The sequence below is a fragment of the Eptesicus fuscus genome, chromosome 13 (genome assembly GCF_027574615.1).
Source record: "Eptesicus fuscus isolate TK198812 chromosome 13, DD_ASM_mEF_20220401, whole genome shotgun sequence".
NCBI classification, from domain to species: Eukaryota; Metazoa; Chordata; class Mammalia; order Chiroptera; family Vespertilionidae; genus Eptesicus; species Eptesicus fuscus.
In genome coordinates, this window is record NC_072485.1 from 62,169,733 (window position 1) to 62,230,680 (window position 60,948).

General features: G+C 40.5%; 2 protein-coding genes across 5 annotated transcripts; both read left to right on the plus strand.

Moving 5' to 3' along the window:
• Positions 1-24,516: 24,516 nt before the first annotated feature.
• Positions 24,517-27,530, plus strand: FSHB (follicle stimulating hormone subunit beta). The gene is made up of 2 exons (XM_008148943.3): positions 24,517-24,675; positions 27,300-27,530. The coding sequence occupies exons 1-2, from the start codon at positions 24,517-24,519 to the stop codon at positions 27,528-27,530; spliced, it is 390 nt and encodes a 129-aa protein (XP_008147165.1).
• Positions 27,531-46,634: 19,104 nt separating this feature from the next.
• ARL14EP (ADP ribosylation factor like GTPase 14 effector protein) lies at positions 46,635-57,617 on the plus strand. 4 transcript variants are annotated; one of them, XM_054725367.1, is made up of 5 exons: positions 46,664-46,725; positions 47,098-47,175; positions 51,752-52,253; positions 53,675-53,802; positions 54,857-57,617. In XM_054725367.1, exons 3-5 carry the CDS (start codon positions 51,828-51,830, stop codon positions 55,083-55,085), a joined length of 783 nt encoding a protein of 260 aa, XP_054581342.1. In that variant the 5' UTR covers positions 46,664-46,725; positions 47,098-47,175; positions 51,752-51,827; the 3' UTR covers positions 55,086-57,617. The 4 variants fall into 4 exon arrangements, with proteins under 4 accessions (XP_054581344.1, XP_008147164.1, XP_054581342.1 ...); XM_054725369.1 differs by lacking the exon at positions 47,098-47,175 and having other exon boundaries at positions 46,635-46,674; XM_008148942.3 differs by lacking the exon at positions 47,098-47,175 and having other exon boundaries at positions 46,647-46,725.
• The last annotated feature ends 3,331 nt before the right edge of the window (positions 57,618-60,948 follow it).

Genomic DNA, 60,948 nt, shown 5'->3' on the forward strand with positions numbered 1-60,948 from the left:
CTTAGGTACTCTCTTGGTCTCATCCTTACGACTGCTGATCCAGTTCCTACAAAAACAACTAACAATAATAACAGTAGCATACACTATTTCAGTGCTCCTACGTGCCAGTCCTTATCCCCAGTGCTTTACAGACATCAATTTGTTCGGGGCTTTAGGTATTATTCAAATCCTCTCCTCCCACTCTATTCCTACTGCCAGCTTCCAAATTCAGTTCTCCTCTGGGTGAAAATTGCCTCCGCACTGGTGTCCCTCACTCTGGCCACCCCAGACCTCTGCTCTATCCTCCTCATTGTGACAGAGGGCCTTTCTAAAACTGAAACCTGATCTTGTCATTCACTATTCTGTTCAAAATCCTTGCATAATTTTCAGTGGGCTACAGAATAAATCCAAATTCCTTAGTATGGTGATGAACAAGCACTGTCCAGTTATCCTTCTATTCTCCACCTTGTATTTTACTTATAAATCACTTAGATTTACTGAAACACAGCATGCTGATTCCCTCCCTGGACTCTGTCTTCACAAACAGTCTCTGCAGACCAGAATGCCTTTCTCTACTACATGCTGTCTCTTGAGTTTCTTTTACCCTTCAAATCCCAGTTCATACTTCACTATGTCTTTGAAACCTTCTTTGCATAACTCTAAAGTACTATTTCTATATTTGTATTTGTTTTCTTTAGAAATTTGCCTCCCTTGGTAGACTCTGAGCTCCTTCAAACCAAGTTTAAAATGTATATAATTTGATATCCTTGAATCCAGGTTACACAGCCTCCTTTCAGAAATGAAAGCTATACTACATGGAGAGTGGAACTACATAACCTCCCTTCTAGTTCTAACATTCCATAATATCCTTCAAGATTTAACTACATATAGGGAATGCTTGATGTTATAGAGATATTCACCCAGTCATCCCTCCAGTTGCTCATCAATAATTTCCTGAAGATAAGTGTGCCAGATTGGATATCCCAAATGCTGCCCTAACAATATCTCCCATCACCCATGGTCTTTTTTGCAATGTGATGTTGACTCTTTGCCCATTGAGAGGTGAGACATGTTCCTTTCCCTTGAATCTGTGTGGGTTTGTGACCAGGAAAGAAGTGCCACTAGATGACTTTCAAGGTAAGACCATAAAAGGTGATACAACTTCTGCCTGGGACTTTTGGGAGGCTCACTCTTGGAACACAGTCACCATGCTGTGAGGAAGCCCAACTGCCATAAGGAGCTGCTGTGTGTGAGTGATCCTGCTAACAGCCCCGGCAGAGGTCCCAGTTCCTATAGACATGTGAAAGAGGTTGCAGATGATTCCAGCCTTCAAATCACCCCAATGAGCAGCCAGATATCATGGAAGAGAGACAACCTATCCCTAATGTGTCTTTGACAAATTCCTCATCCATCGAATCGAGTGTAATATAATGTTTATTCTTTTATGCCACTAAGTTTGGGGTGTTTTATTTTGCAGCAATAGAAAAATCATATTAATAAGCAATAAGATACGCCAACATTTCTTATACCCTCTAAGATAAACCTTGGTGCCCTGGGAGATATCATTAAGTTTTATGAGGAAAAAAAGTGGGGTTAGGATGATAGTTCTATGGTCACTTATATTATACCTCCTTAAAGATTCCCATTGAATAAAAGCAAATTAATGGTTTTGAGACACTCAGAAGCAACAACATAAAACACCTACTACTGTCAACATAGCATTCCCCAAATATATTTGACAATAGACACCTTTTGTCATCACACAAAACATCCCCTCCAAAAAAACTACTGTTTGTAGAATAGTCTAAAACACTGGGCAACATTAACTTAAACTCATATCAAACAATTGCAATGCCAGGCAACTGCAGAAGAATTTTAATTTGTTGCTAAGGCCTCATATTCAGGCAGGAAGGCCTTACAAGGCAAGCATGAAGCAGTCAGCACAGAGGTTCATATTTTAAACTAGCCCCCCTGAGGTAATAAGAGCAGGGATGGGAAGGGATATGATAAGACCCTGCACATGCGTAATCTGCATAGAGTGTTCAGGCCCAGCTTCAGCTATACTAACAGGAAAACAGCTGTCTCTGGCAAAGAAGTACAGGTCTGAATGCATTCAAGGGAGGGATAGGCAGGAAAACAGAGACATCTGCCCAAAGGGAGACTATGTTACCAAATGGTAAAAAACCTTGTTTCCCTTCATGGCTTCTTTTTATTTCAAAATAAAAAGGATTCAAAAGCATGAGTGGGAAAGGGATGTTCAGATAGTCCAGAACAGTTAATCTCGGTGGTTGTTTATATGGCGATAGGAGCCTTGGTATCAGCGAGTCTGTCTCATGCCTAGGGCTTGAGGCTAAGGTTCCATTTTCAGTTCTAGGTTTTCTATCTACTTATGTTATTAATGTTCTGCATCAAAACACCAGAGCCTTGGTCTTTCTATGTGATTTGATGCTGATGGGAGACAGGATGGTACACAACAAGGTTAAACAGAAAGGGTTACTTGAGCTGTGGGTGTGCACCATTGCCACCTAGTGGTCACCTGCTAAAGCTCACTCTCCTTACTCAACACTTTCTCAGCAGAGTCCTAACTTTAAGCTCTTTAAGGGGATGAAATTCTCCAGGACTTGAAAGAAAAAGTAAAGTATCTTATTTCATCTTTATTTCAAAGACATGCTCTAGATTATCTCTCATCTGAAAACTGTGAAGAGGCAAACCATATAGTGGAAAGCTCCTGGACTTGGACTGTCTAAACAGAGATGAATTGGCAATTTAAAGTTGTTTGCTTATGAGCAAAACCACGATACCTCTCAGAGGATCCATTTCTTCAGTGCCCTTCTAAACCTTTCAGTGGTGACACAGAATTGTTCTCATATGCTTGTCCCAATTCTGTGGCCTCTGTCCCTTTGTGCATGTAGCCTCCTCACATAAGAATGCCCTTTTCATTTATCTTGTTCATCCTTATCCTACCTGCCTTCAAGGACAATGCCACCCTTAATTTTTCTACCTGAAGTTGATTTCTGTGTGTGTCTACATGTTGCACTGTGCAGTGGAGTCTTTAGAAAAAGTCCTGTCTATAATTTATCTCAGGCACCCCTTGAAGCCTGCCATGGTGCCTGGTACATAGCAGGTGCTCAAAAAAATGATTTTTTGAATGAATGCACTAATTTTGTTTTGCACCAAGCAGAATTAAATAAGAATCCACCAGCTGACATTTGAAAATGTTGATGTTACTGGCTCACCTGTTTGGGGGAAGGGATAAGTTTTCGTTGAAGACTTAGTGACTTTCACATCTGTCAGACATGTGGTACCCTCTTTAATGCGATCACTTAGTACAAGGAGAGACGGTTACTCAGAATTCAGGTATTTTTGTACAGTTGGATTATTATGTCTGGAATTTAATATTGCTCTGTCCTTTGATATTTATTTCAGGGTCAGTAGAAATGTAACCATCCTCACTCTCGATCCATGTTCAATCTAATCACATAGCAGAAATATTAGACCCAGTGCACACTGGTCTTTTAAGCTTTAGATAACTATTTTTTAATGTGATGCTATAATATTTTCCAAATATATTTATATATAACAATTATTAATTAATATTTTAATCTTCTTAACATGTTAACATTCTTCTTAACATGTAGTTAGTCTCTAAATATTGAAGATGATGCATATGTTAGCCTGAAGGCTTTTATACAAAATCCTTCTATAATATTTTATTGTAATTATCTATATAATAAAAGAATAATATGCTAATTAGACCAGACATCCTTCTGGACATCCTTCCGGATGAAGCCGGGGCTGTGAGGGAAGCCCAGGTTCCGGGTGCCAGAGGGAAGTCAGTGCTGGCAGCTGGGGAAAAGAAGGCCTACTCTTGCATGAATTTCATGCATCGGGCCTCTAGTATGTATAGATAAGGTAGGGTACTGCTTTCTTCAACCTGCATCAAAGTGAAATTGGAATTTCATTGTGGAGTAAAGATGTAAAGACATCTATAATAATAAAAGCATAATATGCTAATTAGACTGGACAGCTAAATGACCTTCTGGACGTCCTTCTGGACGACCTTCCGGATGACCTTCTGGACAAAGCTGGGGCTGCGAGGGAAGCCTGGGTCCAGGGTGCCTGCTGGTGGCCAGAGGGAAGCCCGGGTCCTGGGTGCCTGCCAGCAGCCAGAGGGAAGCCTGGGTCCTGGGCGCCAGAGAGAAGCCGGTGCTGGCAGCCAGGGGAAGGAAGGCCTACTCTTGCATGAATTTCGTGCATTGGGCCTCTAGTTCATTAATAAAACACCTTATATATGATGCATTTTGGAACCTGTCCAACCCATCAACTTATGTGACAATGCTTTTGAGATACATTAGCTAATGTTATTATCACCATTGTATGCATTAAAAACACTTAGACACAAAGAGATTATTTAAGAAGACACAGTTGCCCAGCCAGTGTTGCTCAGTGGTTGAGCTTTGACCTATGAACCAAGAGGTCACAGTTCGATTCCTGGTCAGGGCACATGCCTGGGTTGTGGGCTCAATTCCCCTTGGAAGTTGGGCAGGAGGCAGCCAACCAGTAATTATCACCATTGATGTTTCTATCTCTCTCTCCCTCTCCCTTCCTCTCTGAATTCAATAAAAATATATTTTTTTTAAAAAGAAGAAGACACAGAAAGTTGTCAGATATGCAACAAGAACAGGCCTCCTTTCCTCAATTGGAGGTACTTGCCAAAGATCCTAACTCAATAAACCTCATTCCACCAATAATTAGTGAATGGACTGGATGACCCTTAAGCTCACATAATCAGAATCATAATATTCTGTGAATCAGAATCATAATATTCCAGCAAGGCCAATCATAGTATAGCTTTAGTTATATTATTTTTCTGAATTTCAGTTCTCTCATCCGTAATTTGGGAATAATAATAGCACCAACTTTCCAGAGTTGTTATAAAGTTTAGCAAACTAGGACATAGTAAGCACTCAATAAATGTTAAATGCTAAAATTAATGTTGCTGCTGCTATTATCATTATTATTATATTCTAGGGTACATTTGTACTTTTAGAACTATGGTCTAAGGATATTAAGGATAAACTAGTTAAATGTCTTCCCTATAGAAATTTTATATAAACCAGGATCATTCATGTTCTAGAAGACAGAGAATTTAGATGCCCTAAAACTGGAATTGAACCATGAATTTAAAGATCCAGTCTCCTCACTTAATAAAGATAAATTATCCAGTGAAAATGGTTCACCAAAGATTTATTAAAACTTTCCTGTAGGAGAAAACGATTCAGAGAATTTCACTATATTAAAAGTGAAAAATAGATGGAATCAGAACTTAAACCTCAAGGCTTTGATCTTTCTTTATAAAATTCAATAGAAGTCCTTTCAAGAAGTGAAATACATTTAAATACTTCCAGACCTTGATCTCAGCTGAAATGGGTGTCAAATCTCAAATTGGAAAACCTCCTTTTTAGGTTAACTCCCAAAGGATTTAGCTGCAGCACTTCTGTTATTTGTGTTGTTGGGAGAAAAGCTTTAGTATAAAAGCTTCAGTGTCAGTGATGGAAACTGACAAACCAGTAGAAAGCAAAACATAAGCACTGAAGACAGAATCGAACTCTTTTGTACTCTTAAAAAGGGAAAAACATTTCTTTATTTATTAAGAATACCACTAAAGTAAAGCTTTATGACAATACTGCTATCAAAGATGGAAGGAAGGAATATCAAGTCCCTATTATGCAGCAGATACACATATAGCCCATCAATTACTCCACACAGAACCTTATAACAAAAGAATATTATTCCTAAAATGGTGCAGAGACTCAGAAAAGTGTGTAGCCTGTGCTCACATAGCTAGTGAATCCACAAGTGGATTCAATACACAGAGCTCAAGCCCTCTCAGCTATTTTAGGCTGTTCTTTTTATTTATTCAACAGAAGTTTACAGAAGTATATCATTTTTTCCATGCTTTTTATTGATTTTAGAAAGACAGGAAGCGAGAGGGAGGTGGGAGAGGAGGGGTTATTTGGAGGCAGACATGATAGTTAGGAGTAATATCTGTAAAAGGAGAGGGAGAAATGGGTTGTACAGAGAGAGCTATCTCTGCCAGCTCATCTAGCAGCTCTAGAGCATAGATTGCCACTTATAGGCGTCCCAGATTGAGAAGAAATGGCAGAGCCCTTATTCCTCAGCCCTGCTCGGGGACTGGAAGGGAGCCACCCGGAGAAGAGTACAACCTCAGCTCACAAGCTGAGACAGACCCTGAAGGTCCTAACAGCAGAAGGCCTTAACCAACCATACTCTTGGCAGGTGGGCAGCAAGTCCTTTCCTGAAAGGAGGCCTGAACAGCCATCTCCATGTTGGCCACAGCAGTAATTGTTTGGGATGCTGGATCAGAAGGATTCTGAGGAAATGTTGGAATTCAACAGACAACCCAAGTGGAGACGTCATGATTAAGATATGAGCCATGGAGCTTAAGCAAGAAAGAGAGGCCCACCTACCAGGAATTTGCCCTACTCGAATAGATTGTCTCAAAAGGTTCCTCCACCCCTGACAAAGTCAGTTATTTATTCCTTCTTCAGTTCTCTGTCTCCCATGCCAAGGCTGGCAGGAAGGTGCTGATCCCTAAACATAGTACTGTGTGTGCCATGCCCTTATGAGGGTGGGAGGGGGCTGCCAACTGTTCAGACGCTCCAGGTGCGCAGAATCATGACACCTTGCTCAAGGCCCCACCTTCAGCTTTGGCTCTGGATGTCCTTCCCAGAACCTCCTCCAAGGCCCAGAGTTTCTCAGCCTCATTCGCGTTGTCAGTCCAGATCTTGAAGAATGACAGCTTGACCTAGAGCACCAGTAATCATTTACACTCCACTGTCTTCCAAAATGGATTTACAGCATCTTCAAAATCAATACAACTAGGCTACTTCTACTAGGGGCTTTTATCTAAATTAATGATGCACTAGGAAGGAGACTAACAAAATATAGACAGAGTACAACTGTGGGGAAAGTTTCTGTAGAAAAGAGGGCTTGTTACAAGTAAAATGCTATCAGAGAACAAAATCAGTTATCAGCTCAAACAGGTAATGGATCATTGAGCACTTAAGTATTTTCTTGTTTTGCAACTGTGCTTTCAGCGGGGGGGATCTGTGATTTAGTAATAGGGCTCATTTTTGCTGTCCATCCTTTTTCATTTTATGGGTAAGCACAGTGAGGATCTGGGCTGAGGCGGGTGTTCATTCAGCTGCACCTGGCACAGAGCAGGCAGGCTGAGCAGCTGACGGCAATATCTCTCACCTGGTGGCAGCCACCTGCAGTGAGGTAAATTTCCTAGGAAGAAACTAAAAGTCTCAGTTGCAACTTTAAAGTCTAAAACCTCCAAACTCCAAGTGTACTGAATTTCAGATTTCAAATGTGTTTAAATTTTTAAAAAATATTTCTTCATGAAGCACAACTGGTGGTCATGAACAGTCATAGAATAGAGCTGGGTTCTCAGTTCCATAAATGCTTGCTGACTGTCCAAGAAATAACAAGGCAAAGCTTGAAGTTCATAAAGCAGATTTATTAGGTTTAAGACCAACATCCCTCATACACTATGTGTCAGGTATAATGTCTTTTCCATGATTCCAATGATGAAATCATCACTCTTCTCCCACTTCCCATTCTGTGTCCCTAAACATCAACTTCTCAGTCTCTCTTGTGCCCTTTAGGATGCCTGTGGCTGATCCTTGCTCCCAACAGAGACACCCATCAGAGCCCCAGATTTGAGCTTCTCACCCCTCAACTAGCCTTGGAAATTAAGACTGAAACTCGCTTTAAAGGTGAAGAATGTAAGTAACCAAGAGGTGAACCTTGGGAGAGTTCCAACTAAACTGCTCCTGGGATTACTCCAAAATGCCACAGCCAGGGCCAGGGGTGCCTTTCCTATTTCCAGGCAACAAAACACCAGGGAATACTCCATGACTCATCCTTAGCAGCCGATTCAAGGGCACCTGAGCTCTGCAGGCTGAGCAGGTGGTCTGTCTTCTCTCATTTATTTGACAGACTTTTTTGCATAGGTAAATGCCAGGAGAAATGAAAATTATAGTTATAGATCATAAGAATCTCCTAACGAAACACAGGGTTGGCCTTGGGCAAATTTGGATATCAGATAATTGGGCTTTTAAGAGCATCCAATTTCATTTGTGACAGTCTTCTTGCTCGATGATGCTCTGATTACACTTCATTTGCACTTTCCAGTCTCCCCTAACATATATTCTCATGTACCTATCAGAAAATCCCCGTGAACATCTGATAAGGATGCTCTGATCCTTGCTGGGACTAGCTTCGAGCTTTTCTGTGATTTTATTAGAACACACTGTAGCCCAAAGCATATTGTATTATTGCCTATTATCCATGTATATCCTAACTTGATAGATTGTAAGATCCCTAAAGGCTGTGACCTGGTATTACCCATCTTAACCTAGCACAGAGTAATAAGCTAGCTGGATTATAATTGATTTGCATTGATACAAATGAGTACTCCGCACTAAATAAATGGCCCATGTCTCAAATGTCAGCAGCCTCAGGCATGGATGCTGTTAGATACAAAGAGATGAAGCCCAGTAGCTTTCATGACAAGATGTGTGCATGCTCCAAAGAATTCCAATTAAGTGTCCAGACTTAATCGGCAGCACCTCAGAGGTGACATCAGCCATTTCCCCACTGTATACTACAAACTTAGGGCTAGTTTCCCCTTGATCCATCCTCCTTCAGACCAGCATTCTGTAGAGGAAGAACCAAGGCCCTGCTCCCTAAAACCATAACTCAAAAAGGAACAGAAATGCTCCTTCAGGCCCCGTGCTTATATCAATAGGATTTAAAAGCTCAAGTCAGTCTGAGACAATCTACATGAAGCCTCCCTCACCAAACATCTATACTAATAAAAGGGTAATATGCTAATTAGACTGGGAGACCTTCCGGACATCCTTCCAGACAAAGCCATGGTGGCAGGGCCGAGGCAGAGGCGTTTAGGGACGATCAGGCCAGGAAGGGAGGGCAGTTGGGGTGATCATGCCAGCGGGGGGAGGGGAGGTGGAAGGAGTTGGGGGCGAGCAGGCTGGCAGGCAGAGTAGTTAGGGGCAATCAGGCTGGCAGGCAGGTGAGCGGTTAGGAGCCAGCGGTCCCAGATTGCAAGAGGGATGTCCAACTGCCGGTTTAGGCCCGATCCCACAGCAGTCAGACATCCCCTGAGGGGTCCCAGATTGAAGAGGCTGCAGGCCAGGCTGAGGGACACCCCGTGCACAAATTTCGTGCACCGGACCACTAGTGTATATATAATCTCCTCTACCTTTAGGAATCTAAGCTAAGAAAAATATCAGAGATGCAGATAAAGAATTGTATATAATACTTTTCACACCTCCTAAATTGCCTAATTGATATTACTCACTTCTGAGACTTTATCTTACACCACATTATCTCGCCTTCTACTTCTGTTGTTACATAGCCTTCCCTTTTATAAACATTTATGACCCTCTTGTTTCCCTTTATTAGGACCCTGATGATTACATTGGACCCTCTAGGTAATTCAGGATAATCTCCTCATCTCAAGATCCTTAATCAAATTCTCAGTGTCCCTATTGTCATGTAAGGTAATATAGCGAGCTAAGGGAATTAAGATGTAGAAATTTTGGGGAGGGTGGCGTTAATAGCCTACCATGGCGACTATGCAGCCTCAGAGATCATTTCCATGCCTGACTCCATAGAGTTCCTTATTATAGTCTCATGTGGCAGAAAGAATGCCTCTTCCTGGGCACATAGGAAGACCCTAGAGAGCTCCATTACAAATCTCCCTTGTGAGGACACAAGGAGATGGCCACCTATGAACCCGGAAGCAGGCTCTCACCAGACACCAAATCTGCCAATGCCTCAATTTTGGATTTCTAGCTTCCAGAAATGTAAGGAACACATTTCTGTTGTTTATAAACTACTCACTCTGTCATATTTTGTTATAGAAGTCAAAATAGACTAAGAAACCTAGAAAACCTCAAATATTTACTATCTCTTCCTTTTCAGAAAAGTTTGCTAACCTCTGATATAGACAACAACAGAGTTAAGTTTTCCCTATATAATCCTAAGACTAGAGAATACTGATTTGCTTGAGTATATTCATTGACCGTTCTCTACCACTACTATGCCTTCTTCCACTTTGGCAACAACCACAAGAAAATTCTTTGAGAACTTACTATTATTAAGTAGAGACCCAGTGCACGAAATTCGTGCATGGGGGTGGGAGGAACTCCTCAGCCTGGCCTGTACCCTCTCGCAATCCAGGACTCCTTGGGGGATATCCAACTGCCAGTTTAGGCCCGATGCAGAATCAGGCCTAAACCGGCAGTCAGACATCCTCTCACAATCCAGGACCGCTGGCTCCTAACCGCTCACCTGCCTGCCTGCCTGATCGCCCCTAACCACTCTGCCTGCCTGCCTGATCACCCCTAACTGCTCGCCTGCCTGCCTTATTTCCCCTAACCACCTCTGCCTGCCTGCCTCATCACCCCTAACCACTTGCCTGCCTGCCTGATTGCCCCTAACCACTCTGCCTGCCTGCCTGCCTGCCTGATCGCCCCTAACAGCTTGCCTGCCTGCCTGATCACTCCTAATTGCTCACCTGCCTGCCTGATCGCCCCTAGCTATTCTGCTTTGACCCCGCTGCTGCGGCTTCGTCTGGAAGGACATCCAGAATGACGTCCGGAAGGTTGTTCAGCTGTCTGGTCTAATTAGCATATTACAGTTTTATTATTATAGATTCTTTGAGTATTTACTTACTAGTATGTCCATAGTAAGTGCTATCTGTTAACAAGTATGAGTCTCTCCAATATGGAACTGGAAAGGTCCTTGGGAAGCAATAAGGAGTTTCAAGTGTCAAGTTTTTAGACCTGAAGAGTGCTGAGGCAAGAGGGTCGTATGAATGAAAACCAGGTAGTTTCCAATGCTATGAACACTCTAGATTACCTCATGACCTCTCTGCTCAAGGTACAAGTCAAAATGGGCTTTTATGTCTTTCATCATTCTACGGTCAATGTAGTTTATTAAAATTGAGATAGCTGCCTGTAATCTTCCAGAATGGTACACAAGACTTCAAAAACCCTATGACTGTTTTTTTTTTTTTAAATCCTTAAATGTGCCATCCCACACAAAAGCACTCCCCCCCCCCCACCAACTATTCTTTCAAGCTTGTACCTTTTAAAATAGTAATATCTGCAGAAATGTCACATCAAAAGAAATTGCTCAGAAGTACAAGTGCTTAGCTGAAACTGCTTTTATTAGTATATTAGAGGAAAATTGCTGGTTTGAGAATGGAAAAGGGATTAGTACTGAATAAAAACACTGTAAATGCAAAAAGGAAGGTTTTATTTTTTTTTGCTATAAAATTCCCACAATCTAAATAAGATTGACTGTAGTGGTTTCTTTTTGTTTTTAAAAATAATAACCCTTTTAGAGTCTCCCCAGAATTCTGATTCCTAAATGAAGCCTAGGGCTAATCCATCAGTTGATTAGTTGGCACTTATACTAGTCTCTATATGGAGTCGCAGTCTCTGCTACACAGTTGTCAACTATGTCAATCCCCCATGTGCCCCTTTAAGGTTACTCATACCAGAGCTCTCAGCAGACATTGTGTCCTCAGTTTCCTCTGGGCTATACACACACTCTTCCTCTTTGTCTGAAAAACCTTAAGTCCGCTGTTTTAATGAATCCCCATTCTGCTACCTTATGATTCACCATATGTACAGATTTTGATGATCCTTAGTCCCCTCCCGTTCTCACCATCTCATGGAGAATCCTACCACCCCCCAAAGTGTCCCCAAAATTTAGGAGGTACGCAGAGAGATGCCATGTATGCCCACACACCAGTCGTCCAGTTTCACTCTTTAGCCTGCTCCGTTCTGACACATTTCTTCTCAGGCTCTGGGTTACCCTGGCTAGGACTTGAGAGCAGTCCCCACTGCAGATGGTGCCAGACGTATGCATGACAAAGTCCTTGCCATGGACATTGTCGCTGAAACTGCTAAGATGGAAAGGAGAGGGATGCTGGCTTTCCTGCTGAGGTAGGAAAATGTTCCTCTCCCTCTAACTCTATGCCACATTTTGTCACCAGAGCCTCCAAAAAACATTTTTTTTTTATTTTCCTGGGGCAGGTCCCCGAACAAGAACCCACACATCTTTCTCCAAAGTTGTCAACTATGCAACAAAAATATGCAACAATTCTTCCTCCTCAGGATAGTCCAAAACTAGTCACTTAAAATTCTCATTTTATCAACATGGCATATTCCTTCCAATCAGCTCCCCAGTCACAACTCCATAAACATGTCCCTTTGAAAAGAAATGCTTGGCTTTACGTAGCCCCTTCTATGGATCACAGCTTTGGACAGACATAAAGGCAAATAAATATATTATCCTACATAATAAAATGGTAATATGTAAATTACCATCACTCTGCTACATCCACGATTGGACCAGCGGGAGGCGCAGGGGGCGGGACTCAGGGTGGCCGGGGTAGCTGATTGGGCCAGAAGGACGCTGAGCTCTCGGCGCCAGTGACGCCGCGAGCTCAGCATCTGTGCCATGGCTGCGCTGGAGGCTTTCTAAAGGCCTGAGTAAAGGAGGATAGACAGCCAGCTCCCCCGTGATCGAAAGCCAAAGCAGGGGAGCTGGCTGTCTGTCCGCTCCGGCACAAGGCCTTTCGAAAGCCTCCACCACGCCGGAGGCTTTCAAAAGGCCTTGTGCCGGAGTGGACAGACAGCCAGCTGGTGCACCAGGTACATGATTAAATCATGCACTGGGCCTCTAGTCTATATATAAAAAAGCCCAGCACCCAGAACAGCAGAATGACTAGAACGACCAGAACAACCAGAACGACCGGTGGCTATGATGTGCACTGCAGCAGCAAACCGGCCTGATCCGGGCCCCAATTGGCCATCCCCTTGGCTGATCCAGCCCCCGATCGGCCCCCAACAACTCCATCAGGGGCGGGGCTGGCCACCAACCACCTTCGGTCCCTCCCCCCAGTGGGCCTGGCCCAATGGGCCCCCATCGGGGCGGGCCAGCAGACCCCACCAGTGCATGAATTTGTGCACTGGGCCTCTAGTTTGAAATAAACATTTTATTGATTCCTCAGGAATATTCCTAGAGAGGCATCTAAATATCTCTTTCCTTACCCTGATCCCTTTTGACAGATACTGAGTCAACCGCAGATGAGCATCTAGGAATCCTCTCTCCCTCTAGCTTCTCTCTGTTTCCACGCTTCTGACCTGGCTGATGGTTTTCATGCTCTCTCCAAAATCCAGGCCATACACACCTTTATTTCTGGCTCTCCCACAGTTGTAGAATGAAATGAATTTTTCAAATTCTTCATAGTGAGCATCTATCAGCCAAGCATTCCTTTTTGTCATTAATAGCATCACATGATACATTATGCCAAAAGAAACCTTTTCCACCAGCACCAAGAAGGAAAAACAATGAAGGCAGAAAATTCCTCATGTCCTGTGTATATTTGTCTAACTAAAAGTTTCTGCACAAGAGATGATTAAAATCTCCATACTTTAGAAGATAAAAACATGCATTATAAAATGGCAATTTCTCCAGTTTTGATGTTTCCAAGATCTTAGGGCCAGGCTTTAATCTCAGGTTCACCTTAAGGTACCATAGGCATCCTCTGCCCTCCACAGACTCCATAAGCTAGTTCTCCTAAGCGTTTGGCCTAAGAGTCTGAGTTCAGCCCAGAGATAACTGCTTTGACCACATGAATCAGTTAAATTCATTCAGCTTCAAGTAATGGAGACCCAATATAACAATGACCTAAACCAGTGATCGGCAAACTCATTAGTCAACAGAGCCAAATATCAACAGTACAACCAATGAAATTTCTTTTGAGAGCCAAATTTTTTAAACTTAAACTTCTTCTAACGCAAGAAGTTTAAGTTTAAAAAAGACTTAAACTTCTTCAAAATAGACTCGCCCAGGCCGTGGTATTTTGTGGAAGAGTCACACTCAAGGGGCCAAAGAGCCGCATGTGGCTCGCGAGCCGCAGTTTGCCGACCGTGGGCCTAAACAAAATAGAGATTGTTTTCTCTTTCAAGTAAAATTCTAGTCATACAGTGAAGGGCTGGACTGGCAGCTCTGATCCAGAAAGTCCTCAGCAGCTCATGTGCTTTTCAGGTCACTGGACCCCCAAGAGCATAGCCTTCACCCTCTTAGCCCAAAACACCCCCATGACAAGGAGCAGAATGGAGGAAGGATAAAAAAGAAGAGGGTAAAAGTTGCTTGCTGCCTGTCTCCTGAAGTTCCTAAAAGCTGTCACACATTTTAATTATATCTTTTTTGTTCAAAACATGACCATTTCTGGTTGCAAGGGAGGTAGGGACATTTTACTCTTTGTTCTGGGCAGCCATGTGGCCAGTTAAAAATTCTATTCCTATGGCAGAACAGAGGGAGAATGTCTGTCCCATTGTGCTCCTGAAATCACTACCTTTTTCTGTGATAAAAATAAAGTCTGGAGTTACCTAAAGTAGAATGCTTTTAAATTCAATTTTTTGTAAAAAATTGAGGTATGAGTCAAAATTCTGTCACTCAAAGTAAGTGTAAGTAACTGTGGTTTCACTCTTTGCTTTATGATCTCTGTCTTGCCACTTAAAAAAATTGTTCTAAGGATTGATTGAAAATAAATTCAGATAACAAAGGTGAAAGTAATTTTTGAAATGTGAAATAAATAACTCTCAACACAAAGCATCATTAATCAACTATCTTTTGTCTCCTTTGAATATATATAACTGTCATTCAAATTATCTCCATTCTCTTTTTAGGTTTTTTAATAAAATGTGGCAGGTAGATGTCAAGAAAGCAAAGGACCAGAAACAAAGGTATGTGGTATGATATTAGGTGATTCAAATAGGGTCAGAGAACGAAAAGTAAATTCTCTAGAAATGTCCAATGTTTATGAAGACTCCCACCATCAACCTGGCCTCTCAACCATCTCCCTGTATTTGCTATTATTACATAAGGGAGTAGATCTTCATAACAGAAGCTATTTTTTCCAGGCAAAATTCTAGGTTCTAGCAATCGTTTTGCAAAAGAGCTATCCTGGCCATTTAGGACAAACAGAGCAGCTATAAAATCAGCTGGTGTTTTTGCAATTTTCTGGAATTTTTAGTTTTGCTGCCATTATTGTTGCTTCTGTTGCTATTTGTTGAAAAGCAGTAGAAATATGGAATGTGTGCAAAGCCCTGGTAATCTAAACTGCTTCAAGAGATGGAAGAACTCCAGGCAAAGGGCGTCTTACTGAAGGTAACTTGTATAGATGCTATGGTTTTGTCTGCTTTGCCACTCTCTGTGACATTGAGCATCTTAATGCACTGCTCTGACCCTCATTTCTTTATTTGTAATATATAGATGATAGAAATATGTACTTCACAAGGTTGTTGAAAACACTCAGTGGTGTCATGCATGTAAGGATTTAGCACAGTGACTGGTACCAAGTAAATGCTCAATAAAGTTTTGTACTCTGTAAAATGAGAACAATAATACTTTCCTCAAAGATATGCATGAGCTTAAAGAAGCTATGAAAGCACCATAAACTGTTATATCAGATGTCTGTATGTATATGTGTGTGAGTTCATGTGTGTACATACACAGGGTGGGGCCAAAAAAAGTTTACAGTTGTGAGTATGAAAAATACAGAGTTTATTCTTGTAGTATTATTTATTAATTCTTGTATTATTTTCCATATGAATAACTGTAAACCTGCTTTTGCCCGACCCTGCATATAAGATGCTCTTTCCTAAAACAAAATGATGTAAAAACACCTGGGATGTGCATTTTGTGCTGGGGATAACGCCAGACCCATCAGTATATTACTTTTCAGCATAGCCTACATCAAGCATCAATATATTGTTAGTTACTTGGATGTACATCCCATTCTAAGTGCTTTTTACTTTAGTTTCTAGAAACTTGCCAACCAGCATCAAAACAAAAATCAAATCCACAAGTATTTACTGAATACTTACTCTATACAAGATACAATTGCTGCAAAGCCTATGAAATATTTTTACTAGCTTCATGCATTATCAGTTGACTGATACCAAATGTACTGACTTCTTACTGGAACATCATCATGGAATATTCTGAGTGCCATTACTGCTTTAAAAGGAACTATCAAGAGAATGCCATGCCACTTTGCTCCATCTTGCTGTAAGGAAAAGAAAATGCAGCAGAGATGAGTATTACATTTCATTTCATTGTTCACAGTGTGTTACTATATCATCTGATGAAATGAAGTTCCATCTGGCTGCTCCAGTGGATGAGAACAAGCCATTTACCTGCTAATATGAAAACTAACCCTCCTGACTCTTTGATTGAAAACAATAGAGTACATTATTATATTTTCATATTCATAAATATTGGCAACCAGAGGGCTTTTCACTTTATTTTCACAGTTATATCAGTTGACCTACCATGGGATGTATAATGCACAAAGGTCAGATATTAGGCCAGAAAGCAGATCTTGTGACCTCTGCAAATTTACCCAGCAAGTTCGGTGCAGAGCAATAGAAATATAATGTGAGGCACTAATGTGATTTAAAATTTTCTAGTAACCACATTTTAAAGTAAAGTACTTAAAAATTAAAACGAATAGGTGAGACTGACTTAACATATTTGTAGCCTAATAGATACATAATGTCATTTCAATGTAATCAATACACAAATCATTGAGATAGTTTACATGCTTTCTTATTTTGTCTTTGAAATTCAGAGGGTATTTTATATTTCCAGTAAATCTTACTTTGGATTAGCTGCATTTCAATTGCTTAATAGCCACAAGTAGCTGGACACCACCTTATTAGAAAGGGCAACTCTATATTATTGTTGGGTAAGTTGGTAGGGTAAAAACAATAAAAAATTAGCACTTTATATGAAAATATTATACCCTACATGTTACATATTACTTTGTAATTTAAATAAAGAAAATGAATTTAAATGACCATAATGGATAAATTTAAATTAGAAAAAAATTAAAGATTTTTTTTTTCAAATGAGTTTGTTTAATTCCAGGTGGTACAGAATTCAGGGTGGAATAAAAACTGAAGAACACACTTTGGCAGGACTCTGGACTGGGTTTCCTCTGACCTCACAGCTAAGGTTGAAATGGCAGAGTGAGAAGAACTAAAAAGATGAGCCACTGAATGATTTTTTTTTTTTTTACAAAAGTTTATTCTTAAATGTACAACAGGCTCCAAAACAACACTTCATTTTAGCTCTAGGTGGCAAGAGATGTTATAACAGGAAATCCAGATGTTAAAACATGAAGGGAATTAAGAATCACCAATGCTCAAGCACAAGGTACAGCTCACTTTTTGCCAGATTTCTGAATTCCGCCTGTGGCCAGGAGGCCCTTCCCCAAGCCTTCACTTTTAGCTCCTCAAGTTTCTTCTGCTCCTCTGTTTGCTTCTGCTTGAATGATTTATCTCACCCATCTCCTTGGCCTGCCTTTTGGGCTGTTTCAGGGGCTTCTTGCTACCTTTGTCGCTGGACACCCCTTCCCCGGAACCTGCCAAATGAAGCTAATGAACTTCTTTTACATTAATATTACAAAACATATATAAACACAGGCAAAAGAAAAGGATACCAGACCACAAAAGGCAAGTAACTTGTTAAGACATGAGCACATACTCAATTTCCTATTTTTAAATCCTACCTAATAATAGACAAATATGCAAATTGACCATACCTCCAACACGCCCACAAGCCACGCCCACCATCCAATCAGAGCGAGCATGCAAATTAACCCAAACCAAGATGGCTACAGCCACAGAGAGCAAGGTTCCTAGGTAACAGAGGAAGCCAAGCTTTCCGCCTGCCCTTGCCAGGCCTAAGCCTCCACTCAAGCTACAAAGTTTCAATTATAGAAGGTAAACAAATTCAAACAAATGGCAGCAGAACGGAGCTTGAGAGAGCAGGCCAGGGTTGCCGCCAGCAACAGGAGAAGCAAAGCTTTCCGCACACCCTGGCCAGGCCCACCTGCTTAAGGCAACAAAGTTTCAATTATAACCCCAACACAAATGGCTGCTGGGCCTCGGAGGGAGCCCCAGGCTTGACTCTGCTCCAGGCTACAAAGTTTCAATTGTAGAAGGAAAATAAATTCCAGATACCAGGGCCTCTGCTTGGGTTGCCAGGGGGCGTGGCAGGCCTGCAAACCACCACAGGCCCCTCGCTCAGGCCGCCCCACGCCCCAAGGGAACCCCCACCTGATCCAGGATGCCCTTCAGGGCAAACCAGCTGGCCCCCACCCCTGTACCAGGCCTCTATCCTATCTAATAAAAGAGTAATATGCAGATTGATCATCACTGAAACACACAATATAGCTGCCCCCATGTGGTCAAAGATCCTGCCCCCATGTGGACACAAGATGGCCACCACAAGATGGCCAGCAGGGGAAGGGCAGTTGGGAGGCACCCGGCCTGCAAGGGAGGGCAGTTGAGAAGGACCAGGCCTGCAAGGGAGGGCAGTTGGAGGTGATCAACCCTGCAGGAGAGGGCTGTTAGGGGTGACCAGGCTGGCAGAGGAGGGAAGTTGGGGGCAAACAGGCTGGCAGCAGAGTGGTTAGGGGGTGATCAGGCTGGCAGGCAGAAGCGGTTAGGGGCAATCAGGAAGGCAGGCAGGCAAGCAGTTGTGAGCCAGCAGTCCTGGATTGTGAGAGGGATCCCATATTGGAGAGGGTACAGGCTAGGCTGAGGGACAAACCCCCTCCATGCATGAATTTCGTGCACCGGGCCTCCAGTCTGAACATAAAGAAATGATTTGCAGACAAGTTATTTATAAATGAAAAAAGGATATAGGTCATTGAGTATATGCACAGGGAGAAAGTCTCGGGATTCTCACACAGTTGAGACCATTACTTGACCAGAATTCATGAGAAGTTTGTTGTGCTTTTTTAAACATTATTGACTGTATTTTCTATGCTGTACTTTATATCTCCATGACTATTTTGCAACTGCCAATGTGTACTTAATCCCTTCACCTTTTCACCCATCCCTCAAACCATCTTGCATCTGGCAACCCCAGTTTGTTCTTTGTATCTATGAGTCTGTTTCTGTTTTATTTTTCTTTTACCCTCACCTGAGGATATTTTTCTAGAGAAAGTGTAAGAGAGAAGGAAAGACCAAGAAATATCGATTTGAGAGAAACACATCGATTGGTTGCCTCCTGCATAGGCCCTGACCAGGGCCCAGGCCAGAGAGGAGCCTGCAACCAAGGTATGTGCCCTTGACTGGAATCGAACCCGGACCCTTCAGTCCGCAGGACAATGCTCTATCCACTGAGCCAAACCAGCTAGGGCTGTTTTCTTTTTTTCACTTATTGATTTCAGAGGAAGGGAGAGGGAGAGAGAGATAGAAACATCAATTATGACAATCATCGATCTGCTGCTTTCTGCATGCCCCCTACTGAGGTTGGAGCCTGCAATCCGGGCATGTGCCCTGACCAGGAGGAATCAAACCATGACCTCCTGGTTCATAGGTCATGCTCAACCACTGAGCCACACCAGCCAGACTTACTGGGAATTTATCCATTTCTTCCAGACTGTGTAATTTGTTGCCATATGGTAGTTTGTAGTATTTCCTTATAATCATTTGTATTTCTGCGGTGTCAGTTGTCACTTCTCCACTTCATTTATTTTATTTATTGGGGTCCTCTTCTTTTTTTCTTGATAAGTCTGGTTAAAGGTTTATCAATCTTGTTTATCTTTTCATAGAACCAACTCTCAGTTTCATTGATCATTTGTATTGTTATTTTTTAGACTCTATTTCATTTATTTCTGTTCTTGTCTTTATTTTCTTCCTTCTACTCACTTTGGGCTTTGTTGTTCTTTTTTCGGGGCTTTAGGTTTAAGATTAGATTGTTTATTTGAGATTTTTCTTGTGTCTTGAGATTTTTTCCTATGAATTTTCCTATTCGAACTGCTTTTACTGTGTTCCATTGATTTTGGGTTGCTGTGTTTTCATTTTCATTTATCTCAGGTATCTTTTGATTTATTCCTTGATCTCCCTGTTAATCCATCATTGTTTAGTAATGTTATTTATGTCTATATATATGTCCATATATTTGTGTTTCTCAGGGGTTTTTTTCTTGTAATTGATTTCTAGTTGCACTGTGGTTGGAGAATATGTTTGATATGATTTCAATCCTCTTAAATTTACTGAGACTTGTTTTTTAGCCTAACATGTGGTCTATCCTGGATAAGGTTCCATATATACATCTCTCCCTGGTGAACAGAAACCTTGCTGCTTTTCATAGCCAGATATTATGTGGGCACCTCTTCCAGCTCTGGTCTCTGGAAGGTGAAACCTGGCTTGGGGTTTGGACCCCATGCTTCTCAGGGGGAAACCCCCACAGCTGAGATAAACCTCTGGAACCTCAGCCACAATCCTTGAAAGGTAGGCCAGCCCTTTTCACATCTCTGCCCTTCCTATCAGTCTTGATGTGGCTTCTTCTATAAATCCTTGGTTATAAGACTTCTCTTCAGCTAATCTTCAATTAGTTATTCAGGATGATTGTTCTCCAATTAAGTTGTAATTCTAGTTGGGGCTTGGAGGAGTGTATTTTCCACCTACTCCACTGCCATCTTGGATCTCTCTCAAACTATTTCTTAATTCCAGATAACACTTACATAAATGTTGTATTAGTACTTTCCGTGTCAGATACTTTGCTAAGTTTTGTCTTTGTCACATCTTTGAAAAAAATAAATCATAATCCTGCATAAATCCAACTTTTGTCACCCATTTGCCTGAACCCCTGTTGTTAACTTGGACAAAAGAAAAATGTACATCCATGTTGAATGGTCTTGTGTTAAATTTTTTACCATAAACCTAAAATGGATCCTTAATGCTGATAATCTATTATACTACTCCTAACTCACTGCTAACTCAATCCCTCTCCCAGTCTCAGACAAGTATTCTAATCTTTTCCTCTCTCCACAAACTCTGGACAATTAATCCACCATCCTTATTCTCAGATAATAACCTTACATTCTACATTACTGAGAAAATAAAAATAATTCCAGGACAACTTGCACAGAGCCTTTAACCCCACTTACCACCCTCTGCACCCACCACGCCTACCAACACACTGCATCTGCATTCACCACACCTACCCAATCACCATCATCTATACCCACTACACCTCCCTAAACCATCAGTATCTGCACCCACTTTTGCCTCCCACCTGATATTGGGATGCACTCTCCATTTTCTTGTCTAGAGCCAGTCCCTCCAATTGTGCTCTAAAATCCATCTCTTCTTACCTACTCAAGGACACTCCAGAAATTCTCTTCTCTTCCTCCAACATCATTTTTCATTCTCTACTCAATCATTTGCCTCACTACACAAACATACCATTATTTCTCCCATCTTAAACATAAAAATAAAATATTTACCCCATTTCCACGTTACCAAATCATCCATTTCTTTGCTCATCTTTGTAGCAAAACTCCTGGTAAAAGTTGCCTATATCAACTTTTTAAATATTTACCTTTTGCCAATCACTAAAACACACACTAATCAGAGTTTTGATCCCCTTACTCCAAAGGAACTTCTCTAGCCAAGGACACTAGTGACCTTTAACATTGCCATGTACATTGCACAATTCAAGGTCCCCATCTTATTTAACCTGTCAGCAGCATTGGCATAGTTGTCACTCATTCCTCCTTGATATACTCTCTTTTACTTGGCTTCTCTTCATTCCATTTTTTCTTAATGGCCAGTTTCCTTTGGAAAAAGGAAGAAAAAAACTTGATCTTATCCTTGACCTCTTGATGTTGGAATACACCAAGCTCAACTCTTGGTCCTTTTATCTTTTCTATGTACACCCACTGTTCTAGGCTCATGTCAATGACTCCCAAATTTATATCTTTAGCCAATGTACTATTTCTCCCAAAATTCAGATTCAGCATTCTACATATGTCTTAAAGACACCTCAAGCTCAACATGTCCATACTGAACTCTTTATCTTTTTCCAAAAACTTACTACATCTATAGCCATCCCATTTCAACTGACAGTAAGTTTACCTTTCAGGTTGTTCAGTCCAGAATCTTTAGAATCATCATTGTCTCTTCTTTCATTCAACATTCATCCATCAGAAAATTCTGTTGGCTCTACTTTCAAAATATACCCAGAATCTGATTATGTCTGATTACCTCCATTGCTACCACACTAGTCTGAACAAATACCATTTCTCACCTGGTTGCTTCAATAGCATCTAATAGGTCTCCTGTTTCTACTTTTGTTCCTTACACAGAAGCCAGAAGGATACTTTTAGACCTAAATCAGATCATGTCACTCCTCTACTCAAAATCCTACAACTTGTCCCCTCTTACAGACAGTCTATAACAAAGTCATTTCATTGGCCTAAATGGTCCTATATGATTTTACTCCTGTCGTATCTCAGACATCATATCCTAATATTTCCACCATTGTTCTTTTGCTCCAGACACACTGATTAGTTAATAAATATTTTTAAACAAGTCAAACCCAGTCTCCAAGGAGCTCACAGTCTACTGGACAAAACAGAGGTAGATAAATGATTACAAACAGAAGGTGCTAATTAAAGTTCGCTTCTCTTTCCCATTCAAAACTCTGGGAGGTGAATGTTAAAAGTTGAGAAATTTGCAAAGGCTGGGAGTGATGTTAGAGAACACAGGAAGGAAGAAAGGACTTTTCAGGCAGACAAGCATTGCAAGTGCAAAGATCTGGAGAGATGAATCAACAGAATCCTATCTAATAAAAGGGGAATATGCTAATTGACCCTCATACCATCACAAAGATGGCAGCGCGCACGGCCAATAAGGAGGGAATATGCTAATTGACTGCCACGCCCTCAAAGATGGTGGCACCCACAGTCACAAGATGGTGGCGCCCAGTCCCCTCAGCCCTGCCGGGATGGCAGGCGCACGGCAACCACGCACCTGCCTGCGGAGTCCCCCAGTCCCCTCAGCTCCCCAGCCGCCCAGGGCTGGCCCAAGGCGCAGGCAAGCCTCAGATGGCGGCTGCCCAGCTGATGCCGAGGCACAGGCAAGCCTTGGATGGCGGCTGCCCAGCCGCCCAGGACCACCCAAGGCTCAGGTAATCAGGACCAGCTGAGACTTGCGCTGCCAGCAATGGCAGCAGCAGAGGTGTGATGGGGCGTCTCGCCTTCCCCTGATCACCGGGTCGCCTCCCACCCCTGAGGGATCCCGGACTGTGAGAGGGGGCAGGCCAGGCTGAGGGACACCCCCTCCAGTGCATGAATTTTCATGCACCGGGCCTCTAGTATTTACAGAATTACAAATAAAGCATCAAAAAATAACATTTGAGATAAGGGAATCTGGATATAGGAGTCAAAAATAAATATGGTTTATACTTTAGATAGGAGTCAGATCATGAAACACTTTCTATTTGTTTCTTTCCTAACAGTTTTCAATATGATCACAGAGCAATTTATTAAATAACCATGTAATTTTGATGCACCTCCTCGATAGGGCCAAAGCAATACTTGGAAAGGATTCTGAATCCCCCGAGTTAAAGATACAAAAGAAAAACCTAGAGTCACATTTAATTTGACAAGGTAAAGGAGTGGGTGTGCTGCTATATCAAATTTAATTTGTATAAAATCATCATCTCTGGTAACATTATTTTTCTTGATCTACTTCGTTTAGACTACTTTAGTAAGGCTTGATCTCCCTGTCTATCTAAACATCGATTCACTTACAGCAGGCTTCAGGATAACATTGGTCTTATTAATTCCTGGTAAGTCCACAGGTATTAGTTGCACACATTACTGTATAAAAGGTGAACTGAGACTTAACTCAGTCTACAGCTTTCCCCAGACAAGGCAGCGGACCACAGGTGAGTCTCAGCATCTATAGTTATCAAGTGGTGACAGTTACTTTCAAATTACAGATTTTTCAGGATCTGGAGAACAAATCTAGAGCTTTTGAACTGTCATATAGGAAATTTGTGCTTGTAAACCTAGCTTCTTAAATATGGTTAATACAGTGTATACTTCCTGTTAGTAAGAAATTGACTTTACAGATCTCTGAAACAAACAAAGGTGAGTAAAAGCAAATGAAAATATATGAGATGCTAGAAATGATGAACTAATTTTGTAGTACAGAATTTTCTTCTTCTTTTTAAACAAAAATAATCTTTAAAATGATAACAAAGGGACAAATATGATCACATTACTTGCTTCAGAGTAATCACTTTAATTCAGTAATACTCTAATCTTTAAATACTGCTTTACTTACATCATTATATTGGAGTTTTGACCTATGTTTCTACTTTGACAAAAAAAAAAATGAAGAAGGAGGAGGGTAAGAACAACTATTTGTTCAAGAAACTAGGAAGAAAAATAATTGCTACAGCAAATGTGACTGGGGCAGATGAGTAAACCAATTAATTCATTTTGGTTTGGTCAACTTACGTAATAATTATAACTCTTTGAGTTTTGTTTTCTCATGGCCTTAATTGTTTGCTTCATAGTCCAGGATGAAGTCAGTCCAGTTGTGCTTTCTTTTCTGTTGCTGGAAAGCAATGTGCTGCAATAGCTGTGAGCTGACCAACATCACCATCACAGTGGAGAAAGAGGAATGTCGCTTCTGCCTCAGTATCAACACCACTTGGTGTGCAGGCTACTGCTACACCCGGGTAGGAACTCTGCTTTGCTGGAAGTGAGGGTGCTGAGGGTCTATAGAAGACAAATTTTATTAATTCCCATTTTATTAGTATTTTAAGTTTCCAAAGGAATAGCCATGAGTCCCTTAACCAAATACTGTCTGTGTTATGATTAAGGTTTATTACCATGATATCAGTTAGATATTTGGGTAAATTTAGGGAGGCCTCAGATCTGATTTGATCAATCAGGCAATATGCCAACTCTGCATTAAAATTAAAAGGAATTCTATGATAGATTTTACATATAGAGAGGTAAACATGCAAACATACATATATTTAGCAATAGAAGATTTACAATATTCGCCAAAAGCTAACTTCTAGGAAAATGGTATTTCGTGTATGTTATGTATTTCTATTTCTACGTAACTGAAGCTATATATTTGCAATGGAGATAGTACCAAAATATGTTTCTAAGCCACATAAAAACACAAACATCCACATTATACTAGTAAACACTGCCGTATTGTCCCTCCTGAATACAAATGCCAGCAACCGCCCTGAGAACACATTCAATCCTTGCAGACGGTTACAACCAAATGAATCTGCAAACCCACTCACTTCCTTATACTGTTGAGAAAACCAAGGCACAGAGGCATAAAACCACTAGTTTGTAGTCAGTTTCTTTGCGTCAATCCAAGTAAGAAGGCAGCTCCTACTTTTTCTTTATTTTTGTCCCCTATAACACCTGATTTTTTAAGCAGAATTCCATTCTATAAACTGAAACTGAAAATCGCAACTTTGTGTTTGTGTGTGTGGTGGGTTTTTTTGTTTGTTTGTTTGTTTTTCACTTTTTTAATCCTCACCCGAGGATATTTTCCCATTGATTTTTAGGGTGAGTGGGAGAGGGAAGGACAGAGAGAAATATCGATGTGAGAGAAACACATAGATTGGTTGCCTCCTGCACCAGCCTCAACCAGGGCCCAGGCCGGGAGGAGCCTGCAACCGAGGTACATGCCCTTGATGAGAATCGAACCTGGGACCCTTCTATCCGCAGGCCGACACTCTATCCGCTGAGCCAAACCGGCTAGGGCAAAATAGCAACTTTTTAATGAAATATACTTTATTGATAGCAAATAAGTACGATCAACCTCCACTTAATGTACAGTTTATTGTATCTTCTTAGGATATAGACTTGTTAGCATGATATTGAAATAAATTAAGCAGCTGTGATCATTTCTTCCCTCAGTGCAAACAATTTTTTTTTATTCAAAAGTGTTGGGACACACCTGTTCTTCCTGGATTAAAATTTCTTATATGCAAACCATGTATCCTTTGAAACTGAGAGCACTGCAAAATATAAAGCACTTAAGAAAAGAAAATGTCTACAGAACTGTAGAATATTTAAAATCTTTTGTGAGCCTTTATAGCAGTGATGGCGAACCTATGACACGCGTGTCAGCACTGACACACGTAGCCATTTCTGATGACACGCGGCCGCTGAGGCGACCGCATGCCGAGGATGAAACATTTGCTGCTCCTGAGGATGAAACATTTGTGAAATTATGTTTTTTCCTCAAAGTGACACACTACCCGAGTTATGCTCAGTTTTTTGGCGAAGTTTGACACACCAAGCTCAAAAGGTTGCCCATCACTGCTTTATAGTCATGTTAAACTAAGCATTAACATTCCATATTATATCTTTTTGACCTTCTAAAAACACACAGGGACAATATATTTGGGGAAACATGTATTGAGAAATTAAACTTCAGTGTTTTATGGTTTAAGTTGTCATTAATACAGCTTCCAACTAAGTACAAAAAGTCAACTTAAGCCCTAACCGGTTTGGCTCAGTGGATAGAGCGTCGGCCTGCGGACTCAAGGGTCCCAGGTTCGATTCCGGTCAAGGGCATGTACCTTGGTTGCGGGCACATCCCCAGGACGGGGTGTGCAGGAGGCAGCTGATCGATGTTTCTCTCTCATTGATGTGTCTAACTCTCTATCCCTCTCCCCTCCTCTCTGTAGAAAAAATCAATAAAATATATTTTTAAAAAAAAAAAGTCAACTTAAGCCCTAGTTGGTTTGACTCAGTGGCCTGTGGACTGAAGGGTCCTGGGTTCAATTCCGGTAAAGAGCATGTACTTCAGTTGCAAGCACTGGGGCAGGTGCAGGAGGCAACCAATCGATGTGTCTCTCTCACATCAATATTTCTCTCTGTCTCTCACCTCCCTTCCACTATCTCTAAAAATCAATGCAAAAATATCCTCAAGTGAGGATTAACAACACAAAAAAGTCAACTTAAAATGTCTGTCATGTCTCCCTTGCTCATCATTTTTTATACTGAAAAATACATTTTGATACAGTCTATATATTCAAAGTTTCTCTATGGTTTGAGAAATAATTAATATTTTGATATAGACAGAAGAAGGAAAAGGAATGAATTATATTTTCTGTAAGATTTCCAGAACAGCCAGGAACATGGTATAGCATATAGGTAGGTCATTTATGAGATCATGTTCCCTTGGTTAGGTATTCCATAAGTGAGCTTTAATGGGTAAATGTTAGAGCAAGCAGTATTAAATTCCTATCACATTTTGATTACGCTAAGCAGAAACTCTCAGAATACTGTAACCTAACTCTCTCTTTCCTAAACTCCTCAGGATCTGGTATACAAGGACCCAACCAGGCGCAATACCCAGAAAGTATGTACCTTCAAGGAGCTGCTGTATGAGACAGTGAGAGTGCCTGGCTGTGCTCACCAGGCAGACTCCGTGTATACGTACCCAGTAGCCACTGAATGTCACTGTGGCAAGTGTAACAGAGACAGTACCGACTGCACCGTGCAAGGCCTGGGGCCCAGCTACTGCTCCTTCAGTGAAATAAAAGAATAAGGAGCAATGGACATTTTAGGCTGCCTACCCTTGTCCTGAAGGACCAAGAGATCCGAAAAGTCCATGTGTGTACAACATGCAAAGGCTGCAAGCCAATGTGGCCTAGGGGAGCATCCAACCCCACTGATCCCGGCCTCTCCAGAGCTTGAGAGTGCAAGAATTGAGAGTGGTGGAGCCGGGAGCCTGGCACCATTCCACCCTGTATCTTAGGTCGGGTTCCTTAAGTTTTACTTAGTCTTACTTAACTTATAGACACATCGATACCGTCTGTTTATTAATCTTAGAAACCCTCTTAGTCAATCCCTTCCCCTTGGGATAGGGATACCTACACACAGATGGAGGAAATGAGATGGGAGTGGGTGAAAGTACTAGATGCTACATTCTTCTGATGGATTCTTGGGCCCTCAAAAGCAGGGCCAGCATCTTCTTCATCATTGTAGCCTTGGCATCTAACACCATGCCTGGAATTTAATGAGAAACTCAACAATGGCTTCCTTAAGGAAAGTAAGAACAGAAAGGTAGGGGGTAGGAAAACACTGAAAAAGGATGGCTGATGAGGCTGCCCCAACAATGCCAGTCAGTCCCTGGGAATGAGGGCATCAGTTCCACCTCATCTCTCCTCCTCTGGCACACGGGACAGGTTGCACCTCTATGAATTGCTCGGTACAGATGGGAATTAAGATTTCCAAGCTATTACTTCCAAGCCCTTTAGATAAGGGCAAAATCAAGAAATGTTAATGTGGGCCTACGGAAATTAGCCCACATCTATTCCAACATTTAAATAAATTGAACAAATTCTGCCAGGCTCCCGCAAAATTCCCTTTAAAAAGTGAAAAAAAGAAAAGAAAAAAAATGTGTTACCCTGCCCTCTGGACTGGATTTGCTCCTTGGAATAGAAGGGGATTTGCAAGTAGGTTTGAAAGCAATTTCAGCAACTTATTAAGTGCATTTATCTTATCTACAAATACATTTGTGTAAATAAATAGCTCTTTTAGAAAGAATTAGCCATGAAGAAAAAGAAAATTTGTTTTCTAGAATCCTCTCTACATCAGTCTTCTCTTTTGTTTATTCACGTTCTCCGAAATCCATGATTTCTTACAAGAAGGTACATATTGAAACTATTTTATGAGTTGATTTTTTTTAAAGATGTTACCTATCTAATTTATGTACTTGTTTCACACTTAAAATGTTTTAACTACTGTAACTTATTCAATCTTACTTTATTTTTTTAAATAAAGATGCTAGCCATTAGAGTCATAAATTTGAATTTTTTCACAAACAGCTAACATATGTGCATGTTTATAATAGTAGCAGAAAAAAAATCTTAACATATAATTCCTTGTGCTTCTGTAAATGTTTTATGTCCTTGCCTTTGAAAATATTAAAAATGATTTGGTCGCATTTTTAAAAGTACTTATTTAAATTTCCTGTCATTTTTTGAAGTTATTTCCTGATGTAATAGGAAACAAAGCAAAGGGAGAATCACAGAGTGGGTGAGGGCCCTGGAGATTCTCCAGTTCATTTCTTAAATGTTTGACACGGAAAAATTAAAGATCAAGGATGTTAAGATCACAGTCAACATCACAAAGACTATTCATGGCAGTGCCAGGTTTAGAACCCTGGCTTCCTAGCGCTTAGCCCACCTCTCCTGTGACTACCCCACCATACTAAGAAGTCATCGTGGCAAGGACCGATGAAAAATTGTAGGAATTAATAATCAGCTTTGCCCATTCAAATCTGGTATTGAGTGTGGCTTACAGCTATATTCTCTACAATATTTTGACACATTGAAATTAGGGCTATAATAACAAATTTTGACAAAATGCTTTAAATTATAGCATAGCCTTTTCCTTCTCCCTATACTTTTAGTAGTCAAAACAATTGCCTTCCCCTTAAAGGTAGTATAGGGCAATGGCCCCAGAGTTAAGTTGTCTTAATCTTCTTGACCAGATGTGTCATCTTGAACAAGTCATTTAAATTCTCTGGACTTCAGTTTCCTCTAGGACAGGTTTAGATGTTTCTTCCATTGACACTACATAGTAATTAGTTGTCAACTAACATTTCTATGAAAGTCTTACCACCCTCTCATTCAAGCTATCTTCTGGCCTGTCCTAGTCAGTACACACTGCTATAACAGAATACTAGCCACTGGCCCTCTTATAAACAACAGAAATGTATTTCTCACAGTTCTGAGGCTGAAAAGTCTAAGATCAAGGCACCAGCAGATTTGGTGTCTGGTGAGAGCCCACATCCTGTTTCAGAGACAGCTGTCTTTTTTGCTCTATTTGCACAGTGGCAGGGGAGGAAAGGAGCTCTCTTGGGCCTCTTTTATAAGAGCATTTATTCCATTCCATTGATGAGGTCTCTGCCCTCTTGACTAATTACTTCTCAAAGGCCCCATCCAAATACCATCACATGGGGAATTGGGTTTCAACATATAAATTTGGAGGGAAGGCAAACATTGAGTCTATAGCATGGCCTATGAGAATGAAATATGAACAACCTTCCTTATGCAAAAAATGGAATGAAATCTATAGTTCAAAATGGTTGGCAATTTCAGCACTGAAAAGACATAAACAAACAAAATCTTAGCTGAATATAACTGAGTATGAAAGTTGGGTCAATGATTTATATACATAAGTTCCTAGAAACATTTTTAAACTGTCTTAGGAATTTGCATTTAATTCATTTATATTCACTATAGCAAAAACAGTACTTCAATTTATAAGGTAGCTCTAGGCATTTCATTTGTTAGGCTGATTTACAGTAAATTGGCTTATTGCAGCATAATAAAAAATAGCCTTTGCTATATGCCACTACAATAAATTAATCAAGCAATTAAAATTGAATTTTCACACTACAATCTTATTTTGTTTTCTCACATATATAAAATAATAGCATCTAGCATCATTTAAAACCAATAATATGATTTGTGCTTTGCAGAAACCAACAACAAATTAAAAACCAACCTTTGCATTAGTAGCAACAGAAACAGCCAAGAGCATTTGAGAAATGAGTATGATTTTTCCTTCACCGTTACTATAGCACACGGAATCTGGGAACAAATGGAGCCTAGTGCAATCGTGTGGTTGTTTTAAAGGCTGTAACACTTCAGGACAATGCAAATGGCTTCTCACATTAAAAAGACATTACATCGCTCATCAATTTAGAAGAAAAGGCAAACGACTGCTCTCGAATTATAAAGTACATTTCTGTGAAAAATTACCTCCGAGCTGCAGGAGACCCTGAGGCTATTGTGATGTACCTCTTCACGTGTGCTGGAAGTGATGGTAGCCCTCCCCAGGGTTGAGAAAGGCAGCAGTTCTGTTGTTCAAAGTATTTAAAGTGAGTGATTAATCATGAGCTGTGTCATAGGCATGTGAAGTGATGGAAGATGGAAAAACTGAGAAACCAAGTGGCTTTGCGGAGGAGGTGTAATCAACCCCTGATTAATTGTGCTAATGGAAAGAAGTGTTGTGGATAACACAAACATCAGTAAATGCCAAGTGAAAACTAGCCTGAGTTTGTCCCAAAATGTATAAATTGAAATTTTAAGGTAGGAAATTTTCCTCCCTTGGAACTGTTGTCCATGGGGGTAGGTCTATAATTTAACCCAAACAGTATCTTCGAAAGAATAATGCCTTGCAGTGTTAAAGGAGTTGGAATAACAACATCTGACAAAGGGAATGCATTCCAGATACATCACTTGTAGAGTAAGCATAGTTCTCTATGCACTGCCCCAGTGCCTATCCACTAACCTTAAGATGGACTGAAAACTGCAAAGGCGAAAGCTTACTTGTTCAAAACTAAAAGTTCTGCCAGGGTTTCCCAGATGGGTCTGATAAAACAGATTTAAGTAATCCAGGTTTATTAAAAATTTTCTTTTACAGGTATACAAACAGGGCTGCTTCACAAAGACGCTCAATAAAGCAGGGAGAACAGCCCACTCTTCATCAGCTATTTCCATCTAGTTTTGCAGCATGGGTGTTTATTCAAGCTTTCAAAACATAAAATTCGGTTGGCATTCTGTTTCAGACAGAATGCTAAATACTACTGAGAATGGACTATGGAAAAAGCATGCCTGGTTACTGCCCTGATGGAATAAGCACCCAGCAACTCTTAACAATAAATGCACAAGAAATATAACTGGTTTTTCCTTTCAAATGTTCATTGATTCTGAAATCTCTCTGGGCTGAGAAGCCAGCTGCTAAAATATCAATTTAGATTTTTAAAGAAGGGTTTGGGTAGAGCATAAGTATTTAGGGCAACATCCTATCTAATAAAGAGGGAATATGCAAATTGACCATCACACCATCACAAAGCTGATGGCGCCCATAGCCACAAGATGGCGGCGCCCAGTCCCCTCAGTCCCGCCGGAGTCCCCCAGTCCTTTCAGCCCCACCAGGGAGGTGGCAGGCGCACGGTGCAGCCGGACCCACCCTCACCCCCCCAGCCACCCAAGGCCAGCCCAAGGTCAGCCCAAGGCGCAGGCAAGCTTTGGAAAGCAGCTGCCCAGCCGCCTAGGGCCGGCCTGAGGTGCAGGCAAGCCTCAGATGGTGACTGCCCAGATGCCCAGGGCCACCCAAGGCTCAGGTAACCAGGGCCGGCCAAGGCTTGTGCTGCCAGCAGTGGCAGCAGTAGAGGTGTGATGGGGCATCACCTTCCTCTGATTGCCAGGTCGCCTCCCACCCCTAAGGCTCCTGGACTGTGAGAGGGGGCAAGCTGGGCTGGGGGACCCCCCACTCCAGTGCATGAATTTTCATGCACTGGGCCTTTAGTGCTAGTTATAATGTCCTCTATAATGGAAAGTACAAATAAGAAAAGAAATCAGACCTGGTATAAAATCCATGTGAAATGATAGGACTTTAGGAGTTTGAAGATTGTCAATATTTAAGAACATTTAAGAAGTGAACTGAAAGGGCATCAGATTCCCAAGGAGATTGTTCTAAGTTTAGTGCCAACATAGATGAGTCCAAAAAATTTTGGGACAATGTCAAATAAAAAAGATACAAAATTAAAAATGATACATGATACACCAAGTGGACTTTGGGAGTTGGGGAAGAAGGCAGGAAAATGCATAGTCAATAAATCAGAGATTGTTCTTAAATATTGTATTGGACCCCTAATTATTCACATTTATTGGTTTTTATCACTGTAGAAATAAGAAGCACAAGAATTTTAATAACTTACACACAAACATCCATGCTTCTAGAATTTCATCCTGAGGATTTTGTTATTTCTTGTATGGGACCACTGAATTTCCCAGATTCCCACACCCTGTCATTCTGAGCATACAAATCAGTTATATTCTAAATGTCTAGTACCCAGCTGAAATAAACACTATAGTTGGTATGCTTATGCATGAAGAAACATAGGTGAGAATAAGCAAATGTTTCCTTTTTAAACTGGGGACGTTTTGAACATTTGTTTTTCAATTACAGTTGACGTACAATATTATTAGTTTCAGGTGTGCAACACAGTGAGTAGATATTTATATATCTTACAAAGTGATCACCCTGATAAGTGTAGTACCCATCTGACACCATACATAGTCTAACTTCTGTCCAACCATTTTACCAACAGTGGTCTTATTTAGGTCAATCATAAACTCCTGGTTTTAAATCCAATGGTCAACTTTCAGCATACATTTTTACAGAACTCTTTGCTGTACACAATCCTGTAGATCATTCCCTCCTCCCTTCTTAAAGTTCCTATTTCCTTGTTCTCCTATGGCACTCTACTCTCTGGGTTCTCTTGTCTCTGTCAATCACTGCTGTGTCTTCTATGTAATATCTCCCAAGGTGCTCTCCTCCACTCAGTACTCATACTTTCCCTAATAGACCACTTAATATCTTTCACTGACAACTTAATGACCAATGAAGCAAATTCTTTAGCAAAGGCTAGATTTTTTTTTTTTAACCCATGCCCATTAACTTGCAGCTGAACACTGTCTTGTAGTCATTCCACAGGCCTCATTCTCAATATGCCCCAAATCAAATTCATTATCTCCACTGCAGAAGTATTCCAGGTCTGTATTCTCTACTTGTATCCACCTGTGACTGAAAGCTAAGAATCATTCTTGACTCCCCCCTCTCCCTCACATTTCACTTCTAGGTGCAGTAGTGTAAACAGCATGGTGATTCAGAGATTAGTACTAAACAGGTCCTTGCTCCTGATTCATTAACTATATTGGCCAAAGTTATTGGATAGAAATTTCATATAATTCAACCTAGTACTTCAGTCTTTTTAAGCTTATTTCCCCCCTATCTATATATGGTACACATTACACAGAGATTTGTTTTAAAGATTAAATAAGGTAATGCATGCAAAGCACTCAGCTTCTTGCTTAATACGTAATAAATGTTCAATAAGTGTAGATAGCTTTATCAAGTTCATCAAGTCCTTACTATTTACCTCCAAAATACATCATGAATTTATTTCCTCTACCTTATCACTGTTTACTCCACTCATTTGTTCTCTTAGCAAATTTTTATTGAATGACCACATATCCCAGGTACTACAATAGACCTTCAGAACTCATGATGGACAAAATAGGCATAGCCCCTGCTCAAGTGTGCTTTCAGAATGGAGGGGAAGACAGACTATTACACAGCAATTAAATGGAAGTGATTAAAAGTCATGACGGCAGGGTTTCCTCTGGTTAGTGAGAGAATACATTTTCCAAGACTCATCCCCTTCCCCTAGGGTACTGGGTAAGGAAACAACATACCATAAGACCAGAGATGAGAGAAGTACTGAAAAAACTCCTGCCAGAGTGATCTATCTAAACCACAAATCTGACTATATCACTCAATATGTAAACCATTCTGACTCTTCATTGCCTTCAGGGTAAGTTAAACTCCTTAAAATGACAGATCTCCCACCTCATCTTTTAGCGCTCTCTCTCTCTCTCTCTCTCTCTCTCATATTTTATGTTTCAATAATACTGACCTATTTGTATTTCTCTATACATGCCATTTTTAAAAATGTTTCTATGTCTTCGCTCCTCCTGCCCCTGAAACTTCCTTCACCCTCTCTCTACCTTAATAATTCTATATTAGCTGGGATTATTGTGGCTGCAAAGGAAATAAAGCAAACTCAAGCTAGCTTAAGAAAAGAGAAGTTTAATATAAGGGTAATGGGGTGCTTCATGAAACAGAAGGGCAAGGAAGTGACTGCACATCTCTTGTAGGTAACATTAGAACCAGAGGCTTGAATGCTGGGAGAATGGGCTCTCTCCACAGCTTGTCTCTGCTTCTCCCTGTGTATGTCAATGTCATTTAAGACTATTGTTATTATTGTTTCCACCTACCGAAGACCAGAAAACAAAGCAATTGACAGTCTCAACTTTTACTGGGTCCCATATTGAAAACAACCTAGGGAGGCTGCAGTAATCTTGGGAAAGAACAAAGTTGGAGGTATTATGCTACCTGTTATCAAATTATACTACAACGCTATAGCAATCAAAACAGCATGGTACTGGCATAAAAACAGACACACAGACCAATGGAATAGAATAGAGAGCCTAAAATAAACCCACACCTATAGTCAATTAACATATGAAAAGGGAAGCAAGAATATGTAATGTCTATTCAATAAATGGTGTAGGAAAAATTGGACAGATACATGCAAAAAAAAAATGAAACTAGCCAATCTTCCTACACCATATACAAGAAAACTCAAAATGGATTAAAGATATAAATGTAAGACCCCAAACCATAAATCTCCTAGAAGAAAACATAGGCAGTAAACTCTCTGACATAGCTCTTAGTAATATTTTTTCTGCTATATCTCTTCAGGCAAGGGAAACAAATAGGACTATATCAGTTTTTGTGCTGCAAAGAAAACCATTAACAAAATAAAAAGATAACTTACCTATTGAGAGAAGATATTCGCCAATGATATATCCAGTAAGAGATTAATATCCAAAATTCATGAAGAACTCATACAACTTAACACCAAAACAAGCAAACAATCCAATTTAAAAAACAGGCAGAGAACCTGAATAGACACTTCTCAAAAGAGGATGTACAGATGGCCAATAAACATATGAAAAGATGCTCAATGTCACTAATTATCAGACAAATGCAAATTTTAAAAAACCACAATGAGATATCATCTCACACCTTTCAGATAACAAGTGCTGGTGAGAATGTGGAAACCCTCCTGCATTGTTGGTGGCATTGCAAATTGGTGTGGCCACTATAGAAAACAGTATGGAGGTTCCTCAAAAAATTAAAACTAGAACTACCTCATGAACCAGCAATTCTACTTCTGGGCATTTATCTGAAGAAATCCAAGACACTAATTTGAAAAGATATAGGCACTCTTATGTTGAATGTAGCATTATTTACAACTAGAGACCCAGTGCACGAAATTCGTGCATGGGGGGGGCGGTCCCTCAGCCCAGCCTGCACCCTCTCCAATCCGGGACCCCTCGGGGGATGTCCGACTGCCAGTTTAGGCCCCATCCCACAGGTCTCACAATCCGGGACCATTGGCTGCTAGCCGCTTGCCTGACTACCGGCTTAATAGCCTAACCACTCCCCTGCCGACCTGATGGCCCCCAAATGCCCTCCCCTGGCAACCTGATGGCCTCCAACTGCCCCCCCCTGCTGGCCTCCTCTGCTGGCCTCATGGCCCCCTGCTGGCCTCATGGCTCTCAGCTGCCCTCCCCTGCCAGCCTCATGGTCCCCAACTGCCCTCCCCTGCTGGCCTGGTCACCCCTTACCGCCTCTGCCTCGGCTCCCACCACCATGGCTTTGTCTGGAAGGAAGTCTGAAGATGTCCGGTCTCCCAGTCTAATGAGCATATTATGCTTTTATTAGTATAGATAGCCAAGATATGGAAGCAACCTAAGTGCCCATCAATAGACGATTAGATAAAGGTGTGATACATATATACAATGGAATATTACATGGCCATAAAAAAAAGAACAAAATCTTAGCATTTGCAACAACATGGATGCACCCAGAGCAGTGGTCAGCAAACTCATTAGTCAACAGAGCCAAATATCAACAGTACAATGATTGAAATTTCTTTTGAGAGCCAAATTTTTTAAACTTAAACTTCTTCTAATGCCACTTCTTCAAAATAGACTTGCCCAGGCCGTGGTATTTTGTGGAAGAGCCACACTCAAGGGGCCAAAGAGCTGCATGTGGCTCACAAGCCGCAGTTTGCCAACCATGGACCTAGAGGTTATTATGCTAAGTGAAATAAGTCAGACAGAGAAAGACAAATATCATATGATTTCACGTATGTGTGGGATATAAAGAAGAAAATAAACAAATAAAACAAAAGCAGACTCATAGATGCAGAGAACAAACTGATGGAAGGGGGCTTGGGGGACTGGATGAAAAGATGAAGGACTTAAGAATTACAAATTGGTAGGTACAAAATAGACACAGGGATGTAAAACACAGCATAGAAAATATAGTCAAAAATATTTTAATTACAATGTATGACACTATGTGGGTACTAGAATTACTGAGATCACTTTGTAAATTATGTAAATGTCTAACCACTATGCTGCACATCTGAAACTAATATAAAATAATGCTGAATGCCAACTGTAATTGAAAAATAAAAAAATGATAATGCAGTTACTAAAAGAAACTACTAGGGAGAAACACTGCCTTAGCATATTTCAGGTGTCTAATCATGGACAAAAATTTGTGGCAAGTACACTGAATGGCTGCTCTTGCATAATCATATAGATGGGGGACAGAAGCCCCTAGAAAAGCTGAGGAAAGAGGTCAGGGCAGATTCAGAAATATATGGAGTAGAATACATTCCTACTCAGCCTTTATGACTTAGCTCAGGTGGCCCTCCTCCAGGAAGCACTCCAGGTTTCCCTTACTGGGTTGGATGTCTGTGTTCTTTGCATTACTGCCCCAGGGGTATGGAAAAAGCACACCTCCTTCTGTGTTTTCCTTTACACTATATAATCCTTTACTTCTGACACCGGATGTGTAGGTTTTCCACACACCAAATAGTTCTGACACCAATTGGGTGTCCTCCTATATTAACTGAATTCTGACACTACCTGGAGATAGACTCAGATCCCAAAGGCTAAGGGTTCTGTCCTACAAGAACGCCCCTTCTGCACTTCAGACTCCCATCATAAATAAGTCCAGGTTGTTACATATGCTTCGGAAAATTGTCAGTTTCCATGACCCTCCCCCCCGCCCCCTCCCCCACCCCCAACCACCCTCCTCAATTAAATTACGAAAGCAGTTCACAGAATTCAGGAAAACATGTTACTTACTAGATTACTGGTTTATTAGAAAAAATATATAACTCAGAAACAGACTGATATAACTGATGCACAATGTTAGGTCAGATCAAATAATTGAATCCATACTCCCTTCCCTGAAAACTGACCTTTAGACCACTTTACGATGGACATTCCCTTTTTTTAATGCATTTTTTATTGTTGATAGTATTACAGATATCTCCCATCCCCCCACACCCCACCTTTCTGACATACCCTTTTGCTTAGACCATATTTCACTTGCTAAGACCACATTCCACTTGCTAAGATCATTATCTTTCCCCTCAGGACCTGCCCAGAGAATTCTCCACCCAGAAAAAGTCTGCCTAGAGTTCTTTAAAATCTCAAACTCCCTGTCCCTAAGTGCTAGAGCCATTTGGGGGCTCAGTCCATCTTATTTTCCAGATGACCTAATCCTAACTAATAAAAGAGTAATATGCAAATTGACCATCACTCCAACACACAAGATGACTGCCCCCATGTGGTCAAAGATGGCTGCCCCCATGTGGACACAAGATGGCCACCACAAGATGGCCAGCAGGGGAGGGCAGTTGAGAGGGACCAGGCCTGCAAGGGAGGGCAGTTGGGGGCAATCAAGCCTGCAGGGGAGGACAGTTGGGGGGACCAGGCCAGCAGAGGAGGGAAGTTGGGGGGTGACCAGGCCTGCAGGGAAGGACAGTTGGGGGGACCCAGGCCTGCAGGGGAGAGGAGTTGGGGGGGACTAGGCCTGCAGGGGTGGGCAGTTGGGGGGGACCAGGCCTGCAGGGGAGGGCAGTTGGAGGGGACCAGGCCTGCAGGGGAGAGCAGTTAGGGGTGACCAGGCCTTCAGGGGAGGGCAGTTAGGGGTGACCAGGCCTTCAGGGGAGGGCAGTTAGGGGTGACCAGGCCTTCAGGGGAGGGCAGTTAGGGGCAATCAGGCTGGCAGGGGATTGGTTAGGGGGTTATCAGGCTGGCAGGCAGAAGCAGTTAGGGACAATCAGGAAGGCTGGCAGGTGAGCAGTTGGGAGCCAGCAGTCCCAGATTGTGAGAGGATCAGGCCTAAACGGGCAGTTGGACATCCCTCAAGGGGTCTCAGATTGGAGAGAGTGAAGGCTGGGCTGAGGGACACCCCCCTCCCCATGCACGAATTTCGTGCCCCAGGCCTCTAGTACATTTATAATCCCTTACCACTTTGGCCTCCTGCGTTCCTCCTTTGGTGACACTAACACACTGGACAAGATATGTGAGAAGAGGTGCAGAGCCTTCCATGCCCTCTCTAGGGTACAGCACTCTCCCAGAGCCTTACATGTGTTCACTTACCTGAGGGGCTCTCTGAACCCCATCCTTCTGGGTTTTATCAGGCTTCATTAAGTAAGCATGATCGATTAAGTCATCAGCCATCAGTGAATGAACTCAATCTCTTGCCCCCTTCCCCTCTCAGAGGTGGGGTGGGGCCTAAAGTTCCAAACCTCTAATCACATGGTTGGTTCCCCTGGCAACCATCATTTGGGGCATTTTAATAGTCTCCTCACTAACAAACTCAGGTATTGTTGTAAAGGTCTTTTTATGAATAACAAAGACACCTTTATCGTTCTTATCTCTTAGGAAATTCCAAGGATTTTAGGAGTTCTCTGTCAGGAAAGGTGACCAAAACCAACTATACCAGTAAATTTTTTTATTGTAGATCACAATACCCTTCAATATATATGTATACACCTCCTTCATATATATATGTGTGTGTATTGTGTGTGTGTGTGTGTGTGTGTGTGTGTGTGTATATATGGCATATAGTAAGCTCTCAATAACTGGTAGCTATAATTATTCTTGCTACTATTTATGGACATCCCATTATATCTGGGAACACTGGAATAATCAGCTCACACTTCCTGACATGCTATATTTTAATCGTGAACAATGGATAGTAAACTGAGAAGTGGAGTTGTTATTTGATCCTGTATTTCCTGACTTCCCTCCCACCACTTTGTATCCTCATTTCTTGCAATAGCATTCAAGAGTCAACTGATCTAAAGAAATGTGATATAGAGAATTTAACTAGTGACTGGGTGGTAAGAAAGATTGAAACTGCATTTTTGGCTTTTGGTTTTTCTCATTTGAAGCAAAGATTTCAGACTGTTGTGGGGGTGGCATGGGGAAGGAAATACAGATCCGTTCACAGCTGCTACTCAAAATACTAGCCATATAACCAGGAGAGAATTTGGCTCAAATTAAAACCCCAGGGCTTTTTTTTTTTGCCATCATAATAATTATTATATCAATTAAGATTCATTTGGGTGTCCACAATGTGTTTGGCACTATATCAAAGAAGGAAGGTGATGATTACAGGAATGGTTTTAACCATTTTGCTCATGTCTGAAAATGATCCAAATGGTATAAAGAAACAGCAGAAATAAATCATTAAATTTTTGTAATTCAACAGCACTTAGAATAACAAAATATTAGAATTAGGAAAGTATCCAGAATTCTGTTGCATAGCATCAGAGGTTAATTAAACTCAGAATGGTAATGTTACACAACCAATATAAAAGTAATAGTTCCTAAATTTTGCACAACCAGTTAGAAATAAGGAAAGCCAATACTCGTAGCCAGGCCTTCTAATTCAAAAATGCAGTGTTTACATATATCTCATTTCTTTCTAATTACTCTCTAGGAAAATTAGGAGTCAAGCCATTAGTATCTACATGTTTTGTCTTTTCTATATTAGCCATTATTAGCAATAGGAAGAGAAGATACTGATCGTTTTGATGGGGATGCTCTGAATTGAGAGGGGAGCTTCTTTATATGGACAAAATGAACAATTCTAAATATTCTGGGGATTCCATGAGAGAACCCTTATTTGGGATATTAGGCAGAGCTTTGAAGACCAATACTGCCAAGAAGCCAGCAGAGGGAGACATACAAGTTTAAACATTCCAACTACTCAATTAACAGTCCTAGGCTGTGGGAATGCTGTAGTAAGCCAAACCAACATGGCATCTTCTTTCATAACTCTTACCATCCAGTGACTTCCTTGACAAAATTCTAAACTCCGTTGTCCCTTCTGTTGCACCTAATTGACAATTCCTCTATCTTGAATTAATGCAGTTATTTGTCCCTCACAAAGGACACCTTCACACTAGAAGAGGAATTGAAATTTTCACATCATAGATTTATGTCTCTACATCTTCATACTCTCTAACTTCTTAGAGACTCTAAATGTTGCTTTTATATGCCCCTAGTTATAATTATCTCTTTATTCCCCTAGCATTTAGTATTTCATTTACTTACAAATGCAGACAACAAATTATAGTATTGCTAGCAGTACCTATTAGCACTGCTGTAGTATTAATAACTGTGTCTATAGTATCATATAGAATCACCAATAGAAATCACAGATTGTTGTGTATCAAATTATAATTGTTACAGATAACTCAAAATACCACTTATACTCATCACTACTTTGAAAGTATGGTCGTTATTAGATTTGGTACTAGACTACGCCATTTTATGCATTTTTAAAACGTATCTGCAAATTGTTTTATACTTCTCCCATCAAGAGGTAGAAGCTATGTTCCCTCCTCTTGAATCTGGGCCAAGTCAGTGACTCACATATAACCAACAGAACAGGTGGAAGTGACAATTCAAGACTCCAGGGGATGGGTCATAAAAGATGAAGCAGCTTTCACTTTGCTTGCTGGAGCATAAGCACCAGAAGCCTTGAGCCACTAAGCAATAAATTCAGCTACCTTACAGCTAGCATGCTGGCAGGGAGCAGGGGAGAGAGGGAGGAAGAGGAACATTCATTGGCCAGGCTCCCCTGTTTTTATTTTGATTGATAGGGACAAAGTGCTTATTACAAGATCCCTCTACTCTGGCTAATTGGGAACACAAACTATTCTCAGCATTAGAAATTGTTTGGCCTACTACTTTTTGGTGGTTCTTTCACGCACCTCCCAGAGTTTCACCCTTCCACTGCACAGATCAATACTCAGGCAAAGGTATAAAGCAGGGATGGGGAACATTTTTTCTGCCAAGGGCCATTTGGATATTTATATCATTCATGGGCCATACAAAATTATCAATTTAAAAATTAGCCTGCTATATTTGGTCAAACATTTAATTAACTCACTCCTAATGCCTTTGCAGGGCCAGACCAAATGATTTCTCGGGCCTTATATGGCCTGGGCCAGACATTCCCCACCCTTGGTATTCGGGAGGAAAGGTGCGGGAGAGAGGTTCACCTGGGGAGACCTCCAAGACTCTGTGCCACTTCCTCTCTGATACCAGCCCATCAGCTTCTCTGAATCTCCATCTCTGTCTCCTCCATTTGGTGAAACCACTAGTCTCTGTTTAGGGTCCCCTACCTGTTCTATGCCCTGAACTCTGGCTCCAGGCAGTAAGCTGGGATCACTATAGGACTTACCTTATTTTTTTATTTTATTTTTTTGTTAATCCTTACCCGAGGTTATTTTTCCACTGGTTTTTAGAGAGAGTGGAAAGGAGGGGGAGGGACAGAGAGAAACATCGATGTGAGAGAGACACATCACATGCACTCTGACCAGGGCCGGGGGGATCAAGCTGCAAGCAGTACATGCCCTTGACTAGAATCGAACCCGAGATCCTTCAGTCCATAGGCTGACACTCTATCCACTGAGCCAAACCAGCTAGGGCAGGACTTACCTTAGTTGTTTCTCTTCTTTCAGGACCACAATTCTGTATTTAGATGTTCTCCAATATCTAAAAACTAGAGGCCCGATGCACGAAATTCGTGCACGGGTAAGGTCCCTTGGCCTGGTCAGCGATCAGGGCTGATCGGGGCCTTCCAGTTGCCAGCTGGGGCCGCCCTTCCCCGGCTGCTGGGTGCTGGCTGGGGCCTTCCTTCCCTCCACGCCGTCCCCTGGTTGTCAGCACACGTCATAGCAAGCGATCGAACTCTCAGTCTCCCGGTCGAACTCCTGAGGGGACACTTTGCATATTAGGCTTTTATATATATAGATAGTTGTTTTCAGTAGGAGGGCAATCTGCAGAAGCAAAAGTCCAAATGTAATTGTTAAAACCTATTTAAAAAACTGAAGTGTGTTGTTTAATCTTAATCATACTCAAAACTAAAAACAAACAAACAAACAAAAAACAACCTTCATATTATAGTAATAACAGTAAAGACTGTTGAAACTGTTCTTCATGGTAGCTATTATCTCTAACTTCCCACTCTTTAACTGGGTATATTCTGGCTTCTATCCTCCACTTCACTGAAAGAGCTCTTATCACACCATCTATAACTATCTAATTGCCCTAAAGAATATATTTTAGTCTCTTTTTTACTTGATTTTATAGAGTTATGCAATCCAATATGGTAGCTACTATCCACATGTAGCAACTGAGTACCTGAAATGTGGCTAGTCCAAATTGAAAGGTGCTGGAGGTATAAAATACACACCAGATTTTAAAATAAACTTAGTATAAAAAGGGGCTATAACATACTTTATTAATAATTTTATATTCATTACATGGTAAAATGATAATGTTTTAAATATACTGGGTTAAACAAAACATATTTGTAAAGTTAATTTTACCTATTTCTTCTTACCTTTCTAATATTACTACTAAAAAATTTACAATTACTTATGTGACTCTCATTATACATCTAAAGGCCCGTACTGTTCTGTAGCAACCTCTCCCTCTCGTACTGCTAGAGCCCTGCTTTCAACTCTTTCTTTCCTTGGTAGGTGGGACTTTGCCTTTGTTTTCTGGCTACCTCACTGCCTCCTCCTTCTCCGACTTCCTCCAAGATCTAAATCTATTTGCAAATTTTAGCATGCTGCAAAATTGTGTAATTGCTTGCCAACACCTCAGATTCTTTCTTTTTTTTAAATATATTTTTATTGATTTCAGAGAGGAACGGTGAGGGAGAGAGAGATAGAAACATCGATGATGAGAGAGAATCGTTGATTAGCTGTATCCTGCACATCCCCTACTGGGGATCAAGCCTGTAACCCTGGCATGTGCCCTCAACTGGAATCGAACCCAGGATCCTTCAGTCAGCAGGCTGACAGTCTGTACACTGAGCCAAACCAGCTAGGGCTCAGATTCTTTCTTGAAGCTTATCTGTAAAAAGTGATCTAGTACTAACATTTACCAAAACGGATCTTCAGCTCTAATTCCTCTCATCACCTGCCTCTTCTTTCCAACTGCATATTGTACATCTTCACTTGGCTGTCTTAGATTTAACACATCCAAGGTTTAATTCCTTCTCTCTATTCTCTATAAACCCATTTCTCCTTTTGTCCTCCCGAATTTCCCAAGCCAGGACCCTAAAATTATTTTCTCCTTCTTCCTCACATCTATATCTAATCAGTTACTAAGCCTGCTTGCTTAACTTCTATCCTCTCTATGCTTTCTTAATTCCCTTAGTTTGGGGTATTTCAATCTTGGCACTATTGAAATTTTGAACCAGATCATTCTTTTGTGAGGGGTTGTTTTCCACAATGTAGCATGTTTAGCAAGTCCCCTGTCCTCACCCCACTAAATATCAGTAGCACCCCCTAGCTGAAAAAAAACAAAAAACGTTTCCAGACATTACTAAATGTCTAAGGAAGGGGTGGAGAAAGGAATCACCCCAGAGACACCGAGTTGATGGAGGACATCATTATTAATCTCTGCATTAGAGCAAAAGAGTGCTGGCTCTCCTGCCCAGTACTGTACCTCTTCCCTATTCTCCATACTCCTTACAGTTTCCACTTCAGTTCAGAATAAAGTTTAATATCTCTAATACGACATAAAAAGAGCATTATCTGTCCTCTACTTACCTTTCTCAGCTTCCCACTCCAGCTATACGGAATTCCTTGCAGTTTCCTTAGGGATGGATGAAAATCATAAGACGTGTTAGTCAGAAAAAGTGTTAAATACACTGGCAGCTTAGGAGATAAATGCAAAATTTATAGGATGTTTTATATAGAGAATATGAGTAAGCATGTACTTGGTGAAACATAGGCAGAATTCCATTAAATATACATAGTGAGTAAACAATAAGGCATGCCAAAGTTAAAATAAGTTGAAAATATCATGCAACAGAGGGACATTTATAGTTAAAAAAAAAAAAAAGTGGGGTGATGGTGGTGGTGGAAAAAATAAGCTATAAATAATTATGCCATCTCTGGGCTGACAGCTGTGTCACCACCAAATCATTCATCCAGAGGTGACACCTAGTACAATCTCATATGTGCTCAAGCTGAAAAAATTAATTGATTAATTAATTATGCAAATAAACCCATGTCTGTTCAGGCTAATTAGTAAGCTCTGGTTGTGGCCAGCCATGTTTCCCTGCACCTATCCAACAGAGCAAGCGTGTGGGCCTCCTTTCTGTGACCTGAACTCTGGCCCTCATAAGCGTGTCGTTGATGGAAGAGGTTGATGGAACATATGAACATTGCTTAACTCCGGATGCTGTCCTTCCACTTGTTTGCATCCTATCCTAAATGTGTCAATGTACTCCTACTCTTTTCCCTTGCTTTTCACTCGGTATTAAAATGGGGTCAATAAACCATTTTATTCAAGCATCCTAATTTGGGCTGTGAGTCTTCTATTTCATTACCTCTAGGATAGCTTGCCTAGTAGTCGTTTGCCTGGAAGCCACCATTGCATCAGGTTAGTTTTCCATATGACAGCTCAATACAAGCAATAATCTCCTCTCAGAATGCCTCTGCTTTAGTAACCCTCATTTTATCCTGTTCCTATTCTGTGTGTTTCCATTATGGCATTTATCACGCTACATTGGGGTTAGCTCTTGACTCCTTTGTTTCTCTCTCTGGTCTGTGAGCTCTTTGAAAGGAGGGAGACGTTTTATTCTTTTGTCTCATTTTCTCTTAACAAAGTGCCAACCATAAAGTAGCTACTAAAAAAGCTACTGCATGTGACCTCCTGGAGAAACAGTTGAATGGATTATCTGTTGCTGTTGCCTTTGTTTCATTCCCCAATTCTAGACTGGTGTAATATGGTGAGGAGCAAAACCCTGCCTGCTTACACAGCAACACGGAGGTGGTGGAAGAGCCGTAGGCTCCCTGCAGAGAGCAAGCTACATTGTGTATAGCAATACTAGCAAGCTCGGGCCTTGGTGGACTGTATTTCCCTGTCTCACTTTTTTTTTTTTCCTCACTTGGGTGGCTACAAAAGCAGTACTGGGGGGCTGGGAAGCTTTCCCTCCTACCCCCACCTGAAAATGATTGAAGGCTGAGTCCCTTTAGTTAAAGGGATCTTGAGCTCTCAAAGATTCTAAATGAATGAAATCCACTTTAAAATTAATGAGTACCTAAACTGTTGCAAACCTTAGAGATCCAAGAGAGTTATTTCTCCCCTCAAAACATTTACAAGCATCTTCTTGGAGCCCATATGATACTCAAAGTAATAATCAGCTTTTTTTTTTTTAATAGTTTAAAAGAGGCGCCTTTTGGAATATTTTTAGCCTGAATAAAATTAATGAAATAAAATGTGAGACCTTAAGTAAAGGGTCTGTTCTTGAGGTCCTTGTAACACAAGCCCTTCTACTCCGCGGATTAGAAGGACTGGGGTGCAAATATTTGGCTTCCACGATCAGGCGTCGAGATTTGCGAACAAGCATCCAAGCTAGCCAAACCTGCACCTGGGAAGAGACGGCCCCCGGGACCAAACAATTCCCTGAAACAACAAAATGTAGTCAGCGCGAGAAGCAACTGTTGCCTCACCTTGAATCATTCGCCGATTGACGCCGCCCCATCCTTTCCGCCGCGGGGGGCGCCCGGCTCCTTCCGCTCTAGGCTTCCCTCTCGTCTCTATGGTCGCGCTCGGCCCCTCTAGCTCTCGCTCGCCGTCCTCTCGGTGGTAGTGCGGGGCCGCGCGGAGGTGCGGGCCGCGGAGGTTGTGGTGCGTGGTTACAAGTTCTCGGCCAACCCGGGCGGAGGAGCTCGCGCTCAGGTGGAAAGGGCCGCGGGGGAGATTCTGGGAGGGAAGGAGCGGGAGCGTGGAGACGGGTCCCTGGACAGGAGGGGGACCCGGGCCGGGTCACGGAGGCGGGAGAGGAGGCCCGGAGGCGGGAGGGGAATTGTCTGCAGCCTCCCGATCCCCCGATCCTCCGATCCCCCGACCCCAGTTCCATCGGCGCCCCTTGGTGCCCAGGCCCAGCGCAGTGTCCGCCGCATCTGTCGCGTCTGCGGGTTGTCGCCTCTCTTCCGGAGTCCGGGAGCCCTCAAAGCGATGGGTTAGGTGGATGAGGGTTAAAATATGGTGGCCTTGAACCCCGTACCCAGCGTCTGTCTCTCCCATTTTGTTTATATTCTTTGTAATCAGAGTCCTCCCAGCCCTGGATGTGTGGTTGAGGCCGGAGGCGGAGCAGTAGTCGTTTTTTATCCCGGTGCCGTGAACAGAGTAGGTGCTCCTGGGACGGATCTGGTGCCTTGAAACGTTTGGATAGAGCCGTGAGCTGGGGGGTGGGGGGGGAGCGTTAGGCCTGTGACCTCCATAGGGTTGGGGGTGGGAAGTATTGCAGGATCCTGGGGACTTAGTCACATTGATTTGGGGAGATGTAGGCTTCTTGGGGTGAGATTCGTATAGTTTCTGGACATGTATTCGTTTAAAAGACGTTGTGAAGAGTCTACTAAGTGTCAGTGTTGTGCTAGAGAAGTCAACTGTACATGGGACCCAGGTGATTTCTTGCCCTCACAGAACTTAATATGTAATTTGGGGGGGTGTGGGGGGGGGACTTAACCAATAACAAGCCTGTGATGATGCTATGAAAAGGGAAGCCCCCGAAGTTCTTGTTCTTCCCCCCCTGGATGAGAAGAAAGTGATACCCTAGAGCGCCTGTCTTCCAGCAGCTGAGCAGGCACAGTGCCGGTCCGCTCACAGTGAAGGGGTGCAGCCAGAGGAAGGAGCACTGTAACGGTGGTGTCTGGTGAGGCTCAGCAGATCGGTGGAGACACTGACACTGTCTGGAAGGATAAGTTAGCCCGGGAGCCCTCAAAGCCATGGGTTAGGTGGATGAGGATTAAAATATGGTGGCCTTGAACCCGGTACCCAGGTAACCGGGGAGGCGGGGGGCTTTCTGAGTAAGCAAAGAGAACAGTATAAAGGCATACAACGGAAAAGAACTTCGCAGGTAGTGTAGGTTTGACGGCAGTGTTGTGGCATTTAGAACAAATGATGGCATTCTAAAGAGCCCAGACTTTATTTTCTACAAAGTGGTAAAAAAATATATATATATATATATATATATATATATATATATATATATATATATAGTGTTTTCAACAGATTACAGTTTCGTTTCACCATCATTTACTCAGCATCCATAGCGTGAACCAGTGATTGTTGGACAATCTTGGTGACGTCCAGAATAAGGTAGAATGAGGAGAGCTTTGCTCGTGACTCTTGGTCTGGAAACTGCCTCTCTGTTGTTGCAGTCCCCCTTCACTTAGTTCTCTTTGGCCTTTAAGGACCAGAGGAATAGTGACAAATTGCAAATGGGTTCCAAAAATGATCTGAAAGTACACCGGACAGAGCATTAAAAAATCTGAGGGAAGTGCTTTGGGTGTGCCTAATTAACGGGTTCTTCATATAAAGTAAAATTTGGTTTGGATGTGTGCGCTTTTAATTCATTCAGCAAATACTTACACGTCTCTGATACATCAGCCATTGTGTTAGCTTGGAAACTAGAGCTCTAAACTTCAGTTTCTTCATCTGTAAATGGGGGTGATAGTACCTCAGAGTTGTAAAGATTAATGAGATGATGTTGTTATATTGTAAATCAGCGAGCTAAACAGAGGACGCCTTAATCAATTAATCAGCCGAATTTTGGAGCCTTTATTACGCTAGCGGTCTCAGCGGAGTTGTCTCTCAAAGTCTGAGCAAAGCAATATGGAGGGAGCTTTCCCTTTATACCCCGTTGGTCTCTTTGTCCCCCAAATATGGGGTTTCCGGACCTTTTGTAGGCTTTACAAAGAGCCCTATGTAGATATTTTGCAGGAAGCTTGTAACCTGCGCACAGCACAACTCAGTAGCCTTGAGCATAGTACATTTCAGATAACTGGAGGGCACCTGGTGTGGGAGTAGCCAGGGACACAGCAGAGCGGCTTGCAAGGTCAGATAGTTGAGCTTATTTTTCCTATCATTCAAGCAAGCAAGCGTGTTTACAGAAGCCAAGAATAGCAGGGTTAAAATTTCAAACAGCAGTTTTCCCCAGCATAGAGGTTACAGGGGCAAGATGGAGTGCCTATACTTCAGTGTTTGTGCTATCGCTGTACCCACCTCTTACTAGAAATCTTTTAAATGGTACTATGGACTATATATTTGTTTTAAATTCTCTTTACCTTTCTTATTGGCTCTGGGCCTTTACTTGAGAATTGAGATTATCTCGACTTGGCTCTTTAGTCCTTGTGTTAGTGCCTATATAATGTACATAGTTAATATTTGAAGGTAATTGGCACAAAAAGTTGACAGTTACAAGAGGCATGACTTTTTTATGTGTGCATAGTAGGGGTAGATGAAAATACTTTATTTTCATTAAATAAGAGATGACTTAGAAAATGCTTGGCAAATTATAAGAACTTATACGTCACCCCTACCCCCAAAGGACATTTTTCATTAAAGGGAAGGACTCTTGACTTAACTTAAAAAACTCAGTAAATTTTTTATTTGGTTAAATTTCCTCTTAATACTACTGTTCCCACTAATTAGGAGACTGGTCAAGTAAAATGCTGTATTAATGAGAAATCAACATATTGGAACATAGTATTACTACACTTCCCCTAAAAATTTTGGGAAGAAAAATAATTAGTTTCCTTATTAATCTGCACTTTCCTCTGCTATTGTTTTCAGACAGTTTCATTTTAAACTGAGCAGCTTCTATAATTTATTCATAGGAAGTTCAGATTTCTTTTAATAACAGGTAAGAGGTGGAACCTAATTTGAAGCTGGCACCAAAGAAAGATCTCTACTTACTAGAAAATGCAAAAAAAAAATCCTCCCATATAATAAAGAAGTAATATGCAAATTGACCATCACTCCAACACACAAGATGACTGCCCCCGTGTGGACACAAGATGGCCGCTACAAGATGGCCAGCAGGGGAGGGCAGTTGGGAGGGACCAGGCCTGCAGCGGAGGGCAGTTGGGGGCAACTGGGCTGGCAGGGAAGGGCAGTTAGGGGTGACCAGGCTGGCAGGGGAGGGCAGTTAGGGGTGATTGGGCCAGCAGGGAAGGGCAGTTGAGGGTGACCAGGCCTGCAGGGGAGGGCAGTTGGGGGCAACCAGGCCAGCAGGGGAGGGCAGTTGGGGGGACCAGCCTATAGGGGAGGATAGTTAGGGGCGACCAGGCCGGCAGGGGAGGGCAGTTAGGAGCATTCAGGCCAGCAGGGGAGCAGTTGGGCGTCAATCAGGCTGGCAGGGGAGTGGTTAGGGGGTGATAAGGCTGGCAGGCAGAAGCAGTTAGGGGTAATCAGGCAGGCAGGTGAGCAGTTGGGAGCCAACAGTCCTGGATTGTGAGAGGGGTCCCAGATTGGAGAGGGTGCAGGCTGGGCTGAGGGACACACACCCCTATGCACGAATTTCGTGCACCTGGCCTCTAGTAAATAAATAAAAATTGCATAGTAAATGAGGTTGCTAGAATTAGCAAATAAAAATATGGGATTCCCAGTTAAATTTGAATTTCAGACAAATAACAGCTTAATTTTTAGCAATATTTGGGACATAATTAATGTGAAAATTATTTGTGCATTATCTAAAATTTAACTTTAACTGAGCATTCTGTATTTTATCTGGCAACTCCAGTAGCAAATAATTCTAACCCTACAGAGATACCTAAGGGATGGATGCTTAGAAAACAGTGTAATTGTGCAGACAGTTTAATTCCTTCAAGTGTTCCTCCAAAAATTACATACAGTACTCAAAAGTGTGCCAAAAACAGAAGACTTTGTGATACTGGGACAGAAGAATTTCTCAAACAAAAATGCACATATCAAATGAAATATATCACAGTTTTCTGGTGTGGTTTTTTTTGTTTTTTTTTTTGGTAAATATATTTTCATGTTTAATTCTTTAATACAACTGGAATTGATTTTTGTTTGTGAAAGAAATCTTATTCTGCCCTTTTCCACATGGTTAGGCAGTTTTCCAAGCATCTTTCATTAAATCCTTCCATTAATGTGTAATGCCCACTGGTTTATAATACCATATGTTATACATCTTCCTCTTTTCATGGATCTATTTGTCTATATTATGCTGATACCAGTTTTCATTATAATAGTTTTATACTAAATGTCTTACTCTGTTTTTCTTCAAGATTCTGTTGGCTCACTTAGACCTTTACCGTTCCATGTAAACTATTTTGCTAAATTCCAAGAGGAAGTAGGCAGAACACCTAATGGGATTTTGATTGGAATAGTTTTGGATTTATAAATTCCTGGAGAATTGACATATTTACTATAGACTTTCCAAGGCATATTTCTTCAGCATTTATTAAAAGTATCTTTTTTGTCTTTCTGTTTGATAATTTTTGCCATAAAAGCCTTACATGTCTTTTTTAAGATTTATATGTTTTGTAAGGTATCTTAAAGTGTTTTTGGTTTCCAGTATCTTTGTTAAATTATCTTGCTACTTCTAATAGTTTGCTAAATCCTCTTATATTTTCCATGTAGATATTTAAATAATCTTTAAGTAATACTTCTTGTTTCTTTCTTTCAATTCTGAAACCTTTTAATATGGTGTTAAATGGAAGCTGTGACTGACAGCAGGTATTATGTAGTTCTAACTTTACAGGGAATGCTTCTGATGTTTCTTGATTAAATATAATAATGATTCTTGTAGACTTTTTGGTAAATACCTTTCTATTCCTTTTTTGCTAAGAGTTTTCTTTCTTTTAAACAAGTATTGAGTTTTATCAAATGCCTTTTCAATTTCCCAGATAAAAATTTATAGCACAAATCTGACTCTCTTTAATATTTTCTTTAGGGTGACCATCATATCACTTATTAGAGAGAGGTCAGTTGCTCGACAGAATTAAACAGGAAATTTGCTAGAATCAAGAATGATGGATCCATGTTCAGTTGGAGTTCAGCTTCGTACCACAAATGAATGCCATAAAACCTACTATACTCGTCATACAGGTTTCAAGACTTTGCAAGAATTGTCATCAAATGATATGCTTCTACTTCAACTTAGAACTGGAATGACACTTTCTGGGAACAATACAATTTGCTTTCATCATGCAAAAATTTACATTGAAAGATTTGAGGATTTGCAGAAGTCATGTTGTGACCCCTTTAACATACATAAAAAACTAGCCAAAAAGAACTTGCATGTAATTGATTTAGATGATGCCACTTTTCTGAGTGCAAAATTTGGCAGACAGCTTGTACCTGGTTGGAAGCTTTGTCCAAAATGCACACAGATAATCAATGGAAGTGTGGATGTTGATTCTGAAGACCGGCAGAAAAGAAAACCTGATTCAGATGTATGTATAGTAGTCATTTTTTCTGCTATGTTGTTTCTACACTGTGAGGTTTTGTTTAATTATAAGGAAATCATATTTACATTATTATTTACTAGAGGCTTGGTGCACGAATTCATGCACCAGTGGGGTCCCTCAGCCTGGCTGACGGTATCAGGCCGAAACCGGCTCTCCGACATCTCCCAAGGGGTCCCGGATTGTGAGAGGGCGCAGGCCAGGCCGAGGGACCCCACTGGTGCACAATCGGGGCCGGGGAGGGACACAGGAGGTTGGCCAGCTGGGGAGGGACCATGGGAGAGCTCTAGGGTGTGTCTTGCCCATCTCTCTCAGTCCTGATCTGCCAGACCCCAGCAGCAAGCTAACCGACAGCTATTGTTGTGTTGGCTGTTATCATTTCTTTATTTGACAATCTAAGGGAAAAGAGGTCAGTTCCCCTGACTAAATAGTCGGGTATTGCATATTTTAAAAATTCTTGCAGCACACCAGTGTGCCATGGTACACCAGTTGAAAATCTCTGACCTAGACTGAATGATGAAGAAAGGAATAACATAATATGCCCAAGACTCTCCTTAGCCATATCAAAACAACTTAAGATTTCATAAAGTTCTCTTTGGTGTAGAACAAGGACAAGTACGTCAAAGGAGCACTGCTTGAAATTTCTATTTGTAACTATAATTCTTGCAGCTGGGAAGAATTATAATTTTTCATTATATTAATAAGCCAAATTAAGAGGTAATTAAAATTTAAATTATGTGTAGTGCTTTCCTTTGGTGCTCCCCCCAGAGGCATATCTCCAGGACCCAGTGGTATCTTACAGTTCATACTAGGTACTTGCTACTGTCACGTCAGATGTCTTCTCCACTTTATTTATCCACTAGAAGCCTGGTGCCCGGTGGGGCCCCTGGCTCTCCAACATCACCCGAGGGGTTGGGATTGCTCTTGAGGAATGTATCACATAAAGCTGTTTCCCCCCAGTAACAAACTGAAACTCTTAACCATCAAAAATTTGTAATGCTTTTTAGGACTTAAAACCCTATTCTCTGCTTTTGAAAACATATAATAACAAGAGAAACTTTTCTTAAGGACTCAGGATCATTAGTAGGAACCTCAGGTTATAAAGCAGTTTTTCTGACTTCTCTCCTATGTTGGCAGCAGCTACTTCAGTTTTCACCCTGTCTGTCTCCTTCCTCTCCTATATGCCAGAAATTAAAATTAGGTAATGAAAATATTACATGTAAATTACCAATAAATTTTTAATATGGTCCATGGCTGTAAGTTTTGTTGCACGTGGGCTCTAAACCTTTTTTTCTGTTTTTTGGTGAGTTCCAGACTGTCTTCCAGGTAAAGGAATAATCTGGATTAACAGTAAGTGAAATAGTAATATGATCTGATGTCAAGTTGATAATTTGTTTACCTTTATTCAGGGAAGAACTGCTAAAGCTTTGAAGTCATTACAGTTTGCAAATCCAGGAAAGCAAACTGAATTTCCTCCAGAAACTGGTAAAAGAGAAAAAAGAAGGCTTACAAAAAGTGTAACCTCTGGTTCAGACAGGTAGGCTATGTGTTACTTCCGTCATGTTAACTTTCTGACTCATATCTGTATTGTTTCCCTATCTTTCTCTTAAGTTTTGAATTTTCTGAATTAGTATTTTAAATTGGATAATCTGGAATTGGTAAGAACATCTGAAAGCCTCATAAATAATTAACATCTTTTTCAACTTGAAAAATTTGTTTCTAAGAAAGTATCAATGAAGTGAACAAGATAATATTTTTGGCATGAGAATTAAAATAATTTAAACAAATTATTCTTAGAATTAAAGTAATTGAATTTTTTGAAAAGCATTGATATTATATAATTGGTATATCTGCTGTATGAGTGGCAGCAGGAAAGTAAATTTTATGAGAAACTTTATAGGTGTGAAATGAAAAAGTTATGGTACAGTCACCAGAATGATGAGGAAACTAAATTGTTTAGAATGTGACTTTTTAAATTGAGCATTTCTAAAATATAAATTGATTAAAAAATATTAGTATAATTCAGAATTTTCTACAGATGCGTTTATTCTATCTGTTAAGGTTTTCTATTGAGTCATATAAGTATTTTTAGGCCAGATTTGCTGGAATCCATTAAAGAACTTGAAACAGATTAATTGCAGTATAAAAACCAATAGGGTAGTACACTGTAATAAAAATAAAATTATATTCACAAAGCAGTAAAGAGATTGGTAGCCAACAAAAAGTACCTCTATTAACTACCCATTTTCCTTTTCTTAAAGGTAAGGGAAGTTTTAACAGCAATATACCTATTTTTGGACAAAGTTCTTGTCCATTCTTTTGTGAGTTGATTTTTCAATGGACTTTGAGAGGAATTTTAGGCTTATTGTATTTGTTTCAATACTTCAGAGTAGGGTCTCTTCTGATGAGGAGTTCATATACTGCTAGCTGTAGAGTAGCCTTGAGTCTGGTAAGTTATGTACCAGTTTGGTAGGACTTCATCCCTAATTCAGAATATTTTATCTCCTTAAATTTTTTCATTACCTTATTTTCAATGAAATATTCAAAAAGTAATATTTGTGAGGTGTAATTCGCCTGTGTTTATTTTACAGACAAGTGATACCAGCAAAGAGTAAGGTCTATGATAGCCAGGGTCTCCTGATTTTCAGCGGAATGGACCTCTGCGACTGCCTTGATGAGGATTGCTTAGGGTGTTTCTACGCTTGCCCTGCCTGTGGTTCCACCAAATGTGGAGCTGAATGCCGCTGTGACCGCAAGTGGCTCTATGAGCAAATCGAAATTGAAGGAGGAGAAATAATTCATAATAAACATGCTGGATAATTTGTAGCATTTCATTATGGGATCTTTAAAGTACTTTCTCTGTTTCTAAAATTCTGTCATTCTCAAATACATTTTAAAGTTGATTGCCAAATGATAAAAATTTGAAAACCACCTCAACGTGCACGCAACCTTCGCTAATATTGTAAATTTAGATGGGTTATTTCAGCAGCCTCTTAGAGCCTGTCTGGGCCAATGTAAACAAGTAAGGCATAAGCAGTCCTCAATTTGCACAATTCCCAAAGCCACAAATTCCGATAACAATGATTTAGTTGAATAACACCAGTTCCCTAACAGTACAGTTCAAATTTCAGTTACCAGTATATAGTAACCGTGAGTAAAGTACATGAAGTAGTCACTGTGAATAACATGTATTTTATGATCAGTGGCCAATCTCATTCTCAAATTCTGCTGGACGTTGGTCACTGCCTATCTGTTAATGAGTTCACTTTCAGACAGCAAAATATACAGGTATATTTCCTTGCCCCACATGTGACATTTTATAAAAGTAGGTAATGAAAAGAATTGGCAAATAAATGAAAAATGATAATGCCAGACATAATTGAGATTTGAGGTGAACATTAATGGAGTTGTAGAAGAAGTCGCTGATCGTGGGAAGGTTGACAGCACTGTTTTTTAACCTAGAGCCTCTGGATATGCAGCCAGAGAAATTTAGTGGCGGCAAACTTCCCAACGTAAATGAGGAAAGGTCTTGTCCTGGAGGAAGTGATGTTAGAAACTTCACATTAAAGGAAATTGCAGAAATATTTTACGACATTCAGAGTACAAATGCTGAAATGGTGGAAAATAATCCAAACTGAAAGGAGAAGGGCTATTTTCTATGGTATAAGTTATTTGACCAAAAAAAGCAAGCACTGTTCAAATGACTAGATTAATTTTTTACAATGAAATAACATGAATTCTCAATCTTCCTAATGTTTTAAATTACAGTGTACTAAATAAATACTTTTGTAATTTTTCCATTTACATTTTAACTGAACAGAAGAAGTATCATTTTCCCCATTGATTATTAAGAAAGATTGGCCATTTTTTATGATCCTATTCTATCATACTAAGAACTGCCTGTAACTGCGAAAAGTGCCTACTTTAGGAAAAATTGATTTTGATGCAGTGGTTGAGTGCTAAACTATTTTGGGAATAATCCACATATCTATACTAAAATATGCCATTTCTTCTCCCCACTTAAACAAATGTTTTAATACTGTAAACCTTTCATTGTTTAGACCATGCATTGGTGAAAATGTGTTCTTTGTCGCAAAAAATCTTATTTCTGTCTAGAAAGCAAAAATATACGTAAGTATATAAACAGATGTTGATTTCAATTAGAGGACTAAAAAGACTCCTTAAGGGAATAATAATAACAAATAGAGAAACACTATTGAGACTATTTGGAAATTGAAACTTGATGTTGGGATTTGTATGGGTGTTTGGAGGATGGGGTGGGTGATAACTTCACTCTGCTCTTTATTTTTTTAAAACAGCTACCTGTTCTAAATCTAGGATACTGCCACTAATCTAGGTTTTTGTTTTGTCTTCCCTAAATATAGTACTTTAGTTGAATCAGATGAGATTTAAACAACTTGAGATATTTTTTAGCCATTGAAACTATAAACTTATACAGCCAGTTTTATTGACCAATAGAGGTTTATTTTTATTTTTGTACTCTTAGTATCTCTTTAAAAGACTAGTTTTACTTTGTTGGAATGCCATTTTCAACCATGAAATTAACAGTCATTTTTAAGATATAATTGTTCACTGACCTAGTTATCAAAAGTGCAGTTAATTCCTTCATTTAAACATTTCAACAGAGCACTGGCAAAAAGAATATTTTAGCTTCATATGCTTAATGGCTAGATTTTTTTAAATTAAGGAAATATGTTCTTATAAAGGACTTAAACATAGACTCCAATTTTGTCTGAACTTCCAGGATCATTAGACCTTCTTAATTGCATTTCTGCCAGCATTTCTTAGACTGTTTAAAACAGAAATATCTTTTCAACAAAATAAATGACTTTTTTTAAAAATTCAAACATTTTAATTTCAGCATTACTTAGAACACTTTTGTGTTATTTTCAAAGATGGTAAGTTTTTAAGGGAAAATTTTTTGGATAACAATATCAGTTATGCTAATATATATTTATTGTGCCTATTTAGGAGACCAGTTTTTAATGAGCATGCAAAAGGTTTATAGAGAACGATATATCTGATTTATATCACATGTCCACTTACTGTTTTTTAATTTCAGAAATACAGAAAACAATAAAATTATCTAGACCCTTTTGGCATTTTGCGGATGATTCAAGGTGGCTAAATTGTTTTAGAATGCTATTACTCTTTTAAAAAGCAAAAATAAAAGTTAAGTAAACATTTAACTTCTGCTGTATGTGGCTCCTGGTGGAGAAGTTAATATAAGACCACAAACATTGATCTTACACAATGTTTTGGCCACAAATGTTAAAAGTAAAAATGTATGCATACTGTATATTTGAATAAAATAAATGGCATCCCATGTGATTTTTCTCCTATGTATCTTTTACAAATATAAGAAAATAGCTTTGGAATATTTTATGTACAATTCTTTTGTTTTTAAAATATTACATCTAGTTCAATGTAACAGGCTGTTCTAAAACTGCCTGGCATGGGTTCAACTAAATAATTTTTAGCAGATGTATTTTGAAGCATACATATATAGGGAGTGATTTATTAATACAGAGAATATAATTTTAGTAAGTTCTAGCATGGTTCTTAACTTTTTGGAGATCAGAGACCCCTGTGAGAAGTTGATGAAAGCTATGAACTCTCTCCCCAGAAAAATAATACTCATGTAATCACAAATGCTCCATGTTCAGAATCCCTGAACATGGATGGGAGTTCCTGAGTAAAATGAAATATTCTCTAAACCAGTTAGTTTTTTCTTTTTAAACCAAAGGTGGCTGTGTGATGTGTACTTTGGTTTGTTGAAGGTGGCTTTTATTTTTTTTAATAAAATCAGAGATTTTGAAAGAGCTGTTGCAAAAACTCAGCTCCCACTGTGGGCTCTCATTCTCACCCCTGCCACCCCCCGCCCCCAAAAAGGAAATTTACAAATCAAGTAACAGTGTAGAAAACTGAGGTGTCTTCAGTGGACTAGGCTCTGGTAATTAGAGATTTTCCATTTCACTGTGGGTTACCCAACTACCAAGAGTTTAACATCCTCCATGCAAATGCATGTGGCACTGCCTTGGTTTTTGCTGACATCTGCTGGTATCTTCGTGGAAATTAAACCACTGCTACTACGGGCCACTTACTCTCATCTCTTCTAGGTCAAACTTGAAACACTGGTAATTACATTGAAATGGGAAATTAAAACAAAAATTCTAAAAGTAGAAAAGCGTCTCCTTTTAGCCTTCTTAGGACTTGCCCAGCAGTTGTTCACCGGGGTAGGTTTAACTTTGAAGAATATGAGTGAGGATGCAAAAGTATGCATAGGTACTTGTTGGGTTTCTTTTATTTTTATAAAGTGGCAAAACTTAGAAAAATGATGCTTTTATCTATGTATCTTTTTTAAATTGTCCAACATTTCATTGAACACTTTCTTAATTTAAAAGGTGTAATAGACTACCATAGAATATGTATCCCAACTTGTAGATTTTTTGTGATGGTAAAGTTCTGAGGTTTGACTCATTTTACCAAGAGAATTTAACGTCTAGAAGATGGAGGAAATTTACCAGATAAAGCAATTGGGTTAATAATGCTATATCTTTAAATGCAATTTGAAAACATTTAACTACAGCCTATGAAGTGACACAATTAAAATACATTGTTTTTCCCCATGATTGAAACCATGAGGGAATACTTCCTTCGTCAGACACTTAATGATTAGAAACTTCAATTTTTCATTTCATCTCACTACAAGCAAACAACTGTTTTATTCAAGACTTGCCAGAGTTTTATTCAAGAGATTCTAGGCTATGGTTTTGAGATAAATGGGCTTAGTAAAAATAAAGTGTGTGCAGGCATTGCTGAAACTGCCAAAACCTCCTGAAACTCCCAGTTTCAACAGCTAACATCTGCAAACACAAAAGTTGTAGGCTCATGATCTTCACTGGAAGCATGCTGGATAATACTTTACCCAATTCTTTTCAGAGGCACATTTTACTTTAATGAAATAAAATAAAAACCAGACATTAGCTCAGGGTTCAGGATCTTTGTCCTTTCAAGAGAAAGAAAACATCTAAAATCAAGTTTGAAAACCTTAAATCAGTCTTTAATTGGATACCATTTGAAACAATTCAAAATGTAAATAGGGGCTTTGTAAATACCTTTTATCAACAATCAGAACGATGAGATAAATCCAAATTAAATTGGTTTTAATTGTTTTAAATTCCGGTAGCTGAAATTTATTATTTGGACTTCAAGGTAGTCTTTGGTGGTCTAAAAATAATGGCAATACTGGTACCATGTAAAAGGGTTTTACGAGATTCTGGGTAAACCACAAACTTAATTTTGGCATTAAGATAGGTAAAGTGACCCCTAGCGGGTTTGGCTCAGTGGATAGAGCATCAGCCTGCAGACTGAAGGGTCCTGAGTATTCTAGTCAAGGGCATGTACCTCAGTTGCAGGCTCTATCCCTGGCCCCGGTCAGGGCGCATTCCGGAGGAACTAATTAATGTGTCTCTCTCACATTGAGGTCCCGCCCCCTACCCCCCTTCTCTTTCACCTGCTCTAAAAATCAATGGAAAAATATTCTCAGGTGAGGATTAAAAAAAAAAAAAAAGTGATTCAGGATGTTAAGTGAACTGTGGCATCATTAAGGTTTTTGATCTCAGACTTCCCCAAAAGTTAGTAACAAACTCATTCGTCAACAGAGCCAAATATCAACAGTACAACGATTGAAATTTCTTTTGAGAGCCACATTTTTTAAACTTAAACTTCTAACGCCACTTCTTCAAAATAGACTCGCCCAGGCCATGGTATTTTGTGGAAGAGCCACACTCAAGGGGCCAAAGAGCCGCATGTGGCTCGAGAGCCGTGGTTTGCCAACCACTGGGTTAGTTGGCCTTTTGATTTGGATTGCACGTTTACTGTTTTTCAGTTTAGCATAATATAGTGAGATCAAATCACTTAAGAAACGAGAGTTTAGACTGCCAATCTGAAATGACCTGGAGAGAATTGTCCACTTGAGCTTTTTTTTTTCTTTTTCTTTTTTCTTTTTGGTAAATGAGGTTTTTAAAAATGCCAACAGCTTCTAGTTACTCAGGCTTAGTGAATGAGATTATGCAAAGAGAATTTCTGCATAAAATATAGGCCCTACTATTTGGGGCATGCAAATTAGATTTCTTTTTCCAAAATAATTTGGCTCATGGCATTCCTAAATTGGGCCACAAGAGGATATTCCTATAGGAAATGTTGAAATGAAAAGAGAAACATTTCCAAAATTTTTCAGCAAAAGTTTGCAACTCATTCCAACAGGTATTGAAACGGAATTTTTGGACTGGAACCCAGATTCTTTGTCCGCCAGAGCCGAAGAATGAATCCACGGATAGAGAGAGAGTATAGCGAAGGTGGAAATTTATTGAAGAACAAGTACAGACTCCCACATGGGGAGGGAAAGAGTCCCATAGAATGGACTCCCACGTGGGGAGGGGGAAAGGGTCCCACTGAGTTCCTTTTCCCTATGGCTTATAAAGGCTGCAGATCTTTGTGCCTTGATATCCCTTCTGATTGGTCTCTATTCCCTTAGACTGGTTACCATAGTAACTCCTGAGCTCAAAGGTCAAACCTCACATGGGACACGTGAGGTTCTCCCCTCCTCCTTCCTTATTGTTTTCTTATTCCCTTTGGGCTTTCTTCTTCTCCTTCTGGA

Excerpts from the sequence above, each read along its gene's own strand:
- FSHB (XM_008148943.3), top strand. The coding sequence starts at position 24,517 with ATGAAGTCAGTCCAGTTGTGCTTTCTTTTCTGTTGCTGGAAAGCAATG. Across the intron at positions 24,676-27,299 it reads CAGGCTACTGCTACACCCGG|GATCTGGTATACAAGGACCC; the intron begins GTAGGAACTCTG and ends TAAACTCCTCAG.
- ARL14EP (XM_054725369.1), top strand. The coding sequence starts at position 51,828 with ATGATGGATCCATGTTCAGTTGGAGTTCAGCTTCGTACCACAAATGAA. Across the intron at positions 52,254-53,674 it reads AAAGAAAACCTGATTCAGAT|GGAAGAACTGCTAAAGCTTT; the intron begins GTATGTATAGTA and ends ACCTTTATTCAG. Across the intron at positions 53,803-54,856 it reads GTAACCTCTGGTTCAGACAG|ACAAGTGATACCAGCAAAGA; the intron begins GTAGGCTATGTG and ends TTTATTTTACAG.